This window comes from Castor canadensis, chromosome 15 (assembly GCF_047511655.1).
Source record: "Castor canadensis chromosome 15, mCasCan1.hap1v2, whole genome shotgun sequence".
Taxonomy (NCBI): domain Eukaryota; kingdom Metazoa; phylum Chordata; class Mammalia; order Rodentia; family Castoridae; genus Castor; species Castor canadensis.
Window position 1 is genome coordinate 47,456,371 of NC_133400.1, and position 72,089 is coordinate 47,528,459.

At 36.3% G+C, this 72,089-nt stretch overlaps 1 pseudogene; it reads left to right on the forward strand.

Moving 5' to 3' along the window:
* The first annotated feature begins 31,600 nt into the window (after positions 1 to 31,600).
* On the forward strand, positions 31,601 to 32,170 carry LOC109680925 (protein cornichon homolog 4 pseudogene; annotated as a pseudogene).
* The last annotated feature ends 39,919 nt before the right edge of the window (positions 32,171 to 72,089 follow it).

Consider the following 72,089-nt stretch of genomic DNA (forward strand, 5'->3'; position numbering starts at 1 on the left):
TAGCCTTCAATTGTGGACATACACATTTCTAAATCCATCTGTTCTTTGATGAAATCTTAGGTATCTCTGTATCTTGACTGTTGAGAATAATGTTGTAACGTTCCTGGGTATATAGGCATGTTTTGGCCACACTGACTTCAATTCTTTTGATCATATAGCCAATAGTGAGATTCCTGGATCATATGGTAATTCTGTTTTTAGTTTTTCAAAGATTTTCTGTAATATACTAGTTATCATTCCAACAGTGCAAACAGTGTTCCTTTTCTCCACATTCTTGCAAACATTTGTCTTTCATCTTTTTGATAATGTTAATTTAACAAGAAGACATATTGTGACTTTAATTTACATTCTCCAATAACTATTGACAGGGAGCATTTTTCATGCATAAGTTAACCATTTGTATTTCTTAACTGTTTATTCAAGTCTTTTAGCCATTTTTTAGTAGGGTTATTTGTTTTATGGTTACTAGGCATTTTGAGTATCCTGCATTTTTTAGATATTAGGCATTTATCTGATTTATTACTTTTTACTCTACTATTTCATACCTAGTATAGGAGCTGTTTATTTGGACACAGTTTTGTTTTTGCTTTTGTTGCCTCTGTTGTTCACATTAGACCCAAGAAATCTCTGTCTAGACTAATGTCGTGGGGCTTTCCTCTTCTGATTTCCTCTCATATTTCTATAGTTCCAGGTTGTACATTTCTGTTATTAATGCATTTTGAATTTATTCTTGTGTGAAGGGTCAAATATGGGTCCATTCTTTCCCAGTTTTCCAAGGAACACTTATTGAAGAGCTTGACCTCTCCCCCAATGTTTTCCTTTGGCACCTTTATTAGAAATATTCACACCCAGCTATGAGTTTACTTCTGGGCTGTATTCCTTCTTTTTGTGAGGTGCCTGTGTTTATGTCATTCTTATGCTGTTTGATCACAATGGCTTTCCCACACATTCCAAAATCCATTAGTGTGGTATCTGCAGTTAAGGATGTTTTGGTTTAAATTACCAGGGGTATTTAAGCTCGTGTGGACTTTTATACAAATGTTAAGATTTTTTTCTATTCCTATGTAAAAAAATTGTATTTTGATATGAATTAGATTGATCTGTAGGTTGATTTGGATTATAGGTATTTAATAATATTAGTTCTTAAAATACATAAACATAGAAATATTCCTATTTGTCATCTTTCACAAATGTGTTTGGTTTTTAATACATAGATCATAAATTTCCTTAGCTAAATTTACTCCACATATTTTATTTACAACATGCTATTGCAAATGGTATTGTTTTCTTTATTTGTAAGTTCTATTGTATCATAATAATGATGATAGTACTTCACAGTAGTGATTTTTAATACTTCTATTTATACTATTGGCCAGCACCATTGAGGAGAATATATGTTTTCTATAGTCATGCTCACAATTCTACATAATTATATTTTTCCTGTAAGAGTTATGTAACATGTTCAAGCAACTCACTGATACATAATTCTCATAAATACAAAAACCAAAATTAGAAAGAATTTGGAGGGACAGTATGTAAAAATCTGCTGAAGATTGTAAGAATTAGAAGTTATATTATCATGCAAGTTACTCGAGGTGAATTTCTTAGTTGGTAAAGTTATTTAAGAATAAATGCATGGCTTACCACTTCTGTTCAAATAGTAAATTTTTTTCTACTCTATCATGTTCAATAAAAAAAATCATTGTTTGCCTCCTTGCTTCCAAATAAGTGTCATGGATTATCGCACATTTTAAAAGTAAGTTATTTCTGGTTCTTTAGCTTACATTCAAAATCAAAACTAGTACAAAATGAAGTTGAATTACATTGTAATTGTATTCCTTTGGGATTGGAAATTAAAACTTATTAAATCTGTTCTTTTAGTGTAACTTGTTTAAATATGTTTGTAATGTGGTATCATAAAAGCTGTCACTCTTCATTTTGCATCTTTGGTTTCAATTTCAGTTGAACTTCTTATTTGGGCTTTCATCTAAAACATGGCAGTGAGTTTGCTCATGTGTGGATGAGCCATGACAGTGGAGAATTTCCTTTAGGAAGAAGGAGAGTCAGAATTACTGTTAGATTTTTCTGTGGTCATTTTAACACATTTTCCTTACCTATCAGGTATTATTTTTATATTTAAATACTGGAGGCCTTTTCAGTACATTTACACGCCTTTAACAAAAGATCTAATTGAAAATAAAAAAGTATGATAAAGATATATTTTTGAGCCAGACAGAAATTTAAAATATATTTAATTCTGTCAGTAACTAGTGGATATTTGAGTATAATTAATATGTTTGGTGTTCCACTGGAATCAGCCTAGGTGTCAATGAACCAATGAATGGATAAAGAAAATGTGGTACATATATATTTATATAATGGACTATTCAATCATAAAGAAGAATGAAATTATGTCATTTGTAAGAAAATAGATGGAGTTAGAAATTATCATCTTAAGCCACAGTCCAAAAGACAAATATCATATGCAGAATATGCATATGATAAAGAAAAAGGCATGAAAGTGAAAGGGGAAGTATTTGGTGGATGGTATCAGTGGGAGGAGAGGGATAAATAGAGGGTGATGGAGAAGGTGAATATTATCAAAGCACATGATATTGATGTATGGAAATATGACAATGAAACTCTTCTGCACAAGTAACAAATAAACAAATTAAATAAATAAGGAAATAAGCTGTATGAGCAAAAAGCTAGAGCTAAGGAAAAGGGGCTGTATAACTGTATCTCAGCAAATTTCCTGGTGTGTGATGATTCTGAGTATGCTTAGCACATCAAGGGCTTTCTCCACTAAGTTACTGTAGTGCCACAAGTTTTATTAAAGCCCAAATTTTGGGAAAGGAACATGAGCACCATACATTTAGATATTTTCCTTGACTGAGAGAAAATGTATATAAGAACGCATATCATTACAGGTATGTGCCATCATTCCTGTCTCAGACTATTTTTATTGTTACTTAATTAAAATGCTACATTTTATTATTATGGTCTATTTATTACTTAAATACAAAATTCTATGCATATTAACAAAACAATGGTATCATATTGAAACATTAATTGTTTTATATAATTAAAACCAAACACTTTAGTAAAGTTTTTCCTTTTTAAATTTTTCAAAATCAGTGAAGATTCTCAGGTAGAAACAAAAACTATCTCCATCTTGATACATCATTTTATCTGCTTTGTATCTTTTTTTATTGACTGGGATATTCAAAACAATTTATCCACAATGAATTCAAATGAATATTTGATTTTTTCTGAGTTATACAATTATATGACTTTATATAATTGCATTTACAGTTTTTGAAATAAGCATTATTCTTTGGAATAAAGATGTAAAAATATGTTTTGGAATCCTAAATGTATGTACTATTTTATGTATATTTTATATGTAAATATTTATAGCATAGTTCTTAATTTTATTCAACTTGGTTGAATACAGATAAGTATAACTTCATGATGAATCACTGAATTCTGAACGTCAATATTGTACTTTATTTGTGTATGTTCAACCCACAGTGATTTCATTATTATTTTGCCTGTTTTCCATATTTTTATATCAAAATTGCCTATACTTCGTGGAAAAAAATTTCGATATCTTATCTGTGTTTCACAATGTTTTAATTTTAAGTATTATGTGATACTTGAAATTTTTATCTTAGCTATCAGTAATGTTTTTAATTCCCATATTAATTGGGGAGCAAGTGGTGGACTTTTACTACCATGCCTTTTCAGCATAGATGAAACTGAATTTTTCCTGTGAAAATGACAGGACCCAGTCTAATTCTAATTGGGGAATTTGAAATCAAAAAGGTCATGAAGCATCAAGATTTTGATTTGATCATGTCAGTGCTATCTTCCATTTTACACTTAGGTAAAAATATAAGACACATCAAGAAATGGTGGGTAGGAGCTATTGGCTTTTCTCTCCCCAAAAGGGAAAAAACCCCAACACTGATAACTACTCAGTTACAAGGTACCATTTGGAATATCCCACAACTTGACGTTGAATTAAAGCTGTGACAATTCACACAAACAAAAATAAAGGAAACAAATCTCTTTAACCATGATGTTCTTTTCCAGGGTGTCATGCTGCCCACTCACAGAATGGTCCCATTGACTAAGTTCCTATATTACAAAAAGAATTAAGGTAAATCTCCATTTTCTCCACCATGACTACAACTATTCAATGGAAAAATTTTAAATAGCTATTCATATTCTCAGCCTTGCATGACATGGAAAGGACAAAACATGGAAGATTAGGATATAAGACAATACTATCAGAGATTGGCTAGAAATAAAACTTTCAGCAAATCCAAGAACTCTGGCAAAAATTGTGTCAACTGAGAATTTGTAGTTCAGTGCATGGAAGGCATTGCAAATGATAGCAGGACTAAAACAACTGAAAACAGCTATGGAGAAAGGAGTGGGGACGAGGCTAACATTGGTCACCACACAGAACTCAGTGGTTACTCTCTGTTCCAGCCAAAAGGGAAGCCAAATTAGAGGGTGTTCAGCAATGCTGCACTGCAGAAAGCTTGCTGCTCCAGGGCTCACCAGAACCTGAGCCCAGAGCTGGGTTTCCAGCACACCCTGTGTACCCTAGGAACTGTGCACCTTGTGAACCCTTCAGGTTCATTCAAGGTAGGTGCCACACCAATTGCTTGGCTCTTGAATTTCTTGCAAAACTTGACTTTGTCTGCCATCTAGTGTCCAATAAGGGACTGATTATATTTATTTATTGTTCATAGATGAGGGAACAAAGGACTAAGTTTGCATTGGATCTCTAGACAGACATACTGCTGGAAGATGTACACACAATCCAAGCTAAACCCCAAAGACTGGAATAAATTCCTGTGACTTCAACAAATGGACTCAGTGTGCACCTGCATGAATCAAGCATCAGGGAACAATCAATTCACAGACAAAATATGTAACTAATAACTGACCCTAAAATGAAGGAGATAATAATCTCCAGAAAAATATGAAAATCAAGTCACTATTTTGAGGGAACTCCAAAAATTCCAACAAAGTGCCAACAATTTGAAAATTCATGAGAAAAATTAAACAAAGATATTAAAATAATTTCAAAAAACAGTTATATTGGAAACCAAAAATATAAATTTAAAAATCCAGTGATATTCTCACTAGAAGAATTGATCAAGTGGAAGAATCAGTGAGCTTGAAATTTCCATGACAGGAGATTTCTAAATACACAAAGAAAAACAAAACAAAAAAAGAATGAAGAAAGTTTAGGCAATATATTAGACAGCATCAAAAGAACAAAAATAAGTTTTATTGGCAATTCAAGAGGGATCACAGATATACAAAGGGGAACAATGATAATTCAAAGAAGTAACAGTGGAGAGACTAAGGTGGTAGATAGCCGATAAACCCAGAATTCTGAACTCTCATAGGTCAGAAAGAAAACGTCAGGTTGATGGTAGCAAGAATTGTGGAACCTGGTAAGATATCACCAATATGTACATAAGCAAATAAAATACAAATACTAACCATTAAATTAGCTTTTTATAGCACAAAACTACCCCAGAAACCAGAGCACTGTGGCTACCAGCTGCCAAGTCAAACTGCTGGAGAGTCGTTCCTCCCTTTTTTCTTCTTTTTTCTTTTATCCTCTATCTCTCTGAAGAGCAAAAACTGAACATGGAGAACTGAAGAATTAGTGCTGAAAGTGCCTGGGTTGTTCTGGACCCAACAAGATTTATGGACAGAACCTCAGATTGCTGCTTGCAACCCAGGCCACTGGTCCTGATACCACTGAGAAAAACTACAGACCCACTCAGGTGAGTTTATGGCTTTATCTGCTCTGGAGAAAAGTACATACTCTAGTGCAGCCTGCACCCCTCCTGGACAAAGCTGTTGACCTAATAAATGAAGAAAAACCTCCAGGCTTGCCTGGTGGGGGAAGGGCAGCTCAGCCAGCAACTCAAAGTTCTGGGCTGATCTATCCTGTAGGAGGAAAGGGCAGCTCAGCCTGGGAAAAGTAATAATGCATTCCACCACTTTGGAGAACTGGTAATGAGCTGAACCTAACAGCCTTCTCAGACAAGACCCTTGGAACAAACAACTTAACTCCAGTTCCCAGGCTTACTCAGAAGGTGAGGGGGCTGACCACTGTTACAGATCAGCTTCTTGCTGTACCATTTTGGAGAACCTGCTTATTCAAGCTGACCCTGACTGCCCACACCCCAAGAAGAACCTGGGCTTAAACATCCTGAGTTGAACACTTCCAAACTTGTCCTTTAAATATGAGCACCAACGATTGCCACCCAGCCCAGGATATCAACTTTAAGAAGCGACAACTCTCATATTAGAAATCAGAGGGAAGAGCTTAGTGCACTCACTGTCAGAGGAAAGCCACTCCTCTCCATAACAAGGTAAAAATTTGGACAATAAACATTTTTTCTTTTATTTATTTAGTTATCTCCTTTTTCCATTCTATTGAAACTTTATTCCACTTTATTTTCTCTCCCCCTGCTTTCTTCTTTTTTCTTCTATCCCTCTCCTTATCTTCCTCTCCACCCCTTCTTTTTCCCCCACTCTCCCTATCTTCTAAACACTAACCACTCACCTCACTGAATAGTCTATTATACCAACTTTACACATTACTCCCATCCTTCCCATCCATTTATAATCCCTGACAATAGCACCTTCTTCCACAAAAACTGAACTACACCTTTACACACATTAGGGTCTTATTACCACATAGCCTCCACACCTCATTCCTCTTCCTCTCCTTACCCAGTCCCCTCACCCCCTGTCTACTTCTACCCATATCATTTTTATTACCTAAGTATTAATCTCTATGCAAACAACTGCAATTTCTCCAGTACTGGGTGTTTATAGATAATACAGCCAAATATTTTTAGTTTTTTTTTTCTCAGCACTGGGGTTTGAACTCAGGGCCTCATGCTTGATAGGCAGGTGTTCTACCACTTGAGCCACTCCAATGGCCAGTTTTATATATTATGTAAATAACTGGCTTGACATTGAACCTGTGAATTTGTTATGCTAAGTTGTACTTTTAATTCAGTGAGCAGAAACATTATGACAACCTAGCTAAGAACTAAGCTAGCCAGAGCATAGACATTAGATCAAGGAAAAGACAGCAGGTGATTAAAACCCCCAACCAACTGATCAACAGCGCATAGCAAATTTCAAAATAAAAACATGTGAATGAAGATGGCAGGGGAATATGACTCCTCAAAACATTAACAATCACACAATATAGGATTTGGTAAACAAATCTGCAGTTACTGAGATCAGAAGAATATAACCAGAATGTTTAAGGAACTTAAAAGAGGACCTACAAAAATGATTCAATGAATTCCAAGAGAGTAGGGATAAAAAACTTGAGACGACACAGATACAATTAAAAGAACTGAAAGAGAATTTCAACAAACACTGAAATGAAACCAAGGAAATCATTTTAAAAAAAGAAATAAAGAAGGCAGTACAAGATGTGAAAGAGGAGCTTAAAGATATGGAAAGTCTCAAACAAAAAAAGAATAAAAGTAAACCCCGGAAATAAAAAGTTTCTTAAGTTTTCTTAAGTAAAAAAAAATACAGTTGAAAACCACTCCAGCAGACTGGAACAACTAGAAGACAGAATTTCAGGGCTCAAAGACAAAATAGGTATTAAAGAAAAAATAGAAGAATACTTAGAGAAAAGAGTTGTGAAAGGCATATGCAAGAACTCTGCAACTCCACCAAAAGACCAAACCTGTGAATCTTGGGCATTGAAAAAGAGGTTCAAGACACTTGCACACTGATGTTTATTGCAGCACTGTTCATGACAGCCAAATTTTGAAACAACTAAGATGCCCTACAACTGATGAATGGATTAAGAAGATGAGATATACATAATATATACACATATGTATGTATATATGTGTGTGTATATATATGGAGTTTTACTTTGCTATAAAGAAAAAAGAAACTATCGTTTGAAGGCATATGGATGGAATTGGAGGACATCATGTTAAGTGAAATAAGCCAGTTTCAGAAAGACAAAGGATGCATGTTATCTCTCATATGTGGAACATAGATTCAAAAGCTAAATATGTACACAAAAACAAACATGATTATATATACATTTATATGGAGAACTTGTTTGTAAAAGTGAAACTACTCTATGGTACTTAGGGAGGAGGAAAAGAAAAAGAGACTGAAGGCCAATACTGAAATGGGTTATATCTCTGGAGGTAGAGGACATAAAAACATGTACTGAAAGCTGTTGAATATTGGGAGGTGAGTGGGAAGGGGTTGAACTAACCAAATTAAGTATATTCACAGCTGGAATACATTGAAAAACCCCTTTGAATATTGACTTTGGAATTGAAGATGAAAGGCAGGACTGTAAAATAGGTGCAGTGGGGGGGTTGAGAGTACTTGTGGGAGGGTGGAAGGTGAATGAAGGAGATGAAGGTGAGGGAATATGGTTGATGGGTTTCATGTACATACATGAAATGAGTGAAGAAACCACTTGCAATTGCTTAAGTTGGGTGGGGAGGGTGTTGGGAGAAGATAGTGAGGGCAATCTAATTAATGTACAATGCAAGGCTATTGGGAATTTGCACAATGAATCCTCCCTATAAAATGAATGTATGCTAATAAAATGAAAAAAGAAAATATGAAAGATAGATTAAGGAAAAGGAAAGTCTCCATTTAGCATTATCAGGAAGTACCAATGGAACCATTCTGACTAAAACAGAGAAATTGTGTTGTGGTGCAAGAGGAATTAAGACTGATGTGTTAGGTGTGAATAAACTTTGGCTTGCCTACAATGAAATCTAAGTCTGGATTCAGTAATAAACAATGGGAAACCCCTCACCCCAAAAATGAATAGTATTTTTCTTAGGCTCTATCTATAATAGTGCCTAGATGTGCTTTAAGAGGACATTTTCATTTTATAGAAGACGGTGGGACCTCCTGGCCAAATTCTGGCCAGTATCATGTAAAGTTTAGTGAAGGGGGAGAGTTTCTCCACTTTGGATTAGGGGAACTGCACTGTTAACCAACCCCCCACTCCAGCAAGCTCCACAGTGGTCTACTCTGTTGTGAGGTGAGCATTTGGGTTCTAGACAGAATTTTGAGTGTTTGCCTGGCCTTGGCAACAGCCAAAGCAGCCTTGGAGCCATGGATTCACCCAAGGCTGTTTGTCAGCCTTACTTGGGGGTGGTCCTAAAGGAATTTTGCCAGGTATGACAACAGACCCTGAAGAACTGAGACCAAAGCTCCATAATTTTCCATGGGGACTGCTGGTAAGTGTAGCTATTGCTGGACTGTTTTTTTCTATTATATTGCTTTTGTGGACAAGTTTCCAATCAATTAGAAGCCAACTTTATGTGAGAAGAGAAAATAAAAGCTGGCTCTAAAACTTCCTAGACTAATTGAGGAAAAATGTAAGCTACCTGAAAAATTTAGCCTCAATGTAAAACAGCTTGATGGCTTAGTGTCATCTTTAAAGGATGGAATGAAATCCTACATGAAATTAATGGTACAGGATGATTACAAGTAAGACACGGAGAAGAAACTTTCCAAAGCAGAAGAAAGATCATCCATGCAGCTGAAGAGCTAGAGACCTTTAAAATGTAGTTAGAGCACTCAGAGAAGAATTGGACAGAACAAATCATTATTATCAAAGGCATATTGTTTCCTATGAGAAAAAGCTCATTTTAATTTGTTTGTGGCCCAGGCTGCTGAAAAACAGTACACAGGTATTGTAGGAAATTTAATGCCAGAAAGAGAAAAAAATTAATCAAAATGGAGTTGGAATTTGAACTTTTAGAATAAGGTCCTTACACGTTTGGCATATCAAATGCAGCATATAGCAAAGAGCATTTTCCTGAAAGCAAAGTAGTGGGCCCTGGTTTTGTTTCTAGTGGATCCAAGGAGACAGTTTGCGAGAAGGGGGCCTCCTTTTCCTCAGCCTTGTCCAGGAATCATGTCTGGTGCTTCTCGATATCATTTTCCACCAAGGGACTCCATTGCCATCCACATCCTCCACTTCCAATGAGAAATGTCTATTCACTGAGGGGTTTCCCCAATTATTGTTCCCTAAGAGCTGGATGTCCCCCCACTCTACTCACATCCTCAAAGTGGAAGTGAGTTTTCTTCAGGGTCAATTCTATCTTCTTATGACCACAGGAAGAAACCTGGAGATGTTTTGATCTTTTTTCAAAGTACTTTTGAGTTCTCTTTCATTTTCAGTTTAAATTACTGCTATTACTTAGCCATGATGCTGTAACTTAAATGGAAACTTAATAGGATTATAATCTCAGTATAGTATGTTGTAAGTAGATGATTTAAATGTGAATCTTATTATTTTATTTCAATTCTAGTTTTTAGATAGTACGTTTTGTTTTAATTTTATTCTAGATAGCATAACTATTTTAAACTGATTATTTTATCCAATATTACATAAATAATAATTGGAGTTTTATGTATGTAATCTTGCAGTGGGATTATTTTAAACTCCAAAGGCTATGTCCTTATGCCAAAAAATGTATTTACTATAACTGTAGACAAATGTGAAAGTAAGAATGCTTTTCGAGGTACTTTTTGATTTCTGTCTTGTTTTCAATTTGAATTACTACTGTTATTTAATTGAATTATAATAGAATTGAATTTAATTGAATTTCATAGAATTATAGTTTTCTGGATAGTATTTTATAAATAGATTATTTAAATATGAATTTATTTTAATATTATCTTTTATTTTCATTTTATTTTAAATAGTTTCTTTAAATTTAATCATTTGATCCATTATTACATAAAAATAATTGGAGTTTTATGTTTGTAATCTTGCAGTGGGACTATTTTGAACTCCAAAATCTGTGGCATTATGCCAAGAAATGTATTTACTTAAATTGTAGACCAATGTGGAAGTAACTTTATGCTTAACTGAAGAAAAAAAAAGCAAAGAAATAAGAGCAAACAGCTTTCTTAACATGGTGAAAATTGTAAACATCTAGAAATAGGAAAGTCACATGTCCCCAAATATGCATTACCCAAATAAAGCTATAATGATCAAGCTCTCAAAGGAAAACAATGTTTCTTGAGTAGTCCCATGACAAAAATTAAAATATTGTGTGTTCCATCTGAAATACATCTTGTTTTTGTTTTGATGGTAATTACATGTACATGGCTAATCTGTGTAGTGTGTCATCCAAGCTATTCTGCATGTATTATGTGCATTTTCTCTTGCAATCTTAAGGAACCCTAACAAGAGACAGTAATATTTCAACTTATTTCAGCCATTGTGAAGCTAATATTTAAAGTGGGTAAATACCCTAATTTTATTCAACAACAAATTGGTGGCATATTGATTCAGCGTCCAATAGCCAAACCATTAAATCTGCACTTTATTCTGAGAGAAAGGATTGTGTGGAGTTAAAAATCAGGACACAAATACTGCTGCCAGTTCTCCAATATTTATTGTGCATTTTTAGGTGCTAGCTGTAGGTTTATCATATACAGCTTTTACAATGTTGAGACACATTTCCTCTATTCCTAGTTTACTTAGAGCTTTAATCATGAAGTGGGGTTGGATCTTGTCAAAGGCTTTTCTGCATCTATTGAGCTGATCAAGTGGTTTTTGTCTTTGCTTCTATTCATGTCCTTTTTACATTTATAGATTTGCATATGTTGAACCACTCCTGCATCCCTTGGATGAAGCCGACTTGGTTGTGATGGATGACCTTTCTGATGTGTTGTTGGATTCTGTTTTCCATAATTTTATTGAGGATTTTTGCATCAATGTTCATTAAGGAGATTGGCCTATAGTTCTAATTTTTTGGGGTGTCTTTGTCTTGTTTTGGGATGATTGTATTACTGGCTTCATAGAATGAGTTAAGCAGTGTTCCTTCCCTTTCTATTTCATGGAAAATTTTAAGGAGTGTTGGTATTAGTTCTTCTTTAAAGATCTGGTAGAATATAGCAAAGAATCCATCAGGCTCTGGACTTTTCTTTTTTGGGAGTCTCTTTATTGCTGGTTCATTTTCATTACTTTTTATAGATCTATTTATGTGGTTAACGTCATCTTGGCTCAGTTTTGGATGGTATTAAGTATCTAGAAATTTGTCCATTTCATCAAGATTTTACAGTTTATTGGAATATAGTTTCTCATAATGGTCTCTGATGATTCCTTGAATGTACTTGGTGTTTGTTTTTATCTCCCCTTTTTCGTTTCTGATTTTACTAGTTTGCGTCTTTTCCTTCCTTATTTTAGTCAGATTTGCCACAGGCTTGTTCATCTTCTTTGTGTTTTCAAAGAAGCAGCTTTTTGTTTCGTTGATTATTTGTAAAGTTTTTTTGGTATCTACTTCATTAATTTTGGGCCTTTTAAAAAAATATTTCTCTCCTTTTGCTTGTTGTTTTTTCTATGCATTTGAGATGTAGCATTAGATCATTTATTTGAGATCTTTCTGTGTTTTTAGTATATGCACTCATGGCTATAAAATTTCCTCTTAGGACTGCCTTTGCTGTGTCCCATAGGCTCTGGTAGGTGTTGTTTTCATTTTTACTGACTCCAGGAACCTTTCGATTTCCTCTCTTATTTCATCAGTGACCCATTGATCACTGAGCAATGTGTTGTTCAGCTTCCAATTGTTTGCATGTTTTTTACTGTTGTTTTTGTTGTTATATTCTAGTTTTAGTGCATTGTGATCAGATAGAATGTATGGGATTATTTCTACTTTCTTATATTGGCTGAGGCTTGCTTTGTGCCCTAAGATATGATCAATTTTGGGGAAGGTTCCATGGGCTGCTCAGAAGAATGTATATTTTGCAGAAGCTGGATGAAATATTCTATAAACATCAGCTAGGTCCGTTTGATCTATGGTATGATTTAGTCCTAGAATTTCTTTATTGATTATTTGTTTGGATGACCTATCTATTGGTGATGGGGGGTTTAAAGTCTCCCACTACCACTCCGTTAGACTCTATATATGTTTTTAGGTCCTTCAGAGTATGTTTGATGAAATTGAGTGCATTGACGTTGGGTGCATATAGGTTGATAATTGTTATTTCCTTTTGGTGTATTTCACCTTTTATTAGTGTGGAGTGTCCTTCTTTATCTTGTTTGATCAATGTAAGTTTCAAGTCTACTTTGTCTGAGATAAGTATTGCTACCCCTGCCTATTTTCAGGGGCCATTGGCTCGTTAAATCTTCTTCCAGCCTTTAATCCTAAGCCAGTGCTTGTTTCTGTCAATGAGATGGGTCTCCTGTAAGCAACAGATTGTTGGATCTTCCTTTTTAATCCTGTTTGCCAAATGGTGTCTTTTGATGGGGGAATTAAGTCTGTTAACATTTAGTGTTAGTATTGATAGGCATGTGGTGATTCTTGAAATTTAGTTGTCTTTGTTGCTTAAAGTTTGATTGTGTGCAACTGAATCAATGTTACTCTACTTTCCTGCCTTTTCTTCTCCTGTGGTTTGGTGTTGCCTGTCCTTTCATGGTTTGTTTGTTTTCACTTTCTTTGTGCAGAATTCCTTGGAGAATCTTTTGTAGTGGTGGCTTGGTGGTCATATATTGTTTTAGTTTTTGTTTATCATGGAAGACTTACATTGCTCCATCTATTTTGAATGATAGTTTTTCTTGGTAGAATATACTATGGTTGAAGTTATTTTCATTCAGTGCCCAGAAGACCTCACTCCATCCTCTTCTTTCTTTTAAGGTTTCCACTGAGAAATCTGCTGTGATTTTGATGTTATTTGTTTTTTCTCTCTTAAAGCCTTCAATATTCTTTCTTTATTTTCTGTGCTTGCTGTTTTAATGATAACATGTTGTGGGGTCATTCTATTTTGGTCAAGTCTATTTGCTGTACTGGAAGATTCCTGTACTTGAACGGGCAGTTTTCTCTAGGTTTGGGAAATTTTGTTATTATTTTGTTGAATATGTTATGAATTCCTTTTGCTTGCACCTCTTCTTCTTTTTTAATGCCCGTGATTCTCCAGTTTGGTCTTTTGATGGAGTTGGTGAGTTCTTGCATATTCATTTATCAGGTCTTGCGTTGTCTGACTAATAGTTCTTCAGTTTTTCTTTAATTTCCATTTCATCTTAGAGTTCTGAGATTCTGTCTTCCACTTGTTCTAGTATGATGGAGTGACCTTCCATTGTGTTTTGTATTTTGTTTCATTCTTTTTTCTGAGATTTTCCATATTATGGGTCACTTCCTCTTTAATACTGTCAATTTTCATCCTTAATTCATATATCTCTCTATTTATGGTGTTCTCTGTTTCACATTGTTGCTTATTTAGGTCTCCTATGAGTTCATTTATTTGGTTTTATATTTTCTCATATTCTTTATTTTTGTTGTCTTGGAATTTCTTGAGTGCCTCCTGTATGTTTTGATCATGTCTAGTAACATCTCTATGAAATTCTCATTGATTACTTGCAGGATTTCCTCTTTCAGAATGTTCATGTTGGCTTCATTGGGTTCCTTGGCATAGTTTATATTTGTTTTTCTGGAGTCTGGACCTGGGTAATCATTTTCTTCATTTCCCTCTGAATTCTGTACTAATTTATTTTAGGGGGAGAATTGTTTTCATCTTCCAATCATTCCACTTGGTGCTCTTTCTATCCCTGGTGTATGTGTAATTTAGTATTAGATTACTTACATAGTAAAACTAACAAATCTAAGAAAAAAAGAGAAAAAAGAGAAAGAGAAAAAAAGGAGAACCAAAGGAATCAACAGGGAGAGGTGGTAGACAAGCAAACAGAGAACAAGACAAATGGACACTTAAAAGAAAAAAAATTCCAGGTTCAAGAACAGTAGAATTTCAGTCTTAGTAGTTCTGGTGTTACTCCTTCATCATCCAGTCCTGTTTGTCTGTGTCTCCTAAGCAGTTTTGGAGCTGGCATCTGGTGGTGAGAGGAGTCCTGTTTTCTCAGTGTAATGTGGTGTGGAGAAGCTTTGTACAGGCTGGGGGTTCAGGGTTTTGGAGTTTTATTTCTTCTTTTTGTTTTTTTTTTCTGTGAAGTGTGGCTCCAGCAGGAAAGTATTCTGTTTGGTCTGCTGAAGCTCTCCCAAACATGTTTGGAGCTGGTGGATGGCGGGTTGGTGGGTGGCAGCATGGGGGTGGCGGCCCACTTGTTCTTTCAGTGTATTTTGTTATGGAGAAAACTTCCACCGGCTAAGGGTTCAGGGTGCCAAAGTTTCAGCTCTCTCTTGTGCTTCACGTCTGCCAAGTGTGTCTCCATCATCTCAGTAAGGTCCCTGATTCACAGAACTCACGCTGTCTGTGTCTGTGTCTGTGTTTGTGTCACAGTCGCCATTTCTCTACATATTCTAATATTAATCATTTATCCAATGAAAGATTTTCTACCATTTTTATACTGATAATTTTTTATTCTAATAATTTTTTCTTTTGTTGTGCAGAAGCTTCTTAAGTAGATGCAAACCCATTTCTCAATTGTTGCTCTTATTTTCTGAGCATTTGGAGTCCTATACACACAAAGTATTTCCTATATGTTCAAGTGTTTTTCTTGTTATCCTGTAGTAGTTTCAAAGCTTGAGGTCTTACCTTTAGGTCTTTAATTCATTTAAATTAATTTTTCTATAGTCCCAGAGATAGGGGTATAGTTTCAGTCTTAAAAATTTTTTTAATTATTCATTTATTCACATGTGTGTACATTGTTTGGGTCATTTCTCCCCCCTGCCCCATTCCACCACCCTCTCCCTACCTCCCTACATGTGAATATTCAATTTTTGCAGCACCATTTGTTGAGGGGTCTGTCTTTTTTCCAATGTATGTTTGGGTACATTTGTTGAAAAGCAGACAGCTGTAGCTCTGTGGGCTTATGGTGGGATCTTTAATTCTATTTCATTGGTATACATGTTTGTTTTTGTGCCAGTAACCTGTTGTTTTTGTTAATATGGCTCCATAACATAATTAGAAGTCAGGTTTTGTGATACCACCAACATTTCTGTTTGCTCATGATTTCAATGGCCATTTGGAGTCTTTTGTACTTAGTATGAATTTTAAGAATCATTTTGTTATTTCTGTGAAAAATGATATCAGAATATGGTCAGGTATTGTGACACCACCAACATTTCTGTTTGCTCATGATTTCAATGGCCATTTGGAGTCTTTTGTATGAATTTTAAGAATCATTTTGTTATTTCTGTGAAAAATGATATCAGAATATGGATGAGATTTCATTGAATCTGTAGACTGCTTTTGGTAGTAGCTTTTTTCAGAATATTGATTCTGCCAATCCAGGAACTTAGGAAATCTTTCTATATTCTAGTGTCTTCTTCAAGGAAGAAAGTTGTCCTTGTAGAGACTTTTTAATTCCTCATTTAGGTGTATTCCAGTATATTCAATTTTTGCTGCTATTGTGAATGGGATTTTTTTCCTGATTTCTTTCTTAACCTATTCATTCTTGGCATATTGAAAAGCTACTGAGATTATATATATATAATTTGTATCCTAGTTTGCCAAAAATTTGTCATCACTATAAATTTTCAGGTAGAATCTTTAAGATCTCTTACATAGAGAATCACATCATCTGCAAATAGGAATAATTTGTTTCTCCCTTTCCTAGTTGTATCATGTTTTCTTTTTTCTCTTTCCTTATTACTCTTGCCAAGAATTCAAGTACTATGTAGAATAAGAGTGGAAATCCTAGTCTCATGCTTAACTTTAGAGAAAATGGTTCCTGTTTTTTTCCTTTTTAGCATGAGATTGGCTATATGTATACTATATATAGCTTTTATTATTTAGAGGTACATTTCCTTTATTCCTGGTTTCTGCAGACTTTTATCATGAAGGCATGTTGAATTTTGTCAAAGGCTTTTTCTACTTTTGAAATTATTGTTTGATTTTGTCCTTTATTCTGTTTATTTGCTGTATTACATTTATTGATTTTCATATATTGAACCATCTTCATATCCCTGGAATTCAACCAATTTAATCATGGTGAATGATCTTTTTAATGTGTTAGTTGAATTCAATTTGCAAGTATTTTATTGGGATTTTGTATCTATATTCATCCAAGAAACTGATCTACAATTTTCTTCTTTATACTGTCCTTATCAGGTTTTGATATAAGGGTAATACTTATTTCATCGGTTGAGTTTGGTGACACCTCTTCCTGTTGTTTTAACTTTGGTGGGCCATGTACATCTAGAAATTTGCCAATTTCTTCTAGATATTCCACCTTATTAGAGTATGCTTTTAAAATGTACCATAATGATCCTCTGAATTCCATTGACATTTGTTTTGATATTCCCTTTCTGAGCTCTACTTTTATGTATTTTGGTCTTCTCCTTCTTTCTATTAGTTAATTTGTACAATGGTTTATTAATCTCGTTTGTTTTTTAAAAGTACCAATTCTTTGTTTCATTGATTATGTGTATAATTCTTTTCATTTCAATTCTTAATTTCTGCCCTGATCATTCAATCTATAGTGTCAGGATTTGGACAGTTCATGTTTTTCTGAGAGCTTGAGATGCATGATTAGTTTATTTATTTGAGATCACTGTGATGTTTTAAATGTAGGCACTTATAGCCTTATTCTTTATTCTTAGCATTTCCTTTGCTGTGTCCCAAATGTTCTGGTAAGTTCTGTTTTTACTTAATTCTAGAAATTATTTTATTTCCTCCTTATTCTTTTAATACCACTGATTATTCAAATTGTTTGAATAGTTTCTGTAATTTCCCTTGCTGCTGATTTCTCTTCTATTCCATTGTATTCTCATAAAATAAAGAATGTTATTTCAATTTTCTTCTATATGTTATCACTTGGTTTGTGTCCTCAAGTAACATCTATTTTGGAAAATGGTCTGTGAGCTGATGAATGACTGCGTACCCTGTGGCTGTTGGGTAGAATACCCTGCAGATATTTGTTAAGTTCCCTGGAACTATAGTATAGTTTAGTTCTGAAATTTCTTTGCTGATTTTCTGTCTGGATGACCTATCTATTTATGAGAGTGGAGTATTGAAGTAAACCACTATTATTGTGCTGAGATCTATCCATGCTTTTATTTACAGTATGTTTGTTTTACAAAAGTGGGTGTGTTGACTTTCAGGTATATATGTTTATAATTGTTATACCCTCTTATTAGACTGTTCCTTTATCAGTATGAATTGGCCTTCTTTGTCTCTTAATGACTAATTTTTGTTTGAAGTCTGCTTTGCCAGAACTGAGTGTAGTTATTCCTACTTGCTTTTGGGCTCCATTTACTTGGAATATCTTTTTCCATTCTTTCTCTTTAAGCCTGTATTTGTTTTTGCCAATGAGGTATATTTCTTATAGGCAACAAATAGTTGGGTCTTAGTTTTTAATCCAGTCTACCAATCTGTCTGTGTCTAATGATTGTAGCATTGAGACCATTACATTTAGAGGTATTACTGAAATATATGTAATGATTCCTGCCATTTTGTCATTTATGTAGTGTTTGATTCTTCCCTACTCCTCATTTTCTTATCTAATCATCAAGTAGGATTTACTATTTCCTCTGTTTTCATGATTTCATTTATCTTCCTCTTCTGTGTGTAGGATTACTTTAAGTGTTCTTCTGCAGTACTGATTTAGTAGTCATGAATTGCTTTAGTTTTTATTTATCACTACAGGTGTTTATTTCTCCTTTAATTATGAGGGACAACTTTGGAGGGTAAGCAGTCATTTTCTTTCTGGACTTGTAATACATCATTCCATGCCTTCCTTGATTTCAAACTTTCTGTTTAGAAATCTGTTTTTCTGATGGATTTGTCTTTATATATGATATGCACTTCTGTCTTGCAGATTTCAAGTTTCTTTCCTTGTTCTGTATATCTGATTTTTTTTTACCCCTATAATATGCCATGAAATGATTCTTTTCTGGTTTTGTTTGATCTCCTAAAATCTTCCTCTACCTGGATAACTATCTTTATCTCAAGGTTGAGAATTTTCTGCTGTTGTTTTATTAAATAAATGTTAAATATCTTTAACTTGCACTTGTTACCTTTCTCCTGTTCTCATGATTTGTAGGTTAATGGTGTCCCAGAAGTCTTCCATGTCCTTTTAATATTTTTTAAATTTCATTTTCTTTATTCTAATGTTCTAATACTTTATATTCAAGTCCTAAAATTCTGTCTTCTTCTTCCATTGATCAAGTCCACTAGCAATGCTTTCAACTGTGTTGTTTTTATTTATTTATTATATATTTATATAAATATATATTATGTTTATTTTTTATTTATTATATTATTTATCTATATTTTTATTTATTTATGATTTATTATTATAAATAAAAATACATATAAAAATAAATAAATATATGTATTTATTATATTATATTATATATATAATAAATATATATTATACATTTATCTATCTGTCTATCTAGCTATTTGTTGGGCTGGGGTTTTAACTCAGGGTTTTGCACTTGCAAAGCAGGAACTCCACTGGTTGAGCCACACCTTCATTCTTCACCTGAGTTTTTAATTTGATTTATCGAGCTTTTCATTTCCAGAAATTCAATTTAATGGTTTTGAAGATTTCCATGCTTTTACAGAACTGCTGTTTCTTATCCTACATTATCTTCCTTTTACTGCTCATCTGTTTATTTGTATCCTCTTGGAATTCATTCAGGTATTTATTCACATTCTTCATAATTTTATTAATCATTGGTATAATCATTATTTTTTTTTATTTCTTCCACTTCATTATCATTGGAGTGTGTTACTGTGGATTTGCTGAGTTTTGAAAGATGTTGCCTTGTTTGTTCATGTTTCTTGTGTTTCTTTATTTGGATCTGTGCATCTAAGGCCGAGTTGTTGGTTTGCTATTTTAATCACCTTTAGTCTTCATTCGAAGTATTCTCAATGTTCAGGCAGGAATGTAGCAGCAGGTTTGTGGTGCATTTCTCAACACTGAAATGAGGATATAGTGACAGATTTAGAATCTGTCACTATCACTCATAGGACAGAAGAATGTAACAGTAATGAAAATCATCAGCTCAAAACCAAACCAAATATTTAAATGTGATAAAGACAATTGGGAACATCAACTACATTTTCAATATAGCTATAAAGGAAAGGACATAAGGCTCTCATAGGGTAAACCAGAAGTTTAAAAATTATTCAAGGTTATTGATGTCAAAAATTAAGTTGTAAAAAGTGCTGGGGATGTTTCTCAAGTGTTCTGAGTTAGAAACCCATTACTGTCAAAAAAGAAGCACACAAATAACAAAAATATTGTTACACAAGTAATGAAACTCAAAATGCCAAGTAAGGTTACATCATATTAAAAAGATTTTGCTTAACCCATAGTACTACCAAAAACTAAAAAAAAAAAATCACAACATCCAAGATTTTGTACAACAAAGCAAACAGTCAATATCACAGAGGTAGTGTACTGAACTTTATATAACTTTTACAACCTGTACATCTGACCAGGAGTTGGTCACAAATATACAAGTAACTGTGCAATTCAATAGAAAAAGAAAACAAATAATCCTGTTAACAAATGGGCTAAACACTTGAGTTAACCCATCTCCTATGGGTTTGATGCTGAGAAACTACTTAAATTTGCTAAGATCCATTTCCCTTATCTAGAAATAGTAGACTAGAAAAATACCAGCTTAATAAAAATACTTTCAATAAATTGTGTCACTGAGTAATTCCTCAATAAAAAATTTTGAATGTTTTACATATCATTTTTATTAATACTAATTAACATTAAAATTCAACATTTTACCTAATTTATTAAACATAATTTATTTTAATTATTTATTTTATTTTTGATTGAAAGAAAATATTTGTTCAATTTTATGGATACAATATAACACATGTATATACTATATAATGTTCATTTCAGGATAATTAGCCAATCCACCACCACAACCATTTATCACTTCTTTGGAATTGTTTGTTACGGGTTTCTTAGAAACAGCTTTTGTTGATGCAAGTCACACTACTATGCAATTGTACACCAGGCAGAATTTCTTTATTATTTTTAACCCTTTCTCACTTCACTTTCAATGTCCACATGTACTTATTTATTTGAATAATAAAATTCACAGCACAATGAAATCCCTTCATATTATTAATCCATGATGATTCAAAATCAAAATTTAAAATTAAAAAAATATTCAGAGTCCTTCATATGCTTGTTTGGAGAATAGTAATATAATTACAGAATGTAATTCAACCAGCTTTCTTACTTCCCAAGCAATTCATAGAAAGACCTATATTTCAATCATTTATGACTTGGTTAGGTAGTATTACAAAATAGTCTTCCAGATTTGAGTTCATCTTCTTGCCTGTGTGTATTGCCATGCATCAAACTGGAAAGAGGTAACATAGGGAGCAGTTGTAGAATAAACCTGGTGCTTCTTATAGTAAAGCATACTCTAAAAATAATCAGAGAAATAGGAGAAACATTTCATCCATTTTAATAGTTGACTAACCTGAATCTCATGGAGTATGAATAACTAGGTACCATCATAAAGCTATAAACTTTAAGACTGGAAGGGTTTAACTGAGCAATGCTCATTTGGAAGAATAACTTTTAGGGAAAGATATTTCTCAAACTCTCTATTCTGCATGTAATTACCAGATCTTTCTCAACAATGGTTTATTACTAAAGCACACAGTTGATTGCTTGTGTCAGTCAATTTAGTACCACATTTCCAGGAATGTGATAATTCATTTACATATACTATTACATTTAACAGTATTAAAAAGCTGGCCTCATGGGCTGGTGGAGTGGCTCGAGTGGTAGTGTGCCTGCCTCACATGAATGAGGTCCTGAATTCAAATCCCAGTGCCCCATCTCCCTCCCCCCCAAAAAAAGCTGGCTAGCCTCACTTTCTTATTTGCCATATCCTTGCCTTAGCAATATGCTAGACAAATAGGTGATTTCATTCAGGGATCAAATATACTGAGATTTGGAAATTATCTACATGAAGATAATAAATGGAGAAAATATTTGGCTATCACTATTCTACTAAATGTGTTCTCATTGAGATTTCTGGAGCCAGGAGGTAGGATGTCCTCTGACTTTGGAAAGGTGAACTTCACTTTAACAAGTAGTCAAAGCATTAGTGAGTTCTATACAGTGATTCAGGGACCAGAGCCATGGAGCATTACATGTGACCTGTACCACAAGAGCTACTCCTGAGGCAGGCTAGTGCTGAGACCTACACTGAGTGCTCACAAGGGAGGATGTTGCTTCTTGGAGCATTTGTTGTAGTCTGTTTTCTTTCCATAATTTTAATGGGCTGTAAACATGGCATTGAGAGATCTTCTGCTTTGTCACTTATGACTTTCTGGACCATCCTGTCCTGCTGGCAGTGGGCTTAGAGATTGTTCTGCTTCACTCACAGGGACATGCAGCAATGGTGGAAGGAATGATTACACTCTCCCCAGACCAAAGTGTAAGTTATTGTTAAGAAGCAAGTCACTGTGTCTGGGGCCTTTCCTTCCCTTCCCTGTTAGAGTATATGGGAGATGTGACAATCCCAATTTCCTAAATGACTCCATATGCTGTCTTCTTAAAGTCACAAGACTAAAGGACTTTAACCTTCATGGATTCCAGAACTTCTCCATCATTCACTGATCTTAAACAGATCTTTGGGGGCTTTTATTTATTGAAAAGTGTTCTCCTGGTTTTATTTACCAAGATACAATGACTTTTTTGTGTCCTCAGTCCATAGTTGACTACTAGTATAAACAGATGGCATGCTTGTAAGCATCTATTGAGCTGTGTCTAGAAGTGATGAGCTGTAGTAGTGAATTTCTTCCAATATAATCCTCTAGTTTGTTTTGATCTTGACATCTAAGACAGGCACCCAGAAGTTTTCCTTCAGCAACTCCTGAAGTGTACTTTCTTCCCTAACACACTTCTCAGTTCCTTTAAACTGTATGTTTCCACAGCTCAGCACTGGTAGTCACCAAGGCAAGATTGGGGGCAGCAAGCCAGCACAGAAGGAAAGCAAATGCTTGGACCCAGGCAGAGGCAGAGTAAAATCCCCCTTACTGGCATTTCCTATATTGCTCACCCTGGACCAATTATGAACCTCTGTGAGTCTCAATTCCCTCACCTGGCTCCTGCCTAGATCTGGCCCCTCCACAAGCTCCTGTCCTTAGAAAATACAGCCTCCTGGCTCTTCCTTGAGGACCAAAACAACCACTGCCTCCTGAGGCTTTCTTCAGCTCCATAATTACTGGGTACCCTTCTCAGTGTGAAGATTTATGCACCAGGACAGCAAAGTAACCAAGGTGCTGACCAAGGCTGCCTGTCACAGAGTTCCCTGTGCCTACTCTACTACTGCAGGCTCACTGGATAGTAACAATATCAAACCTGGTAATTAATCCCAAGTGCCTACTTCTTACATTTGGAAAAGAAGGCTCCAAAAGGTCACATGACATGTCCAAGTTCACATACAGTCCTCTTGGCTTTTATTGCATGGCTGTACTGGCAAACCTCCTTCCCCTCTCTCATTGGCACTTGCCTACTGTGCTATCTGCTCCTTTCAGGATGATGGAAGCAGTGGACTCCAAGGGAGAAAGTTACTCTCATCAGAATGGGATGGCAGCAAAACCCCATCACCTGGACCCTGCAGATGGTGCACTTATCCCACTATATATCCCAACTTCGCATGGCCACAGTGTTCCACTTCTTGATGGAGAACTTTTGTCTCCCCTACCTTGGAACCCATGCTCACTGAATGAGAGGACAAAGCACACAACTCCTCACTGTGGGGGACACACCATGGCTGGCAGCCACGGTGGCTCCCAGGGCCCCATTGTGTGCCACAGCGCCACCCTCAGGCCACGCCCAGTGGAGCCCAGACTGGCATGTCCTGGGACTGACTGATGCAGGCCAGTCCTGGCATTACTTCCTGTATGTGACTATAGACTGTTGCTTCTGTTTTTTCATATTGACAAAGAGCATGGTAAAGAGTGAATTAAACAATGTATGCACATGTGAATAAATGAATAAAAAATTTTTTTAAAACAGTAAATTAGATGAATGCTGTGTTTATTACTTGGCACGTGGCAAACAGTATGCAAGTTTTAGATAAGATGGGGATGGTCATTTTAATATATAAAATTATTTGGTGGGAGGCTGCCATGGAATGTTTGGCTACAGAACAGCCATCTCACTTCCATCAAAGTCTTGATTTTGTTTTGTCTCCCAGCTATGCAGAGTTATTCAGGGATTTATCTTGATCAAACTTTTAATAATTGCTTTTATTAGTCTTTCATTAGGAATCTTTTCAGGTTGAGTGTGTGACCCACCTGTATCCATGGCATGTCTGGGAGTGTTCCTACAGAGAACCATGGAAGAGAGGACTGTTAGGTTGCAGGACATTGATGTTTATCGACATGTTTTCTGATTGCATATTTTAGCTTTCATGAGTGATGCCTGAGATTGTTAATGAAGAATTCTGGAGAATCAGTGTGAGTTTTCAAGTGAAGGGCTGCTGAAATCTAATCACAAGCAGCTCTTGTGGCTTTGTGGAAACTATTAGAATTCTTGTGGTACAGAAGATATAGCCAACAATTTACTGGCCCCAAACAGCATCCATACCAGGCATGGTAGCACAGACTGTAACATCATGTGGTAGAGAAAAGACAATTGAAAGTTTAGGCCATCCTGTATATATGACTCAAAAACAAAAAAGTAAAACATACAAACAAAATAACCTGCACATTCATTAACTATCCTACAGTGTCTGTGAGTCAGGAGTAGTCAACCTTCCCACCTCTACTGTTACATGCTAGAGATGGCCCCATTGGCTCTGGTGATTTCCCATGGGCATCTCTAAAATGCAGATCTTGAGATACAAATCTCAAATACAGGATATATAGATGTGGTTTTGCACATTTTATGGAAAAAAGTAACAGAAATTACATTACTGCAAAAAGAAAATAAAACCACTAAAAGCTAGACTATTTTACTCTGAACAGTGATTGTACAGCAAAAATGCTTTAGAGATAACAAAACATGTACTGATAAAAGACTCAGTCTGGTAGAACAATTTTTTCTCAAAGCATTTTTATTAGCATACATTAGTTGTACAGGAGGGATTCATTATGACACTTCTTTTCTTTTGTTTTTGGTGGCACTGGGAATTGAACTCAGGGCCATACACTTGCTAGGCCTGTACTCTACCACCTGTGCCACTCTGCCTGTTATGTTTTGTATTGGGTATTTTTAAGATAAGGGCTTGTGAACTATTTCGTCAGGCTGGCTTTGGACTGGGAGCTTCCTGATTTTGCCACTTGAGTAGCTAAGTTTACAGGTCTGAGCCACCAGCACCGAGCTTCATTGTGACATTTCTGATTATGTTTATGTTGTACATTTGTTAAGTTCAACCCCATCATCTCTCTTCCTCATCTCCTTCCCCATTCATAAAACAATTGCAGAAGGTTTCATTGTTGTTAGAATAATTCTTCACTATGTCTTGCAACTCAGCTGATATTAAGTTAAAATTATGCAACCCTAAAAGAGTACACAAATCTACAATGAAGATGGGGATTTACAGTCATTTCTACTTGTTTGACTTTAGAAAGTGTTGTTTTGATTTGCATCTCTTTTATAACCAGGGAAATTAAACACTTCCTCATGTATTTACTGGCCATTTGTACCTCTTCCTTTGAGAATTCCCTGTTTAATTTATGTGCCCATTTCTTCATTGGGGTGTTGATTCTTTGGTGTTGAGTTTTTTTGAGGTCCCTGTAGATTCTGGATAATAGTCCCTTATCAGATCAGTAGCTGGCAAAGAGTTTCTCCCCTTCTGTGGGCTGCCTCTTGAGTCTAGTGACTGCTTCCTTTGCCATGCAGAAGCTGTTTCGTTTGATGCAGTACCATTTGTTCATTCTTTCTCTTAGACAGTGAGCCTTTTGAGTCTGACTTAGGAAGTAGTTCCTTATATCTATAAGTTCCAGTGTATATCCTATTACTTCCTGCAGTTGTTTCAAAGTTTCAGGCCTTACATTAAAGCCTTTGATCCACTTTGTGTTAATTTTTGGTACAGGATGAAGGACAGGATCTAGTTTCTGTTTTCTGTGTGTGTATATCCAGTTTTCCCAGCAGTATTTGTTGAAGAGGCTATCTTTTCTCCATCATGTATTTTGAGCTCCTTTGACAAAAATTAATTTGCTGTAGATGCATGAGTTTATGTCTGGGTCTTCTATTCTGACACATTGGATTTCATGTATGCTTTTGTGCCGATACCATGCACTTTTTATTGTTATGACTCTGTAGCACAGTTTGAAGTCAGGTGTTGTGCCTCCAGCACTGGATTTTTTTCCCCAGAATTTCTTTGGCTATTTTAAAGTCTGTTTTGTTTCCATATGTATTTCAGGCTTGATTTTTCTATTTATGTGCAGAATGTCATTGTATTGTTGGTGGGAATACAAATTAGTACAATTTATTACAACTACTATGGAAAGCAGTATGGAGATTACTCAAAAAGCTAAAGGTAGAACTGCCATATGATCTAGTGATGCCCCTCCATAAGTCAAGACATAATAGAGACAGCTCTATACTGATCTTCATTATAGCACTATTCACTATTTTGTGAATAGTCAAGTGCAATAGCCAAGTGTTGGAAGAAACCCAGGTGCCCTACAACTGATGAATGAATCAAGAAAATGTGGTATATATGTACAATAGAGTTTTACTTAGCCATAAGGAATAATGGCATGTGATTTGTAGGTAAATGAATGAATGTTCATTCATGTTAAGTGAATTTAGACAATCTCAGAAAGACAAAGGCCACATGTGGAAGATAGATTCAAACGGTTAACATACAAAAATAAATATGATCTTATAAAAAGTCATACTTAGAACATGTCTGCAATAGCAGAACTACTGTACGGAACATGGGGAAAAAGCATCAGTAATATCATAAAGTATAACATCTGTGAAAGTACAGAATATAAGGATGTGTATTGAAAGCTGTTAAAAATGAGGGGTGGGAGGTAAAAGGGTTGAATGGACCAAAGTGAAGTATATCCATAATAGGGATACATTGAGACACCCCTTTGAACATTAACTCAAATATTAATGGAAAAAAGGACAAAGGACAGTAAAACAGGTACAGTTCTGTGTGTGGGTGCTAGTGACAGGGTGAGGGTGAATGAAAGAGATTAAGATGAGGGTATGTGGTTGATGGACTCCATATACCTGTATGAAACAGAACAAAGAAACCTCTAGCAATTGCTTTAAGTGGGGCAGGGAGGGGGTTGGGAGGACAGATGATGGGTGCAATGTAACAAATGTAGAATATAAGCCTAATCAGAATTGTCATTATGAATCCTCTCCTGTATAATGAATATATCATAGTAAAAAAAGAAAGAAAACAAAAACAGAGTAACAAGTGTGTAAGAGATCATCATCAGTTACCAATTTAGTAGCTTCAAAGCTGAATGCTCCAAACACTGTCTTTCTTTATCCAAGCCTGGCAAGGGTGAAGAGTTGGATGTGGAGAAAGGATGGTTCTGAAGTTCAGGAGGAGTGGAGTTGGAGAGGAGAAATTTCGTGGAGATAACTTTAATTGACGGTGATTACAAATACACACACACAGACACTCTCTCTCTCTCTCTCTCTCTCTCTCTCTCTCTCTCTCTCTCTCTCTCTCATGCACATATATTTGCTGAAGGACTGTACTGGTATTTGAACTCAAGACTTTACATTTTCTAGGTAGGTGCTCTACCATTGAGACACACTTCCAGCCCACCAAAATACTTCAAAAAAAAGCTACTGAGTGGACCTCTCATGTTCCCAACACAAGGAAAGAATATTTGAGATCTTGGATATTCCAATTACTCTTACCATTACATGTGTTAAAATAGCACATTGTAACCATAGAATAGGAGGAAATCATTGCACACCATGCATCAGGCAAAGGATTAATATCCAGAATATATAAAGAAATTAAGATATAGATCAAATAATCCATTTTATAAATGAGCAATAATTCAGTAGACAATTCTCCAAAGATGAAGTATAAATGGCAAATAAATACATGAACTATGTTTAACGTCCTTAGCCATGAGCAAAATGCAAATTAAAACAACAAATTCCATCTCAACCCAGTTATAATGGCTGTCATCAAGTAAACAACAAATGCGGGTGAGGTGCAGGGAAAAAAGATCTCTTGAACATTGTTGGTGAGTAAAGCCACTATGGAAATCACTATGGTGATTCCTCAAAATCTAAATGTACTGCTATATACTACATGTGGCATATGTCTGAAGGAATGCAAGTCAGCATACAATGGAGACACCTGCACTCCCATGTTTATCGCAGGAATTAATTTACACCAATAAAATATAAAGTGGACTTCAAAAATGAAAAGCTGTAACCAGGCATGGTGGGGCACCCCTGTAATCCCAGCTACTCAGGAAGTGGAGGCAGGAAGATTTTGAGTTGGACAACTGCATCACAAAGATCCTGGAACTTTATATCTCAAACAAAATAGAAACAGAAGGGTTTGGCCATGGATTAATTGGCAGAACACTTGCCTAGCATGCATGAGGTCTTGAGTTCCATTCTTAGTAATGAAACCAAATAATGGTATATACTAAATTAGAAGACATCTATAAGGCAAATCTTCCTAACATAAATTGTGAGAAATCCAACTATTAGTAGAGGAAATACAAATGCAATCAATGAGTTAAGTCATTTGCACACATCATTACACCATTAAAAGTATAAATAAAGGAAATAATATTGACATGTAAAGGTAATGAATGTGTCCATCAGTGTATGAGTTTTTTTCTAGAGGGTTCTTTGGCAGTGGGTTTTATGTTTTCTTTCTTTTGGGATAGGTTGTCACTATGTAACAAGGCTGGCATTGAACTTGAGATTCTCTTCCCTCAGCCTCCCATGTGCTGGGATTGCACATATGCACACCATGCTCAGCTAGTAATATACTTTAAAAGTCTTTATGCTATAGATAGCCTTGAGCCCAGCCATTTTGCTTCCAAGGGTTCATTTGCTTTAGTCAGATTGAAAGGATTTGTTTGCTGTGTTCTATTTTCTATTTCCTGTCTTCCTATTTATAGTAAAAGGAGCAACTAAAAATTGGGGTGAGAATAAAATTCATTACCAGAGGTAAACCATTGACTCAAACCATTTGTTAGGGTGTTATAGTAACAGGTGATTGTAGGTTTTGGAAGTCCAAGTTTGCTCCCCTTAGTCTGTTGCAAGAGCAAAAGTAGATAAGAAGGGAGGTCTTAAAGCATGCTCTACAGCATTATCATTTGCCACATCAATAAAAGGTACCCCATCTCTACCTGACACACTAACAGTACTGAGCTCTTCAACACTTAATAACTACTTATTCAGGGGTAACTTTAGGTCAACTGCCTGATGAACCCCATTCTCTCACAGGTTCAATCTTCCAAGCCCAATTTCTTGTCTATGGAATATCTCTACTGCATTTCACTTACAACTTTAAGTACAGATTCTTTTCACATTATTATTTTTTATGGCTATATTCCTTATATGAGTGATATATTTGATATTTGTTTTTTAGGTTGGCTTACCTTGCTCAAAATGATCTCCAGTTCCATCCATTTTCCTGCAAATGGCATAATTTCATTCTTCTTCATAGCTAAATAATACTCCATTGTGTACATACAAAGCATATTAAATAAATATTTATTTATTTAAACACTGTAGTTAGTACATATAGGATGTACATAGGGTTTCACTGCGACATCTCTATATATACTTACAATGTGCCATGGTTAGGGTTCAAACCCATTTTGCTCTATTAAAATGATTTCAACAGGTTTCATTGTTTGATTTTTATACAAGTATACATTGGCCATATCCACTATGCTTTGTCCTCTCCATTCACCACTGCAACTAGTGCCTACCTCCTAAAAGGAACTGTTTTATATTCCTCTCATTCATTTTTATGTGTATAGTCATTGTTCAAAGGTATTTTGCCCTAGTATTTCCCCTGTGAATATATTGTACATTACTAAGATTAACTCCTTTTACTTTCCCTTACCCTTTCCCTCTTGCCCCCTACTATTCAGCAGCTGTCAGGTGTTTCATCATGCCATCTTCCCACAAAGATGAAATGTATTTCAATATTAGTCACTCTCTATCATTCTCTTTTCTTCTCTCTTCTGTCTCCAGTCCCCTCAAACAGTCCCACTTTTGCAAACAAGTTCTCTTTCTATATACACATATGATCATGTTTGTATTTCTGTATGTGTTTATCTTTTGGAATTATATTCCATATATCAGAGCAAACATTTTACCTTTGTTTCTCTGAACCTGAATACGCTTAACATGATGATCTCTAGTCCCATTCATTTACCTACAAATGCCATAATTTCATGGCTGAATAATATTCCATAGTAGACATATTATATTAAAAAAATATTAGTGTATATTCATGGTACAGGGGATATTCATTGTGACAATTCCAAAAAGGCTTATATTGTACGTTGGTTATATGACCCTCACCATCTCTCCCCCTTGATCCCCACCCTGCCCCACTTAAAGCAATTGCGAGCGGTCTCTTTGTTCAATTTCATATAAGTATATGAAGTCCATCAACCATTTTCCCTCACCTTTATCTCCTTCATTCACCCTCCCCCTCTCATAAATACCCTCCCAGACTATACCTATTTTACAACTCTGTCTTTTGTGATTTATATTTAAGTTGATGTTCAAAGGGTTTCTCAATGTATACTCTCTGTAAGTAAACTTTACTCACGTGTATGCTTTACTCAAAGGGTCCATTCATCCCTTTCTATTAATCTCCCTTACTGCTTTACCTCCCAACTCCCATTTTTAAAAAAGCTTTCAGTACATATCCTTATATCCTGAACCTTCACAGATACTATGTTTTATAACATTTTTGATGCTCTATCATTCTTTTTTCCTTTCCCTCATTCCCCAAGCTCCATAGAGTAGCTCAACTATTACAAATATGGTCTACATATGAGTTTGTACATGATCATTTTGTTTTTGTATATAAGTTTATCTTTTAGATATATCTTCAACATATGAGAGAAAACATGCATCCTGTGTCTTTCTGAGCCTGTCTTAATTCACTTAACATTATGTCCTTCAATTGCATTCATTTACCTTCAAACAATATGTTGTCATTATTCCTGATGCCTGTTGTGTATATATACCACATTTTCTTGATCCATTCATCAGTAGTAGGGTATCTGAGTTGTTTCCACAGTTTGGCAATTGTGAATAATGTTGAGATGAACATTGGTGCACAGGTGTCTCTATTGTATTTTGGCTTACCCTCTTATCCCATCACCTCCTCCCTCCCAATGGTAACAACCCTTCCCCCTGGGCAGGACTTGTTATGTCCTCCTGTTCTCTGTTTTTGTAGAAGAAAAAAAGAGAAAAGAAAATGAAAAACATGACATTTTAGCTTGTTTGAGATAAAGGTAGCTACACAGGGAGTTTCTTTGTGATATTTCCATGTATATGCATATTATAACCCCAATTAGTTTACCTCCTCTAATTTTCTTCATTCAACCTTAGTCCTTTTCTTATGGTAGTTTCAGTCAGTTTAAGACTTCTGGCCCCGCAGGCCAGGACAAGGGCCTATCGGGCGGAGCAGCCAGGCGCCTGTTTAACGGGAGGAACGGCGGAGGATGGAGGTGGTGGTGTTCATCTTCTCTCTCCTCGATCGTTGCGTGCTCATCTTCCTCTCGGTCTACTTCATAATTACATTGTCTGATTTAGAATGTGATTACATTAATGCTAGATCATGTTGCTCAAAATTAAACAAGTGGGTAATTCCAGAATTAATTGGTCATACCATTGTCACTGTGTTAATGCTCATTTCATTGCACTGGTTCATCTTCCATCTCAATTTACCTGTCGCCACTTGGAATATATATCGGTTCATTATGGTTCCAAGTGGTAACATGGGAGTGTTTGATCCAACAGAAATACATAATCAGGGGCAGCTGAAGTCACACATGAAAGAAGCCATGATCAAGCTTGGTTTCCACTTGCTCTGTTTCTTCATGTATCTTTATAGTATGATTTTAGCTTTGATAAATGACTGAAGTTGGAGGAGCCATGGTTGAAGTCAACAATGCACAGTTGAGGAGCCAGACTACTTAAATCATCCTTAGAACCATGACCATAGCAGTATATATATATTTTTTCATCTTTGAACAACAACAACAAAAAACTATTTTTGCTGTATTTTTACCATATAAAGTATTTGAAAAACTTTAAAAAAAAAGACTTCTACATTCATTCTTGAATAGAGAATTCAAGTTGGGATTTTTATAGAGATTGCATTGAATATGTAGATTGCTTTTGGTAGTATGGCCATTTTCACAATGTTGATTCTACCAATCTATGAGCTTGATAGATCTTTACATTTTCTGATGTCTTCTGCAATTTCTGTCTTCTGAGGTTTATAGTGTTCATTGAAAATGTCTTTGGCTTCCTTTACTAAATTTATTCCACTATACTTTATTCTTTTTGAGGCTATTGTAAATGGGATTGTTTCCCTGATTTCTTTCTCAGTCTGTTCATTGTTGATATACAGGAAGGTTACTGATTCTGTATATTAATTTTATATCCTGCTACTTTGCCAAAAGAGTTTAGGATTTCTAATAGTTTTTTGGTAGGGTCTTTTAGGTATAGGATTATGTCATGTGCAAATAGGGATAGTTTTACTTCTTTCTTCTCTACTTGAATCCCTTTTTTTCTTGCTCTTGTCTTACTGCTCTGGTGAGGAATTCCAAAAGTATATTGAATAGGAGTGGGAAAAGAGGGCATCCCTGTCTCATACCTGACTTTAGTGGGAATGGTTTCAGCTGTTCTCCATTAAGTATAATGTTGACTATATGTTTGTCATATATAACCTTTATTATATTGAGGAACATTAATCTATTCCTAATTTCTATAGAACTTTTATCATGAAAGGGTGTTGCCTTTATCAAAAGCTTTTTCTGCATTTATTGAGAGGATCATGTGGTTTTTGTCTTTGCTTCTGTTTATGAACTGTATTACATTTATAGATTTTCCTAGGTTGAGACATACTTTCAGTCCTGAAATGAACTGAACTTGATTACAGCATATGATCTTTTTCATGTGTTGTTGAACTCTGTTGGCCAGTATTTTGTTGAGAATGTTTGCATTTATATTAATTAAAGATATCAATGCCAGATGCTGGCTCCAAACATGCTTGGGAGACACCATCAACAGGTAAGCAAATAAGTGGCATGTGGTAGTCTCGTGGCTACCCCTGGGATAAACCAGCATAGTCCCCTGGACAGACTGACCCTTTCCCCACACAAAAAAAAAACTGAGTAATAAACAATGAACTGGATATTGTTCATGAACTAATAAACAATGAAAAGGATACACAATAGAGAGGGCGTTGCTTTAAGTGCACTGGAAAGTGGGAGGAGCAAGGAGCTGATCTTCACAGGAACATTCAGTAAACAAAGCCTGCAAAGTAGACAGCAGACAAGCCTCTGCACCAGAGAAGGGGGAAGGGGCAAATAGCTGGACTCTGTGCACGAACTGTTAGTAAACAAAGCCTGAATGGAAGATGGCTGACAGTAGGTGGGTGATGAGCAGCTGCCTGACATAGGGCAGATAGTGGTCCACAAAGCTAGTCTCCAGACTCAACCACCTGGTGAGACTACGATAGAGCTACTGCTTAACTACCAACACCAGGACTGATTGCTGAAGGAGTAACACCAGGACTACTAAGACTGAAATTCTATTGTTCCTGAACCTGGAATTTTTTTTCTTTCTCTCTAAGTGTTTGTCTTGTTCACTGTTTGTTAGTCCCCCATCTCTCCCTGTTGATTTCTTTGGCTCTCTATTTTGTTTTCTTTTCTTTCTTTTTCTTTTTTTCTCTTTCTTTTTTGGTTTCATTAGTTTTACTACTGTAAGTTAGCTAATACTAAATTACACACAGAACAGGGACAGAAACAGAACCAAGTGGAACAATGGGAAGACAAAAAGAATGTGAACCATTCACTTTCAAAAATAAATTGTTACAGGATTCAGAGGGAAATGAAGAAAATGGATACTCAGTTCAGGACTCCAACAAAACAAAGATAAACTATCCTAAGGAACCCAATGAAGCCTACAAAAACACCCTGAAAGAAGAAATCCTGCAAGAACTTACTGAGAATTTCATGGAGATGTGACTAGACAAGGTCAACCAAAATGTACAGGAGGCACTCAAGAAATTCCAAGAAAACAAAAATAAAGAATATGAGAAAACAGACAAACAAATAAGTGAACTCATACAATCCCTAAATAAATATCAAATTGAAACAGAGAACAGCATAAATAGAGAGATAAATGAATTAAGGACAAAAATTGGCAATATTAAAGAGGAAGTGACACATGTTATGGAAAACCTCAGAAAAAAGAATGAAACAGAAATACAAAATACAATGGAAGTTCTCTCCAGCACATTAGAACAAGCAGAAGACAGAATCTCAGAAATTGAAGATGAAATGGAAATTAAAGGAAAAACTGAAGAATTGTTAGACAGACAACTCAAGACCTGGGAAAGGAATATGCAAGAACTCACCAACTCCATCAGAAGACCAAACCTGAGAATCATGGGCATTGAAGAAAGAGATAGGTGCAAGAAAAAGGGATTCATAATATATTCAACAAAATAATAACAGAAGTTTTCCCATATCTAGAAAAACTATGCCCAACAGGTACAGGAAGCATCCAGGACACCAAACAGACTTGACCAAAATAGAAGGACCCCATGACGTATTACCATTAAAACAATAAGCACAGAGAATAGAGAAAGAATATTGAAGGGTATAAGAGAGAAAAACCAAATAACATACAAAGGTAAACCCACCAAAAGCACAGCAGATTTCTCAATGGAAACCTTAAAAGAAAGAAGAGTGTGGAGTGAGGTCTTCTGGGCACTGAATGAAAATAACCTCAACCATAGGATATTCTACCCAGCAAAGCTATCATTCAAGATACATGGAGCAATAAAAGTCTTCCATGCTAAGCAGAAACTATAACAATATATGACCACCAAACCACCACTACAAAAGATTCTCCAAGGAATTCTGCACACAGAAAATGAAAGCATACAAAACCATGAAAGGACAGGCAGTACCAAACCACAAGAGAAGAAAAAGCAAGAAAGTAGAGAGTAACATTGATTCATCTGCACACAGTCAAACCCTTAAGCAACAAAGACAACTAAATGACAGGAATCACCACATACCTATCAATACTAACACTGAATGATAATGGACTTACTCACCCATCAAAATACACCATTTGCCACACAGGATTAAAAAGGAAGATCCAACAATCTGTTGCTTACAGGAGACCCATCTCATTGACAGAAACAAGCACTGGCCTAAGATGAAAGCCTGGAAGAAGATTTACCAAGCCAATGCCTCCCAAAACAAGCAGGAGTAGCAATACTTGTCTCAGACAAGGTAGACTTCAAACCTACATTGACCAAATGTGATGAAGAAGGACACTCCATACTAATAAAAGGGGAAATGCACCAAAAGGAAGTAATAACTATCAACACATATGCACCCAACATCAATGCACCCAATTTCATCAAACATACTCTGAAGGACCTAAAAACATATAAACTCCAACATAGTCATAGTAGGAGGCTTTAATACCCCCTATCACCAATAGATAAGTCATCCAAACAATCAATAAAGAAATCCTATATGTAAAGCACACCATAGATTAAATGGACCTAGCTGCTGTCTACAGAATGTTTCATCCAACTTCTGCACAATATTCATACTTCTCAGCAGCCCATGGAAGCTTCTCCAAAATTGATCATATCTTAGGGCACAAAGCAATCCTCAGCAAATATAAGAAAATAGAAATAATCCCATGCATTGTATCTGATCACAATGTGTTGAAACTAGAACTCAACAGCAAAAACAACAGTAAAAAACATGCAAACAGTTGGAAGTTGAACAAACATTGCTAAGTGATCCATTGGTCATTGATAAAATAAAAGGAAATTAAAAGGTTCCTGTAAGTTAATGAAAATAAACACGACCTATTGGAACTGGAAGACATCATTCTGAGCGAGGTTAACCAGACTCTGAAGACCAAAAATCATATGTTCTCCCTCATATGAGGACTTTAGATCTAGAGCAAATACAGAAATGTGGTTGGACTTGGGTCACATGATAAAGGGAGAGCACACATGGGAGGTATGGGGATAGGCAAGAAACCCAAAACATGGAAGTGCTTGATGTCCCCACTGCAGAGGAACTAATATAGAAAACTTAAAGTGACAGAGGTCAATATGAGAAGGGGATAAGAAACTAGTGAAGAGGTCAGTTAGAGATGAATCAACTTGGAATGTAATACATTTGTACATGGAAGCAATGCTAGGAATCTCTCTGTATAGTTATAGTTATCTCAACTAGTAAAAACGCTTAGTCTTTTTTTTTAATTTTTATTTTATTCATATGCGCATACAATGTTTGGGTCATTTCTACCCCCTTCCCCCCGCCCCTTCCCTTATTCCCCCTTTCCCCCACCCTTATCTCTAATTTTGTTGGAGAGAGAATATAAGCAATAATAGGAAGGACCAAGGGTTTTTGCTAGTTGAGATAAGGATAGCTATACAGGGAGTTGACTCGCATTGCTTTCCTGTGTATGTGTGTTACCTTCTAAGTTAATTCTTCTTGAACTAACCTTTTCTCTAGTTCCTGGTCCCCTTCTCCTATTGGCCTCAGTTGCTTTAAAGTATCTGCTTTAGTTTCTCTGCATTGGGGGCAACAAATGCTAGTTAATTTCTTACATGTCTTACCTATCCTCATATCTCTCTTGTGTGTGCTCACTTTATTATATGATCAAAGTCCAACCCCCTTGTTGTGTTTGCCCTTGATCTAATGTCCACATATGAGGGAGAACATATGATTTTTGGTCTTTTGGGCCAGGCTAACCTCACTCAGAATGATATTCTCCAATTCCATCTGTTTACCTGCGAATGATAACATTTTGTTCTTCTTCATGGCTGCATAGAATTCCATAGTCTTTCTTATTGCTTACGTTTTCTCTTCAACAAAATTAGAGATAGGGGCAGAAACAGAAAGAGTCTGCCTGGAAGCAAGGGGGTGTGGGGGGAGAGGGAGGGAGTTAAGTAAGGGGGAGAAATGGCCCAAATAATGTATGCACATGTGAATAAATGAATAAAAAATAGCAAAAACAAAAAAAAGATATCAGTATGCAATTCTCTTTTTTTGTTGCATCTTTATTGGGTTTTGGAATGACTGTAAAACTGGCTTCATAGAATGAGGTTTATAGTGTTCATGTCTTTCTTTCTTCTGGAAAAGTTTAGGATAATTAATGTTAGTTCTTTAAAGATTTGGTCGAATTCAGGAATGAATCCCTCAGATCCTTGGCTCATCTTTGTGGGGAGGCTCTTTTTTATTGCTTCAATGTCATTGGTTATTATGGGTCTATTTACGTGGTAATGTCTTCTTGGTTCAATTTTGGTTGTTTGTATGCATCTAGAAATTTCTTCTAGATTTTCTAGCTTGTTTTCATTAATTTGTGTCTTTTCCTTCCTCCATTTTGTCATGTTGGCTAAGGGTTAGTTGATCTTGTTAAAATTTTCAAAGAACCAATTTTATGTTTTATTGATTGATTGAATAGCTTTTTTGGTCTTGATCTCATTAATTCCATCCCTGATCTTTATTATTTCTTTGTTTTTGCTAGTTTGGATTTGGTTTGTTCTTGTCTTTAAGGTACCTCATTAGGTTGTTTATTTGAGAAGTCTCTGTGTTTTTAATGTAGGTACTTACAGCTCTAAACTTTCCCCTTAGCACAGCATCTGCTATGTCCTACAGATTCTGACATGTAATATTTTCAAATTCATTAGACTCTAGGAACTTTTTGATTTCTTCTCTTATTTTTCAGTTACCCACTGGTCATTCAGCAGTGTGTTGAGTCTATTTTCTGTGGTTTCTTTTGTTGTTGTGTTCTACTTTTATTGAGTTGTGATCTTATATGATAAGGAGGTTATTTCAATTTTCTTAAGTTTGTTGAGGCTTCCTTGTGTCTTAAAATATCTATTTTTGAGAAAGTTTCATGAACTGTTCCATTAATGTGTATTGCACAGTTTTGGGGTAAAATATTCTGAATATATCTACTATGTCCATTTTGTCTAATGTATGTATTAGTTCTGAAGTTTCTTTGTTGATCTTCTGCCTGGATGACCTATCTATTGGTGACATTCGGGTATTCAGGTCTCCCATTATCACTGCGTCTTTTTGCCATCGTATTTTTTTAGCGCCTGTCCTAGAATTATGATTCTCATGATCTCAGTCTCCCACATAACTTGGGATGTCAGGCATGTTTTACCATGTTTAGCTATTGGTTAACATTGGGCTTCATATGCTTTTTTGCCCAGGCTGGCCTTGAATCATGACCTTCCCCTTCTCAGTCTCCCATGTGGGTAGGATTTCATGCATGGACCAATTGGTACTTAGCAAGAAGCTTTTGTTATTGTCATTCCATTCATAAATTGTTGCTTTTAACTCCTGGGCAATTTCAGTTCTATTCAAAAAGTCTTTGCCAATGTCTTTATCTTCACACGTTTTCTCCATTTTGTCCTGCAGTAATTTCAAAGTTTTAGGTCTTACATTAATATATTTGAGCCATTTCAAATAAGAGACAGGGATCCAGATTCAGTCTTTTACATGTGGATATACAGTTTTCCCAGAACCATTTCTTTAATGTTATGTTTTTGGTTCCTTTAAAAAAAATCAGATGATTTTAGCTGTACGTTTTTATTTCCCGGTTTCTATTCCATCCATCTACTTGTCTGTTTTTGTGCCAATGCTATGCTGTATTTTGTTACTGTGGCTCTGTAGTATAACTCTAGCATTACTCTTTTTGTTCAGGATTACTTTTGCTATCTGGGATTTTTTATGTTTTCATGTGAGTTTTAAGATTGATTTTTCTGTTTCTGTGAATCTATAGAGTATCAGGAAGAGAAGACAAAGTAAAGGAATTAGATCAAACAGTAAAAGAACATGAAAAAGGACTCAGAAAATATGAATGAAACATCCAAGATATCTGGAACATCATGAAAAGACCAAACCACAATGCTGGAGGTATCACAATATCTGACTTCAAACTATATTACAAAGCAATAGCAATAAAAGCAACCTGGTACTGGCACAAAAACAGACATGACGACCAGTGGAACAGAAGAGAGGACCCGGATATGAAGCCACACAGAATACTTGGAGTGGTGGCATGTTACTGTCAACTCAGCTATGATAAGATGTATAAAATAGAAGTATTGTTCAGGTCAGCCTGGGCAAAAAGCAAGATCCTATTTCCAAAATAATCTCCTGGGAAAATTGGCTAGCAGTCTGCAAAAAATTAAAACTAGATCCATGTTTGTCACCATATAAAAATGTTAACTCAAAATGGATCAAGGATCTTAATATCAGACCCCAAACTTTAAAGTTGGTACAGGAAAGAGTAGGAAATACTCTGGAACTAATTGGTATAGGCAAGGACTTTCTCAATGGAACCCCAGCAGCTCAGCAACTAAGAGATAGCTTTCAGTAGTATAGCCATTTACACATGACAATCTGTGAACATTGGGAGGTCTTTCCATCTTCTTGTGTCTTCTTCAATTTCTGTCTTTAAGGATTTATAGTTTTCATTGTGTAGTCTTTCACATCCTTTGTTAAGTTTATTCCAAGGTATTTAATTTTTATGAGGCTATTGTGAATGAGATGACTCTCCTGATTTCTTTCTCAGCCTGATTTTTGTATGTTGACTTTTTGTTCTGCTACTTTGCTGAAAGTGTTTATCAGATTTGGTATTGCTCAGTGGAAGTCTTTAGCATCTTTTAAATATAAGATCATATTATATGCAAATAAAGATAATATGTTTTATTTTCTTAATGGTATTCCTTTTATTTCTTTCTCTTGACTTTATGCAAGGTCTATCTTGAAAGGGAATGTAGAGAGTGAAAACTGTTGCCTCATTCCAGACTTTGGAGGAAATGATTTTAGTTTTCCCCAGTTAGTATTACGGTGTCTATAAGTATGTCATATATAGCCTTTATTATACTAAGCTTGTTACTTTTATTCCTAGCTTCTGTAGGACTATTATCATGAAAGAATTGTAAATTTTTCACTTTTTTGGTTTTGTTTTGGTGTTTGTCTCTTTTAAGATAAGGTCATCCTATAGAGGTTAGTTAGACTCAAACTTATGGTACTCATATTTCAACCTCCCAAAAGCACAGATACCAATATAGGACTACATTATGCCAGTCTCAGTGTTTCTATTTTAACATAGGACTAAAGATTTAATCAGACAAATTAGGAAAGAAATAGGAAAAATTACAATTGGAAAGAAAGAAGTAGATGTGTCACTGGTTTCATATGACATGACCTTACATATACAAAACACAAAAGAGTCAATAAAAAACTCTAAACAGATTTATTCAGAATATCCATTCAACATGTAATTGCCAGTTTTTCTTTCATACAAACTCACTGAAAAAACAAAACAGTCCCATTTATAGTGGCTTTAAAATAATACAATTCTTAGGAATGAATTTAACCAAGGGAGTAAATGATCCCTTGGGAATCATTTGGGACACTATATTATATTGCATTAAGAAATGACAATTGTTACTGGAACCAGCAATATTCAGTATATCCACATTGGGTAGACAAAGAGACAAGCATCCTCATTTCCATTTCTGGATAAACTGATGTATGTTCCAAAATTATATAGGTGACAAGGGAAAAAAGCAGAGGGCAAGAATTATGGATAGTTAAGGAGTCTCAAATTGTAGTATGGTTGATCATTATCTTAGGAAGGGCATGAAGAGTCCAGTAAGTTATAAGAAAGTTGTTGCCTAAAGAGGTGTGGTAGGAGTGGGAGAGTTACTTTAACTCTTGTGACAGGATGTTCATAATAAGATGAAAGTTGTTCCTGGAATCCAGGGTGACTGCATTAGACAATGATTCACAGGACAAAACAATTCATAAAGGCAGAAGACAGTTTGTCCTTTCAAGTTTAGGGCAATGACTAGAGACTTTTAGGTGTTGATCTGTTTTTTTTTTGAGCAACATATTATCAAAGTAAGTGCCTAACAATCTGTTGATTAAGGTATCCCTTCAAACACTGAAAATGTCTTAGGTAACTTTATCTTAATATATTCACCATTAAAGCCAAGGATTACAAGTATTTAGACAAGCACTCTTTAATTAAAATGATTAACATTGTATATGCAGGACTAGTAGGGATTTGACTCAAAGTTTAAGGTAGCAAAGGAGACAGATGCCAAAATGAAGGCATAGATGTCCAAGCTTTTATTCTGGTTTAATTATCTATCAGACATCTTCAGGCCCAAGTGAAGAGGGAGTGTTTTAGCAAAAGCAGATTCTAAGTTACAATATGAAAATTTAAAACAATTGGAAGAAAGCATATGGTTATGACCATGGCACCCAAAACCAAACAATGAAAGCAATATCAATGATGTGAACTGTAACTCTATCAAACTAAAACATTTCTGCACAGAAAAGAAAACAATACACAAAGTTTAAAAACTCACAGGGTGGGAGAAAATATCTGCAGGCTACATGTATAAAAAATGATTAATATCCAAAATATATAAGGAACACTTAAATTCAAATGCAAAAACAGGTATTATGACCGAAGATTTACAAATGGTCAACAGATACATGAACAAGTGCTCATCACCAAGCAAATGCAAGTCAAAACACAGAGAAGTAGTTAAAGAGAACGCTTATCAAACAAATCTAGAACTGAATTTCTCCTTTCCCAAACAATTGCACTTAGGTGGACATGCCCCCAATGAAAATATTCTTGAAAAAGGAAAAATGGTTATATGGGCATATTTATTTGTCAAAACTGTATTATTGAGATGTGTGCCTTTCAATGTATTTACACCTGGCCACATGGAAAAGGAAAAGAACTAAAAACGTTAAGTCGGGGCAAGGAGTGAGTGAGTGCTAAAGAGACATGATTAGTGTTTGCTGAATCTGAGGGACAGGCCTATTGTGCCATTTATCCCCCTACTTGGGCCTAGGAGAAATATTTGTAGGGAAATTGTTATGGTTTGGATATGAACTATCACCCCAAAATGCTCATGTGTTGAAGGCTTGGTTCCCTCATGTTCAAATATGAGGTTTTTAGGAAGTGATTGAATCTTGAGTGTCTAACCTAATCAATGGATTCTTCCACTAATGGATTCATAATTTGATGGCATTATTGGAAGTTATTGGAAACTAGGAAGTCAGGCCTAATTAGAGGAAGTGGGTCATTGGAAGAGTCTATCTTGTCCCTGGTCCCTTGTCCTTCCTCTTTCTACTTCCCAGTTGCCATGAGGTGAACTACATGCTCCCACTGCCATGATATTCTGCCTCACCTCAGAAAAAAGCAATGGATCTAAGCAACCATGGACTGAAACCTCTGAAAATGAGGAATGGGAAGCAGCAGCCAGGAATTCACAGATCAGCATTGTACTAACAAATGGTTTGATTAAAAGCACACAGATACTGCTTTCTTTGCTTTGAACTTCACAAGGTGCAACATTTAGTAAAAAGAAAAGGGTAAAAAAAGGAAACAAAGAGCAGTTGTCTCCCTCTGATGTTAGCCACTTGCCCAAATAACTAGTGTGCTCTGGGAACTGAGAAGACACCTATCCTGGAAAAACACCAGGTAAAATGACTCCTCTGGACACAAAAAGTGTTTACAGGGGAAAATACTTGTTGCAAAGATGGACACTTGTCTTAAAGGAAGAATCTGGCAGAACCTATCCTTTGTTTAAAGGATCTATGTCATAAGGACCCAAATTTCATAAGTGGGCCCTCTAGAAATCTCTGGCCAGATTGTAACAGCAAAGATTAAATATACCAAGTGTGCAGAACAAAAGCGAGCAATCATCTCAGCAATCCCCACCCTCCCTTTTCACCGTAAGAACTGCTGATGTTAGAGCACTCATTGCACCTGTTGTAAGATGTGCCTCCACCCATGTCTGGGCTGTGTATTTATCTTTCCTTTGTTTTGCTTTATTAATAAATTTTGGTGTCTACATAGATGTGCCATAAAGTGTCTTTGTTGTTGCTGTTGTTACATTACAAACTAGATACACAAGGGCCAGACAGAGTTCTTCTCCCTTTCAGAGATGTCCTCACTGCCTCATGGCTGGTTCCAGTAATAAAACCATGAGCCCAAATCAAACTTTTCTCCTTTTAAGTTGTTTTCTGTAGGTATTTTGACACAGTGAGATAAAGCTGACTAATACAAAAGGGCTTTACCTCCTCTATGGCATATAAAGAATGGGCTCAGGACCTTCAACTTCTTGAGGTCAGGGAAGTCATAGTTCTCAAAGCTGGAATGTGGCTGCTCTGAGCTGATGTGCTTGAGGCTTAAAATAGAGAGTAAATTTATAAGATATGGTCTAGTATATGTTTATTTTTCATTAATAATTTTATTTCAGTCACACATTTTAATGATAATATTTTGGATATATCAGGTATACAAGTTTCACACATTCCTTTTAATGTTTTAAATGTGACTACTAGAAAACTTAAAATTAGGCCTTGTGCCTCCTGTTTTATTTGTACTGGGCATTGCTGTTTCCTAGGGGATTGCTACCCAGTTCAAAGCTCAAACTGCCTACTCACAAGACCAGAGATTAGAAAAGTTCAGTGAAATGTTAAAATGCTTGCTAGTATCTTCTTTCCATTTGTGAATAATGTATACTTATATACATATAATACATTGATATACCCTGATATACAAGGTTAAATGCAAGTGAAAAGTGGGGAAAGTAGGAGGTTGGGCCTAATTGGAGGAAGTGGGTCACTGGCATGGGCTAAGGCCACCCCCAGAGAGGAAAACCTGCCTTAAAACAGCTGGGTGGAGAATTAGATATTCTGGCATTCAGCAATGGGTAGTCCTATTCACTGTCATTCAAGGATGCAGGGGCAGGGCCTGAGATCTTGTCTAACTGGAAGCAAAGGGGCAAGAACTGTGCAACCAGGCACTCAGAAAGAGAGGAGTGGTCTTTCTTTGTGCATCCTGCCATGTTAGGATCCTAATGAGGAAGATCAAAGTTTGTTGCCTCATACTCTGTCACTGTTTGACCTGCCTGGGCTGGGACATCCCCAGCGAGGATTCTGCATACCCTGAAGCCAGAAATGTGTGTGTGACTGCAACCTGGGACCCAGGCAGGCTCTTGGGAACAAGGACCAGACCTCCCCTCATTCTGCTTCAGTCTTCAGGCCAAGTCCTTGCTGGGGGATCTGGGACCTGGGTCCTGGGCTCCCATCCGCAGTGTGGTAGGGGGCAGCAGAGGCTCCCTGGACATCCTGTGCCATCCCTGGTGTGTCCTCTCAGGTCCCTACATAGTGACTTTAGTCCTGCTGAAGCTTTTGCTGGGCAGTGAAGCTCCCCTTCTGCTGCCCCGAGTCTGCGCAGGTGGTGTGGTGACCACCAAAAGGGTCATCAGTGGAGAAACTTTACTAGGTTTGAGGGGTTCCTGCATCATACCATAGAGTCCCTGACCCTCACTCCTCCTGCCTGGGTCATTGGGTTTCCCCTGAATTTTCTGCATCTCAAGCTCTGTCTCACCAGTCTGGCTTCTCCTAGGTGTGACAATGTTCTTTTTTGTGGTACTGGGGTTTGAACTCAGGGCCTCATGCTTGCTAGGCTGGCACTCTACCACTTCTGCCACTCCACCAGCCCCTGGCAATAATCCCCTTCACTTCCACCTCCCTGCCTGCCTTTCTGAACACCAACTTCTCTCCTTGGCACTATCAACTGTCTCCCATACTACATTTCAAAAGGACTAAGTATTTTGTGTTTCCCTAAGTACTGGATGGCATACTTCATATGAAAGGAAAGCAGGGAGAGACACTTGACTTCTTGTAATAAAAGCCTTCACACCTGTCCTTTTGTCTTCTCTAGGCACAGAATCTTTATCAGAATGTCTTTGGGTTGAGTTTCTCACTTGGAGACTTTACCCTGCCCACCCTGCAGTCTTTTCCTGGTTGTGGGTTTGAGAAATGCCTATCATCAGGTATCCACAGCTCCCATGTCTCTGGTCTCTTGAAGTGTACAGGAATATTAGTTCCTGGTTCTTGTTCTAGACAGCAGCCTCAGGTATGGAGTTGGAGCTTCTCAGGGCAGCAGCTGGATGCCCTGGGGCTGGATGGAATCTCCTGGCTTCTTTTCAACTGAAAGGAACTTCAGTTTTCATATCTTGGCTACTGGGAACAAAGTTACCATGAGCATTAGAATGTAGCCATCTCTTCAACATTGTGATTTAATTCCATTGGATACAAACCTGGAGTTGCTAGATTCTATGGAAACTCTAGTTTTAATTTTTAAGACCCTTCATTCAGTTTTCTTAAAGAAATGACTGTACTAGCAGGGCATGGTGGTGCATACTTATAATCCCAGCACTCAGGAGGGTGAGGCAGAAGGATTGTGAGTTTAAAAGCAGCCTTGGCTACAAAGAAAACCCTGTCTCAAAAAAAAAGTCTTCCAGAGTTGCCTTTTTGCCATATCTATGTCTCTTGGAGCACTGGCTATCTTTCAACTTTTTGGTAGTAGCCATTTTAACAGCTGTAGTCAGGCTGTGGTAAGTCTGTTGTTTGTCTCCTGCATTAGATCTCTGATGCAAGTTTCTTTCAAGCCAGGTTAATCAAGTAGCCAGTTGAAGAGTGTGCTGGAAACTTCACCCAGGAGTAAAGAGGAACCTATACTTTTTAAAAATCTCTTCCCATTGTAAGAATGATCTTTTCTATCAAAGTATTTGTTACTCTCTTAGATTACTTAAAAATTCATCAGGTCACCATCTTATGTGACTTGAAGGTTTAAAGGGCCATTGCTTCTTCTTCCAGATTCCTGTACAAATCCAATGCCCACCGAATTGTATGCCATTGCCCATCCCCTAATCTTTTTAGCCAATTCAGGGAGAGTGTAACCTTTGACCTGGACAAATCCTGGGTTAGAGGCAGGTGCAACTGCATCAGGGATATAAGGAGGAGCCAGAGTTGGCCATTTTATATTCACATGTCTGCTCAGCTGCAGTAAGTACATGCTTGCACCCTTTTGATCAAAAGAAATTGACTTGTCAAGAATTTCTGTCTCTAGTGTATCTGTTTTCAGCACCATAGGGTCTTTAATTCCAACACCATGGAAGTGCCTGCATGCCAATTTAAAACTATTTGTTTGTGATCTAAGAAGATTTGCACATGCACAGTCCCTTTACTCTCAGGGCTTGAAGGTTTAGCATGTTGTCCATGGAATGGAGGATGTTGAAATTGTGACACTCAGTTCCTTGGTAGACCACTTGCAGGCCGAGCTGGTAGCTCTGGTGTTAGCAGTGTGGTGAACTTGGGGAGGTTTGGAAAGTGCTAAGCTCCCACTCAGGCTGAAAGAGATATATTGTTGTTTTTCCCCTCTTAAGTCCAATGCAGTCTAGATTGAAGTTCAACTGTCAGCAGCAGCAGTTGGCACAGTATGGTGTTAAATCCCTTCTAGAAAAAAAATGGTACCTTTGAATTTAATGCCTTCTCTGTCCTGATTCCAGGAAATGAATACTTCCACGGGAAGTATTTGTATGACCCTTTAAAACCACCATTTTGTCTTGAGGTCTTGAGACTTGTGTATGTATAGTCTTGTCTTCCCAGCAGTAAGGGAATTAAGGTTCAACCCAGGGAGATTTAGAACTAGGGTGCTTTAGGTATGGTCTCAATCTTCCTATTTGTTGCCGTTTATCAGCTGGACCTGGGTGACCAGAGCCAGAAAAGATGGGGGACTATCGAGTTGTGTTCAATAGCCATTTTATTGAAGATCACTTCTGCTTTTTATAAGCTGTTTTTTCACAGAGAGCATTTGGTCAGAAAAAGCATGCCAAGTATTATGTGTCAAGGTTACGTTAGTACAAGGAAGCACAATTAAAATTAACTCTCTGTTATGTCTCTTTTAAAATGGGAACCGAGAAGCAGCAGAAGCACACAGTCAGCATAACCTTCTTATTTACATCTGAAGGACACGAAGCCATCTGGGGAACCTTGAGCACTGTTGTTTTTCTGGACATCTAGTCCTGAGACCTTTGTCTCAGTTCCTTGGAGTTTTCTCACAAGGCCAAATGCCAAATCACACAGGTACGGTCCCATTGCTGGCTCCGACACCTATTATCAGGGTAATGCTGGGTGTTGGGAACTTTTTTCTCAATCAAATGTAATTTTGCCCAAGGCAGAATTTATGCTTCAACTTTTCCCACTCATTTGATGTAGATGTTTTCTGTTTACCAGTGCATAAGAAGTCTCTCAGCTCACTTAATGGCTTTCTCTCAGAGGACCATAACTCATAAGCAGATGTTTATTCTGTGTGTCGATGGATGGAGGGAGAGTCAGGAGCTTTCTATTTTGCTGTATTTTCAACATTAACCCCTTTAACATCTACCTTTATTTTTGGTGTTCAGGACTAGAATCAGGGCCTTGTACATACTGGGCATGAACTCTATCAGCTGAGCTGTGCCCCTAGTCCCAATGTCTGCCTTTTGATTAGGTTGTTTAATCCCTTTACATTTAATGCCATTATTGACATGGTTTGATTTATATAGGACTTTCTTTTTCCTTCATTTTTTTGAGACAGGATCTCCCTAGGCTGACCTGGAAATTGAGATCTTCCTGGCTCTGTCACTTGTGTGCTGGGATTACAGGCATGTACCACCATGCCCACTGTTGGTCTTAACAATACCCTTGTTACATCATATGGATTTTGTTCATATTGTAATTAGTTGATCTTTATTATCTTTATTACTGTGGCATTTTAGTGCAGATATTGATAACTATTAATGCTCTTATAATTCAGAAGTTTCTTGGCTAATTTCATGTATACATACTTAACTTTTGAAATGAATTTTAGAATTTATTGTTTTGGTCTCTTTCATTAAAAATTAAATAGTTGAAATGAGGCACAGATAAATAAATATATTTATATGTTACAATTAAATAATTAATAGGTAACTTCTTGCTAACAAATTTACCAGCACTCTTTCAATTTCATTAGTCTTAAAAGAACCACCATTTGGCATTGTTGGTACTATCTGTGGTATGTTCATTTTTCAAGAGTTTAAAAATTTGCTTTTGCTTAGGATTTTCTTCTCTCTACTTTCCTTGTATAAAATTTGCCTTTTCTAAACTATTGAGACTGATCATTAGCTATACAACCTGAGCCACACTTCCAGCTCTTTAGAGTTTTGTTTGTTTTTGCATTGGAGAGGTAAGAGGAAAAAAAGCAATACATCTCTGGCAGCCTGAGTGGAATCTTAACACTTCCCAAACCTCCCCAAGTTTACCCCTCTAATAGTGCCAGATCTATCAATTTCTTCTGCAAGGAGTCTGCCCAGGAATTGAATGCCACAGTTTCAATATGCAGCCCAGGGACAACATGCTAAACTCAGCTATTTAAGTTCTTTTCAATGAAAGCTTTTGATGCATTGTATGTTTTTACAACTTTATTGAGGTATAACTGCTACACAATCTGCATATCTTTAAGGTATATACTTTTTTCTTTTTTTTTTTTTTGCAATACTGGGGATCGAACCCAGGGCCTTGCACATGCTAGAATTCTAGGCAAGGTCTCCACCTCTGTGCTAGTACCCAGCCCTACTTTTTGTCTTTTGAAATATGTACACTTTGTGAAAACAGCACCACAATCACATAATTAACATATCAGTTACCTCAAAGTGTTTTCTTGTGCTCTTTAATCCTTCCTTTCTGTCTTTACATTGCCTTTTATTTGATAGATTTGTTTTTTTGGGGAGTGTGGGACTGGATGAGAGCTCAGGGCTTAGTCCTTGCAAAGCTGGTGCTCTACTGCTTGAGCCACACCTCCAGTCCATTTTGCTCTATTTATTTGGAGATAGGATCTCTACTTGCAGGGGCTTGTCTGGAACCGTGATCCTCCTGATCTCAGACTCCTTCCAAGTAGCTAGGATTACAGGCATGAGCCACCAGTACCTGGCGAAATTTGATTTTTTTCAAACAGGAAAAAAATCAAAATTATACAGGTAAATAAATTATCATAAGGAGAACACATTATATACCCAGCTAAGTTTTTGATTTTTTTTGGACAGGACAAACATAAAAATTATATAGGTCAGTAAATTATCTTAAAGAGAACATATTGTATACCTAATAACCTAGGTCAAGAATTGGAACATTTGTGAGGCCCCAGAAACCCCTTCTTGCTCTCTTCCTATTAATATCTCCATCTTCCCTTAGTGGTAACTATTATTTTATGTTCCAATCTGTACTGATAGAGCATTCTTGTGGAAACTTTTGGTGAATTTCTGTTGTTCCTAGGAGTAGAATTAATACTTCATAGGGTATGCATTAAAATTGACAACCAAAGCATTTTTCAAAGTGGTTATACCAGTTCATACTGCTACCAACAGTGTTTGACAATTCCAGTTACTTAACATGATTTGATTATTAGTCTGTTTATTTAGTTATTTTGCATTGATGCCACTGTGTTTTACCTTTCTGATGAGCATGCAATGGTATCTACTGCCTTTAATGCCAACTTCTTTAACCAGTACTGATTTGTATTCAGATATATTTATGTGTTTTGTGATTCTGGGGTTCAAACCCAGTCCTCCTGCATGCTACAGGTGCTCTACCACTGTGCTACTCCTCACCCCATTCACATACTTATTATTTAAATGTCTCCTCTTTTGTGATGGGTTTGTTGAATTCTCTTGGCTCTTCTTTTTCTATTAGGATATCTGGTTTCCCCCAGGAGACATAATGCCTCATATATTCTGTACTCTATGTTCTTTATTGGAAATGTACACTGAATCATGGTTTTCCCATATATCTTCCTTTTGTGTACTTTTATTACTATCTTTTGTGTGGTATTGGGGTTTGAATTTAGTGCTTCACTCTTGCTAGGTAGGTGTTCTACCACTTGAGGCACTCTGCCAGCACTTTTTGGCATTGGGTATTTTCAAGATAGGGTTTCATGACTATTTGTGTGCTGCTTTAAAATGCCATCCTCCTGATCTTTGCCTCCCGAGTAGCTAGGAATTCCTAATGCTATTGAAGCTTCATATAGGTTTCATTACACTTTTTCTTAGGACTTATCTTTTTACAAAATCCAATGCAGGAACACTTTCTTAATAATGAAATCATAAATGTTTTATCCAAAGTTAATTTCTGCTTATAAACTTATGGATATTTTCTACATTATGATATCGTGACCAAGTATTATTTTTTTCTTTATAGCTATCCATTTGTTCCAGCAACATTGGTTGAAAATTATGATGTGATAAAACAAAAAATACATATATGTACATTAACTACCACATCAGAGGACATGTATGTATACATCTTAATCTATCTTTGCAACTTTGTGAAGTGTTTAAAAGTTTAGGAATAAGGAATATGATATTGCAAGAACTAAGCTCATGGTCAGTATTAACCTTACTAACCAAAAGAGCCTCAGACCCCATGGCAGACAAATACTGAGGTCAATTTATTCTTCTGGGGATTTCACCTCAGTTGTGAAATCTTCAGCAAGGAAGGAAACAGAAATTTCTTCTTATATACAAGAAGTAAAATAAAAACATCCAATAAATGCTGAGGAGAAATAACCTCAGCACCAGGTATTAATGTTCTGCTAATAGAGAAAAAATGAGATGTAATAGAGAGCTATCTCCCAGGACAATAGCAGTAAGATTGACTCAAGCATGGCATTCTCAAATGGATCAAACTTTTATTTGTTGCAAAGTGAAAGAGTCACTCCCAGGGCATCAAGATTAAACCTTGGCAGGGAATTCAAGAGATTTGTTTGGAAAACAAAGTAAGCAAGAGATACTCAAGTGAAAAAGTGTATCAGAGAAAAATGTTACATTGTCCATCCTAATACATTGAGAGAATATAGGCTGACTTAGTGAATTCACCATCAAATGCTATGGCAGGTGAAGATGGTAGAGGCAGTGTATGAACATTAAATATACTATTCTTCTAACTCGGTATTTTTTAAATTGCAGGCAGAGTTGATTCTGAGGCGCTTGCTGTACTTATAATTGAAATGTATAATGTACTTACAATTGAAAAGAACATGATATGAACTAATATATCAGAGAGTATCACACTTTTTGTTTAAATCTCTTATATGTTTAAGAGTCATTAATTTTATTTTATATTTTTTTATGTGGCAATACTGGGGTTTGAACTCAGGGCCTCATGCTTGCTAGGCAGGTGATCACTTGAGCCACATCTTCAGCCCAGTATTACACATTTAAAAGGTAGTTTTGCTTAAGTTTTCCAAATGTATGTGAGTATGAATTGGCATGTAATGTAAATTGTATTTCTTACCAGGGGCTGAATTCCAAAATACCTGTAAACCTCAAGTTTACTCTTTTAGGTTATGAAATGTTTTACTCAATCTAATGAAAAAATGTCACCAAAATGCTTAATTTATAATTGCCTACTTGAAGGGAATCTGTTGGTCTTAATGAATCTCGTGTATTTCTGTGCATGTTTGTGTGTGTGTGTGTGTGTGTGTGTGTGTGTGTGTGTGTGCGTGTGTGCATGTGTGTGTGTTTGGTATTCTTCATGTATGCTGTGCTTCAATTTTCCATGTCCCAAGACCCTAGGAGGCCTGGAGTAAAGATCTCAGTGCAAATACACCAGCACACATAATTCAAGTAGAATTGGTATGGATAGTGTTTCCACAAATAAAATCGACAAGGAGATGTATGACACAGGAGATCCGGTACCTGAGTATGCAGTGGCAATGAGTGTCCATTCAGATATCCCAATAAAAAGTTCTGGATCCACTGGTATCTACATCACAATGCTCTTTCTTCCATCGCATTCACTCTAAATCTCAATGTGTCTTCTCTCCTGCTGCCTTGACCACTCATTTATGCTTTGTGCATTGCACAGGGGCTCTAGGAATTGAAGTCTGTGATCAGAAACCCTCATTCTACTCATTGGTTGTTACTGACTCTTCTTCAATTTTAGTTTCTTGTACTCTCTTCTATCTGCTTCATCTTCACACTCAGTTTATCCTGTTACTCATGTGGTCTTCAGGCTGGTGACTGGGGAAAGGGCTGACTTTTCTCTTACACTCTCTTTAAAATAATCACTCATTTTAGTGTTTGTTTTATGAAATTATGTGCCCTGATATTCAGTGCTCTTATTATCTACTGTCCCTCAACCTGCACTTCTCTCAAGTGACAGACAGTGTCAGTGGTAGGAGAGCTACAGTTAAACTACATTCGTTCTAATTTTTTATTAACAGTTAATGTAGTCAAGTGATTTAGGAATACAAATAATAATGCGAGCCTTGTTTATCCAGTTCTCACATATGTAGGAAATGTCTTCTCTGGAGCTGTGGATAAAATGAGGCAAGAAGAGCTCAAAGGAGCAGATAAATTTGCATGGATATAATAATATTTTAGTAAACATTAACAACCTATTACATAGTATAATATTAATGAGTGTTTGAAATATTTGTGTCTGTGCATATACAGGAATTTGAGCATTCCAACAGTTATCTCTCTCTCTTTCTCTCTCTCTCTCTTCCTCTCTCTCTCTCTCCTTCTCTCCATCTCACTTTCAGGGTCATGTCTAAATGCATAATGTTTGAAGTTTGGAGAGAAATTTCCACCAAGGTTGGCTTTAGGTTTTGCTCATACATTGTCCAAAGTACATAGCCATCGTTGGGTCCTAGTGATCTCTGTAAATAAAGAAATAATAAAGCACCATTCATAAAGAATAAACCTGCAGAGGAAAAATATGTAGGAAAACACATAAAAGCAACTTGGTGTATAAACCTAGGACTCAAGTGTTTTACATTTTACATTAAATGCATTCATTCAAAACAAGAAATATTCCATGTGTGTTAGTAGAGTTATTTTTAAGTTAGTCAAAAAAGAGCTCCAAATAAAATAAATACATTAAGGAGAGAGGAAATAACACCAGTGAAGGGACCTGGGAGAGGAGACAATCAACAGTAGAAATAAAATCAGCAGATTCATGCAAACTATGGAAAATTAGGAAGGCTTTTGGTAAAAACAAAACAACTCTATTCTTTAGAACACAATCAACTGAATTAAAGTTGAAATATCTATATGGATAGCACTGCTTCAATACATAGAAGAGTAAATAATGCATAAGACTGCTTCTCACATGGAGGTATTCAAGATTTAAGAAGAAGAAAAATTTGGCAGGTGTCTCCTGTCCCTTCTCCTCCCCCTACCCAGGCTCCTCTCTCTGATAAAGAACTTTCTCATTTAAAGCATTATTATACAAATCTAGAAATGTGACTCAACCAGTTGACTCGGGGACCAATGCTGCAAATTAATTCATCAAAATACTCACACTATTCATGGAGGTGGAATCACTTAAATAAACTGCTTCATAGATTGCTTTTTCCATTGATAGAAGTATACCCCTGTGGACAAAGTGGATGTTTCAATTTGATCTGCTATTTCTGTTTCTTCACTTAGCTGTGTGTGACCACTGCATCTGAATATGCTTCAAAGAAGAGAAATACCCAATGAGACTAGAGTGACTTAATTAATCCTCGGGGCCTCAAAATTGAGGCATCTGCCTCAGAATTGAGATTTGTCATCATCTTGTTTTACTTGTTTGTTTATACATGGGAACATCTCCATTATTACAGCTATGATTAGAGAAAGCTGGCTCCACAACTCCATGTACTTCTTCCTGAAGAATTTATCTTTGTAGATACGTGCTACACCTCAGTCACCATCCCCAAAAGCATTGATAACCTCCTTCAAGGGATCTGATGTCATCTCCTATCTTGAGTGTACAGCTCAGTTATACATATTTATTGCACTTTCTTCCACTGAGTGCTTTCTGCTCACAGCCATAGCTTATTGACTAGTGCTTGGCCATACTCAAGCCCCTACTCTGGGACCATGATGGGCCAGAAACTCTGTTCTGAACTAGTCTTCGTGGTCTGGATAAGCGGGGCCATCTACTCAACCTTCCACAACCTCAACACCTTCTCTCTTCCTTTCTGTGGACCCAATATTATTGGGCATTTCTTCTGTGACATCCCTCCTAGGACTTTCTTGCACTGATTACCATTGCAATGAGGAGACTGGCTTTTTGGTCAACAGCTGCATTGACATGAACTTCCTTGTCCTCACAGTCCTCTCCTATGTCTGCATCATTTCTAAGATTTTCAGATCACCTCTGTGAATGGTAGGTGGAAAACCTTTTCTACCTGCTCCTGTCATCTGACCACAGTTGTTTTGTTTTATGAAATTGGAAGCTTCATGTACTTGAGGGCTGCCTCTTGATACTCCCTATCTCAATGTTATCTGGCATATATTTTCCACTTCATTTTCACACCTGCTTTGAATCCTGTAATATACTGTTTGAGGAACAATGATATGAAGATTGCACTGTAGAAACTTTGTTATCAACTAAAGCTCTAAATCCAAGAAAACCATAATTTGTGGGTTCTTTTGAAGTTCAGTGACTTTTGCTGGAGCCAAAATCACTTTGTTCCTTTTCTTCCTTTTCCTTCCTCTAACACTTTAAACTATTGTCCTTACAGTGCTACTTCTCTTCTCATTAATCTTTCATATCAGCCATTTGCTACACTCCTAACAGAAGCATATAAATTTTTCTACTTCTTCAGAAATATCAAAAATATCTCATTTTTAAAAAATGTTTTTCACCCAGTATGTCTTTTAGAATTCATGTTTTTTTCTGAGCTTTAGTGATTACAGTACTCTTGAAACTTTATCATGATCCTCATAAAAAAGGCCACTGATTCAAATTTCCAACTTTTTCTTGACCTCACCTTCCTAAATATACCATAAGCACTGCTCTATATCTAAAATCTAATTGTTACTTCTTCTCATTGTCAAACTGCTTTACCATTCTTGTTTTGGTTATTTTGATCATCTTCTGCCTAGTTCCATAGTTTTTTTAAAAAAAAATAAGTCTCATTTCATCTTTGATTTTTATCTAAGTAACACAACTCTGCAGTTTTCCTATTTTTCCTAAATATTTACTAATGCTTTACTTGCCCTCTCCTCTTAGGATTTCAGTGATCAATAGTTATTAATAATTATTCACTACTATTTTTCCAAGTTTATTTCTCCTTTTCCAATCATTGCTAAGAAATTAGCAAATTCTATCTTTCTAATGAATGGATCATCATATGCTTTTCAAATAAAAAAAAATCCCTCTGTGACTTCTGTCACATCTGTAATAAGAATCAAAGTTTCTGAATTATTTTCATTACTGTTAATCAGATGGAACACACATTTATCCTCACCTGCAGTTATTCTCAGATTCTCCGAACCCATTCTACACTAAATACCCAGGACTGTTTGTTCATTTTTAAGTTCTATAACAAGTACAACTGGGAACATTCATAACTACTGCCTACAAAGTTCAAATGTCACTTTTGTGACCAACAAATGCTAATGTACGACTACCAGCAGATCCCTTCTCTGATTTACTTACATCATTTTATCTCCATGTCCAGAAAGTCTCTTATATTTCATGTTGAACACACATCTGTGTTACAAAAGATTGCAAAATGTTGGAAGATCAGAATCCTCATTCATAATTTCAGATATTTAAGTATTTCATCTATTTTGAGTTGATTTTTATCCATGATGAAGAATAGGGGTCTAGTTTAATTCTTTTACATGAGAGTATCTAGTTTTTCAATCACTGTTTGTTGAAATGACGGTCCTAGCCACAATGTATGCTTATGGTACCTATGCCAAAAGTCAGTTGGCTGTAAATACCTGCTAGACCACTGCTAATATTTAAGTGGTTCTGTATTTTCTGTTGTCTAAATACTTCATACCTTCGCCTATATTTCAAGGTTCCTCACAGCTTGGTTAAACTAGGAAGCCATATTATTTTCTTTTGCTTTCAGAAACCATTTTTATTTCTAATTATGTTGACAATCAAGCTATCTCACTAGCATGTCTTCATTTTTGTGCTTTCCATCTCAAATATCTTCCTTTTCTCTGCATTTATTTGATATCCATCAAAGTCTGACAAAAATGGTTTTCTAGCCAATCATAAAATACAATTTTATAAGGCTAGCAGAGTGGCTCTGGTAGAGTGCCTGCCTGGTAAGCATGAAGGCCTGAGCTCAAACCTCAGTAGCACAAGTAAATATATAAATAAATAAAATACAACTTCACTTATTGCCAATATCTATTATCTTCCCATATGTAAGTAGACTGAGGATCAAATTCCACAGAGATTCAAGGTTTTTAAATACAGATACCCATAGCTGTAATCAGTGCAGTTCTATAATATAATTTACCTCAGTCCGTATTTAATATGATGTCCCTGATAAGATAGACACAAGTGTTGTAGTTTTATTTTGTGATTCTTTTCTCCCATCAATTGGCTTGAGAATAAAAGGTGACAACAAAGGTCTCTTTCATAAGTGAGTTTTCTAAAATGACAGTTAACTTGTCTCAGAAAGCTTGTAAAGTGAATCTATTACAGTGGCTTTGTATTATGTTACACACACATCCTGAAAAATAGCTCAACAGTTATTTTTCACTCATGAAACTACTTAGAATGACCCCTACTCTCTCCAGTAAGATACACTTTTCTTAAATCACATTAACTTCCTGACTATTGCTTCCAAGACTTCCTGGAGGTCCCTCTGCACTCGGGTATACAGCACATGACAATGCAGAAAGAACTTAGTGTAAGATTTTGTGTGTGTGTGTGTGTACCAGTCTTGAAGTAATCATAGACCTATGTACCAACATCCCACTACAAACCTCAGTGACAAGGTCTCACACACACTAAGAGAATGCAAAAATACAGACTTTGAGTGCCAGAGAAAAGAAAGTAGATTCTGGCAAGCACATAGGCACTCTGTTTACAGAATTTTTTGCCATTGTGAAATCATTTTCGCCTGCTGATGTATGCCTTCTCACAGAATGTTTTTTCATATTCATTACCATGTTAGGGTGTCTTTCCTGTGTGAACTCCCTGAGGCCTGTTGAGGTCCAACTTGTGGTAGAAGGCTTTTCCACATACATTACACCTATATGGCTTCTCACCTGTGAGAGTTCTCTGAGTGTGCGGTGGCTTGATTTCTGGTTAAAGGTTTTTCCACATAAATTACACTGATATGGTTTCTTATCTGTGTGAGTTCTTTGATGTGAGTGGAGGTTTGAAATATGGTAAAAGGTTTTCCCACATACATTTATAGGATTTCTCACATGTGTGTTCTTTGATTACAATGAGGGATGACTTATGTTTGAGCAATTTAATACATCCCTTACATTCCTAGTATTTCTCACTTCTGTGACTTATTAGTTCATGGAGGTTTGTCTTCTAGTAAGATATGGAGGTTTTTCCACATATATTACATTCGGAGGGTATCTCACCGTGTGAGTTTTATGACGTACAGTAAAGGATGACTTGTGGATGGAAGTTTTTGTACATTCATAGCATTTCTCATCTGTATGAATTTCCTGATGCCTGTTGAGATCTGACTTCTGACAGGTTTTCCACATGCATTGTGTTCACACTGTTTCTCGCCTGTGTGAGTTCTCTGATGTATAGTGAGGTGTGACCTATATTTGAAAGTTTTCCTACTTTCTTTACATTCACAAGGTTTCTCATCTGAGCAAGCTCTCTGATGTGTTTAGAGATTGAACTTTGGGTTAAAGGTTTTAATAGCTTCATTACATTCATAGGGTTTCTGACCTGGGTGAACTCTCTGATACATATGAAATTTGATTTCTGGTAAAACCTTTTACCACCTACATTATACTAACACAGATTTTCCCTTCTGTGGACTCTCAGATGACAAAATGATTTCTCTCCTTCATTACTTCCATAGGACTTTTCACCTGCATGTGTTTCTGATGGTTTATAATATATAACTTCTTAATGAAGGTTGTATATTTTCATATGTTTAGTAAGCATAAACTTTGTATGGAACATTTTGCCACACATATTACACTCAAAATTTTTCTTCCTTACCATGGCCAACTTTGAGCAATCAGAGCTACCATATCAAACAACTTCCCATATCCATAGAGCTTACTGGATGTATCTTCTGTATGAAACCTCTTATAAGTCCACAGTGCCTTTATGCTGAAGGCTTTTTCTTGTCTGCAATATTAAAAATGCTGTTGCCCACTTTGAATCTTGTTATGCTCAGGATGTCTGAGGGCTTCCCCAGTTACATTAAGGCCATCAGGATTCTCTCCAGCTTGCATCTCATCAGGCTCGATAGGGAGAAGCACATTCTGCCAAACATAGTGTCTCTGGCCTCATTCCTGAAAAGTTGCCATTCATTACAGTCAGACTTGAAACATGATTTGAGCACATATTAAATATTTTCCTTAATGCAAACCCTCTCTTCAGTTGATGTGTTCCTCTTGGTAATTATAAGATACCATGAAAGTCTCTATTGACTTTCCTTGCTGGTCTCGCTTGGACCATTCTTTTTCTGGACATCAAAATTAAAATAAAAGTAACCATACTCATTAACATCACAAATATTTCTTATGGAATTCTAACATGAACATGAAGAAGTGTCTTCTGAATGACATGAAATTCCAAAATAATATTAACATGATAAGTATATAAATTTTGTTCCTAATGAATGAAACAAATCATATTATTATACTTTATAATGTCACATCATCTTTGTTGATTTAAGTTGTTCTTTTGACATGTGCAGTACTGTTAATTAAAATATTGATCTAGTGTCTAGCTGTAAGTTCCATCAGTAGTTATTTTCATTAGATGCTGCTTTTTCCTATTTTTTTCTCTGGTTGTCTCTTGTAACAATAGTCAGATGACCTCTTTCTTTACTGGGAATATACATGTCTACCTCTAGAGGTAGACATGTATGAGGGTTTTTAAATACAAATTACCTTCCTCCATATACTAAAACATAGCTCCTTAAATTCTTAATTTAACTTGAATTAGTCAAAACATGTACAGAAATCTCCACTCTATGCCTTGTCTTTGAACAAAAGAATTTTGTTCTGCAATCCAAGCTGTACCTCCTTTCTTTGAAATGTGTTTTTGGGGATCCTTCTGAGATCAATAGCAGTGGCACTTCCCTACTAGTTCTGAGCACAGTCACTGTTGCCTATTAATGCATTGCTTCTCTAGGCTTTTATTTTGTGCTATGAAGGTTCAGCTGTCTTCAACTTTCATAGAAAATGGAGTGTTCTCCATAAATCTATTGTGTCCATTCTCTTAGAGTGATCTCCACAAAGTGAAAGGTAAAAATGTCATGCCTATAATCATAATTGCTTGGGAAGCTGAGAACAGGAATATCACAGTACAAGGTCATGCCAGACAAATAGTTTGGGAAATGCCATCTCCAAAATAACCAAGGGAAAATGGAAAGGAGGTATGCTCAAGCTTCAGAGCACCTCCTTTTCAGGCATGGAGCCCTGAATTCAAGTCCTGATACTACCAACAAAAAAAGAAAAGAAGGGAAAAGGGTAACAAAAAATTATACACTCTCACAAAGTCTAACTCATTCAACAAGAAACTCTTGGTTCACTTGACCTTCATGCCCAAGATCTATTTGATGCTCTACCATGTTTTGGTACATGATGCTTGATTCTGGATGTCTTTTCCTATTTTGTTATAAATTCCCTGGGTGATGACCTGAAGAATTGTGTTTTAAATACTAGGATTAAGCTAGTGATATCAAAATTTGGTTCTCTAATATAATAATGACTACTCTCAAGTCTGGATTTTTATATCTCCTATATATTATGTAATAAATTTGGAAAATAGTTATTTCAAAATTAAACTGAAAAAAAAATCTTCAAACTTCCTGAGAAGGCAGTTTAACTAAAATAACATGTTGGGAGACAGTAATCTCAAGTTGAACAAATAATTACCCCCTTAAAACTGTCTTTTCTAAAATAACATCTTGAAAAATACTTATTTCATCTTTAAACTAAAGTAAATAAATAATAATCTCTTTATATACTTTCAGGCCTTTAATATTTTTTTCTTTCTCTCATCCAGGTAAAATATGTTATGTTTTTCTTTTCTCAACATCAAATAATATGGATCTGTTTAATATCTTTGTTTAAATATTTGTAAAACTTTTGCCAAACTGCTAAATCAGGTCCACTGAAGCATAACAACAAAATGTGAGCTCTTTTGGAGAAGATGCATTTGTTTGATTACTATTGCTTCTACAGTAACAGAGCATTGTCTATGAAGGATCAAATAACAGGTGTTAAAAAACAATTAACACATGAATAAATGCCCCAAAAAGCTTAGAAAAATGCAGGAAAGGACAAATGAGAATTTAGAGACAGTACCTAACAAACAAAACTTTAAAAGCCATAGAAGGACTTGAATTTTGTTAGGTCAAAAAAAAAAAACATACAACAACCTGAAAGTAGAGAAGGATATACATGTGAAAGCCTCCTTCGAGACTGTTTAAATGAAGTGTCTAATGCATGAAATCAGTTTTCCTTAGGACTAGGACTTAGCAAAAGTTGGAGAAAAACTCAACATGGGCAACATCTAATGAGCTCTCCTCATCATGGTTTCCCAGTATATTCATAGACATTTTGGTACTTCCAACATCCATGTCCCAACCCACTGCACCAACTTGAAGGTAGTGCAGTAGCCTGTTAATGGGGAATATTGTAAGACTTCTGCCAAACTGCCAGGTCAAGTCCACTGAGGAATGACAACAACATTGGTTTCAAGAACTGCACAATGATGGAAGCAATCTGAACATTTTTTGACAAGTTTTACAATCACATTCTCCAGATACTGGAATTACATAATTAAGTAGCATTAATCTTTTTGATAAAAAATTCAAAGGAAGGTTGTTAAAGAAAACCTAAGAAAGTAAAAGAGAATAAAGACAAGATAATATAATGAAATTTGGAATTCATGATATATAGAATGAATAGGTCAAAGAGACAGGTATCCTAAGAACCAATCAGAAATTATGGAAATAAAAAGCTCATATAATAAAATAAAAAATATAGTTGAATTGATCAGCTTGAAGAAAAAATTTCTGAGGTTTAAGACAGATATTTTGAAATAACCCAGTCACCTAAAACAAAAGGAAAACAAATTTTAGAGAATGAGGAAATGTGTCAGGACTTAGGGGCCATCATTAAGCCAGTAAAAATTTCATTATGGATGTTCTAAAGAAGAGAAAGGAAAAGGCATTTAATAAACAGTATCAATGAAATGAAACCAAAAGTGATCCTCTCTGAAGCATTATAGTCAAACTGCTAAAATTACAATGTAAAGAAAGAATTGTAAAAACAGCAAGACAAAAGCATCAGATCATTTACAAAACAATACCCAGTACAGTAAAAGTGGACTTCTCAGCAGCAGAAACCTTATAGGCCAAGAGCTAATGGGATGACATGTTCAAAGTCAAGTAAAAAGATTCCAATCAAGAGTACTATATGCAGAAAAACATTCAGAAATGTTTTTCTTGTTATAGAACTTAAAAATGAACAAACAGTCCTGGGTATTTAGTGTAGAATGGGTTCGGAGAATCTGAGAATAACTGCAGGTGAGGATAAATGTGTTCCATGCTACAAGTGAAAAGATGACAACTATGATCAGGAAAACACATGAAAGGACAAAACTGAGGTACAGAACAGATACGCAAAATAAAAGAGGATGAACCCCTGTTGATACAGGAAATACTTAATAATAAAGATTAACAGGAAGCAACAGAAAGGAACAAAGGATATTAAAAACAAAAGATAGCAAATTAAACCCTAACAGAATGAAAAGTTTATGTCCTTACTCATAAATATAAATCTTTAATGTAATGAATTAAATGCTCCAATTAAAAACAATAGTCTGGCTCAATGGCTAACAAAAACTAGATCTAAGGATGTTCTGCCTAAAAAAAATAATTGCACTAGTAAACACACATAGATTCAAAGTTCTATACTATGTGTATACAGCCCAAAACCAAGCAGAAGTAACTATAGTTACATCAGATAAATTAAACTTTAAATCAAAATCTGTAAAAAGAGACAAAGGTCTCTATACAATGATAAAAAAACCAAATAAAGTAAATAACATGAATAACTCTATCAATCTCCAAAATGCTGGGGGGTCCAAGCAAACATCATGAGATATTAAAAAAAAATAGTTGGGGGTTTCAACAAGCCAGTTTGATCAATGGACAGATCATCCAGGCAAAATATGAATGAGGATACACTGGATTTAATCCAAAAAGACCAAACAGACACAGAACATTTTATGTAGTACCGAAGGAATAAATATTCTTGTCATTGGAATAGAGCAAATGTTAAGGAATAAAATAAATCCAACAACTTAAAAATAAATTGAAATAATGACATTGTCTTCTCTGATCACAATGAAACAAAACAAGGAAGCAAAAATAAGGGTTGGCTCAATGTGGTGGGGCATGCCTGTAGTCCCAGTACTCAGGAGGATGAAGTTGAAGGGCACCTGGTTGCACAGCTAGAGTCTCTTTCAGAAAAATAGAAGGGACAACAGTAAAAACTGTACAAGTAAATGGAAAACAAGCAACATTCTCCTGAACAAATGATGGGCCAAGAAATCACTCAAAGGGAAAATTTATGAAAAATTGAATTGAATGAAATGAATGAATATTGAAAATATTACACGCTAAAACCTGTGGGTTATGAAAAAAGCAGTATAAGAGAACTTTTTAGGAGGAAAGGGAAGATATAAAGATTTTACACAAACAAACTAATGATGCAACTCAAGGAACTAGAAAAGAAGAAACCAAATACAAAATCAGTACAAAGGAAGAAGAAACAGCAGAGATATCAAAGGGCCAATAGCATGAAGACTTGGATGTTTTTAAAGATAAAAGTCAATAAAACTTTAGGTAAATGAACCAAGTGTAAGAGAAGACAAAAATAAACTCAAAGATGACAAATGGGAAATGATAAATGACTCCACAGAAATACGAAGGACCATTAGAGACTATTATGAACAACTACATATTCATAAATTAGAAGAGCTAGAAGAAATGGATACATTTTAAGATGCACATGACCTACCAAACTTGAACTATAAGGACATATAAAACTAGACACAGTAATAATAAATGATGGGATTGAAGCAGTAATGGAAATACTCACAACAATCTAAAGCCCAGAACCTAATGATTTCACTGATGAATTTTACAAATTTTAAAAAGTCTAATGCCATTCTTCTCAAATAACTTCAAAATACCAAAAATATTCCAAGCTACTTCTGAACTCATTCTGTGAGACCAGCATTACCCTGCTATCAAAGCCAGATAAGGACATAGCAACAAACTTGCACTCAATATCCCTAATAGTGATACAAAATTCTCAATAAAATGCTAACAAAACAAATCCAACAGTATGTTGCAAAAATTATATACCATGATCATATATGATATAACTCAGGTATGCAAGGATGGTTCCATATATTGAAATTGACAATACAATTCATCTCAGAGAAAGAACAAAGGATTAAAAATACTCTAAATATTTCAATGTGGGTTGACAGAGTCACTCAAGTGGTATAGTGCCTGCCTAGCAAGCATGATACTCTGAGTTCAAACCCCAGTACCACCAAAAAACCCATGTATACATTTAACAACACACCCAAAAAGGCATTTGATAATTTGTAATATCCCTTCATTATGAAAATCCTCAAAAAATAAGATATAGAATTAATATGCGTAAACATCACAACCTATATCACACTCAAGAGGGAAAATGAAAATTGTTTCCTATAGGATCTGCCACAAGATAAGGATGTCTAGTTTCACTACTTTTATTTAGTACTATTGGAAGTATTAACAATTACAAAAGAAAAGAAAATGAAATAAAGGGCATCCAAGTAAGAAAGAAGGATATTAAATTATTCTTATTGGCAAACAATATTTTATATATAATACATGCATACACAAACATATATATAACAAAGGTAAATATATAATATGTGTAAATATATTCCTAGAGAATCTGCCAAAAATTGTTAGAAATTATAAACTAATTCAGTAAGATTAGAGGACACAAAAATCAACATACAAAAAACACTAGCCTTTTTATTCATGGAAAAAGAAATTGCTGACAAAGAAAAAATGAACAAAATCCTGCTTACCATAGCTACAAAAAATTTAAGCAAGGAAGTGAATGGTCTCCATAACAAAAACTATGAAACAATCATGAAAAAAACAATAAAACACAAAAAAATTTTCAGACACCCATTTACATATAAGGAAAAATTATTACTGTGAAATTGAAAGCAATTCCCATATTCAATGTAGTCCTTAGCCATTATATAAATACTAATCACACTCTAGAAAAAAATTCCTAAACATTGTGTGGAAGCACAAAAGACCCTCAATATTCAAAACAGTTTTGAGGTGATTCCAAGACGGCGGCTAGAAGGAGGAAGCAGAAAGCGAGCCTCCTAGAGTGAAATCTTGGAGAGATGCCAGAGACACACTTTGCAGGCATAATCACTGAGAAAAGGCATAACTTTGACCCCTCTACACCTCCAGCTGGTGCAGAGAATCTCCACTTCATGTTAAACAGAGAAACCAGGAGGGCCCCCGGGCCGCCAGTCACCAGCTCCCAGATGGCTTGGGAAGACGCAGACCAGGTGAGCTTTGTGGTACCGCAGTACTCCCACAGACAAGCCTGGGTAAGAGCAGCATAACCCCTGGACAGACTGACCTCCACCCGGGGAAAAAAGAGAAACTGAGTAATAAGCAATAAGAGCAATAAAGACACACTGGAAAGAGGGTGGGGCGCCCTGAGCGCTGAAGATTGGGGGAAGGGAACCCTTCCCGGGACTGTAAATAAACTGTAAATAAACAAGCTGGGCAGGCCAGAGAGACTCTGGCAGGAGCGGGGGTGCGTGCCCAGCAACCAGGAGCGGGGAAGCTTGTGAGAGTGGCAGAGGGAGGAAAACTCCAAAGGAGAGGAGGGAACCCACTTCCCACGTGAACTGTAAACAAACATGGCGGCAGGCAGGAGCAGCAGCACCACCCAGTAATCAGGAGCAGGAAAGCTTGTGAAAGTGGCAGTGGGAGGAAAACTTCACTGGAGAGGGGGGAAGACCCACCTCCCACATGAACTGTAAATAAACACGCAGGCCTGACAACGCGGGTGAAGTGTGACCTTTCCCAGTGCTTGGAAAGGGGAAAGCCTGTAGCAGAGGCTCATGCACAGGAGAAATCTGAGCAAACAAAGCCTGCAGGGCCACTTGAGTGCTAAGCTCACCCCAGAGATCTGCATAAACAATGCCTCCAGCAATAGCAGGCTGACAGCAGCAGGCAGGCAAGCCACAGCTGCAGATACCATTCTCAGAACTGTCTCCAGACTCTATTTTTTCTTTTTCTCCCTACCTTTGATGAAAGAACAACCGAATTATACCTGCAAGTGGAAAAACTTACTGAAACTGTATTGCATTTGAACTTGGGACACTAGGTGGGGTTTGTGTGTGTGTGTGTATAGTTTTGTTCTACTTTATGCATCCCCTTTGATGAGACAACTACAGAACAACATCTGAGACAACATCTCCAGGATTAGAGACTGAGACTTCACTGCATTTGAACTTGGAGGTTCTTTGGTTTGTTTTTTTTTTTATAATTTTCTATTTTCTAATTTATTTTAATTCATTTTTAATATATAGATATTTCTTTCATTTACTTATTTTTTATTTTTATTCCTATCTTAATTTTTTTTTATTTTTGATTTTCAATCCTATCTCTGTCTCTCTAATGTCTGTTCAGCTTACTGTCAATTAGTACACTAATGCTCCCTGTTTATACATTTGAAACTTTCTTGTCTGAAACCTTGTTCTGCTTTCTCCCTCTTGTCTGTGTATTTGTTTTCCCCTTTTCTTTAACTTCTTGCTTTCCATCTCAGCTCACCCTTCCATTCTAAATATTACCATTGTTATTATTACAAGTTAGAAAATACTTAATTGCACACAGTACAGGGACAGTAACAACACCAAAGACAATGATGAGAAGACAGAAAAAACAGGGAAACCAGTTCCCCCACAGCAAAAAATTAGTACAGGAACCAGAGGGGAATGAAGAAAACAGGTACTCAGATCCAGACTCCAACAAAATGAAGATAAACTATGCCAAAGGACACAATGAAGCCCACAAGAATAAGTTAAAAGAAGACATACTACAAGTACTCAATGAGAATTTTATAGAGATGATACTGGATAGGGTCAACCAAAATGCACAGGAGACACTCAAGAAATTCCAAGACAACAAAAATAGAGAATTTGAAAAAGCAAAAGAAGAAATAAAGGAAACCATAGAAGCACTGTATAAACACCAAAGTGAAAGAGAGAACACAATGAATAAACGGATAAATGAACTCAGGACAAAAATAGACAACATTAAAGAGGAAAACAGCCAGGATATGGACAACCTCAGCAAAAAGAATGAAACAGAAGTGCAAAACAAAATGGAAGGCCAATCCACCAGAATAGAACAAACAGAAGACAGAATCTCAGAACTTGAAGATGAAATGGTAATTAAAGGAAAAACCAGAAGACTTTAGCTTGGGAGGATTCCAAGATGGCGGCTAGAGGTACGAAGCAGAAAGCAACCCTCCTATAGTGAAATCTTGGAGAGACGCTGGAGACACACTTTGCAGGCATAATCACTGAGAAAAGGCATAACTTTGACCCCTCCACATCTCCAGCCGGTGCAGAGAATCTCCACTTCACGTTAAACGGAGAACCAAGGAGGGCCCCCGGGGCCGCCAGTGGCCAGCGCCCATACGGCGTGGGAAGACGCGGACCAGGTGAGCTTCGTGGTACCGCGGTAGCCCCACAGACAAGCCTGGGCCAGAGCAGCATAGCCCCCTGGACAGACTGACCTCCACCCGGGAAAAAAAGAGAAACTGAGTAATAAGCAATAAGAACAGTTAAGACACGCTGGAAAGGGGCACCCTGAGCACTGAAGATTGGGGGAAGGGAATCCTTCCCGGGACTGTAAATAAACAAGCCAGGCGGGCCGGAGAGCCTCTGGCGGGAGCGGGGGCGCGCCCAGCAACCAGGAGCGGGGAAGCTTGTGAGAGGAGGGATGACCCACTTCCCACGCGAACTGTAAACAAACATGGTGGCCAGCAGGAGCAGCAGCACCGCCCAGTAAGCAGGAGCAGGAAAGCTGCTGAAAGTGGCAGTGGGAGGAAAACTTCAGAGGAGAGGGGGGAAGACCCACCTCCCACATGAACTGTAAATAAACACGCAGCCCTGACAACGCGGGGCACTGTCACCTTTCCCAGTGCTTGGAAAGGGGAAAGCCTGTAGCAGAGGCTCCCGCACAGCAGAACTCTGAGCAAACAAAGCCTGTGGGACCAGGTGAGTGCTAGCTCACCCCAGAGATCTGCATAAATAACGCTGCCAGCTACAGGCTGAGAGCAGCAGGCAGGCAAGCCACAGTTGCAGATACCACTCTCAGAACTGCCTCCAGACGCTTTTTTTTCTTTTTCTCCCTACCTTTGATGAGAGAACAACCGAATTACACCTGCAAGCCAAAAAACTTACTGAAACTGTATTGCATTTGAACTGGGGACACTTGGTGGGGCTTTTTTTTTTTTCTGTGTGTGTGTGTGTGTGTGTGTGTGTGAGTGTGTAGTTTTGTTCTACCTTATGCATACCCTTTGATGAAACAACTACAAAACAACATCTGAGGCACCAACTCCAGGACTGGAGATTGAGACGGACACCCAAATTATTAAGACTGAAACTGCATTGCATATAAACTTGGAAGTTTTTTGGTTTTTTTTTTTTTAATTTTCTATTTTCCATTTTATTTTAATTCATTTTTATATATAGATATTACTTTCATTTACTTATTTTTTATTTTTTTATCTTTGATTTTCAATACTCTCTCTGTCTCTCTAATGTCTGTTCAGCTTACTGTCGATTAGTACACTAACACTCCCTGTTTATACCTTTGAAACTCTCTTGTCTGATACCTTGTTCTGCTTTCTCCCTCTTGTCTGTATATTTGTTTTCCCCTTTTCTTTAACTTCTTGATTTCCAACTCAGCTCACTCTTCCATTCTAAATATTACCATTGTTATTATTACAAGCTAGAAAATACTTAATTACACACAGTACAGGGACAGTAACAACAGCAAGGACAATGACGGGAAGACAGAAAAAACAGGGAAACCAGTTTCCCCACAGCAAAAAATTAGTACAGGAACCAGAGGGGAATGAAGAAAACAGGTACTCAGATCCAGACTCCAACAAAATGAAGATAAACTATGCCAAAGGACACAATGAAGCCCACAAGAATAAGTTAAAAGAAGACATACTACAAGTACTCAATGAGAATTTTATAGAGATGATACTGGATAGGGTCAACCAAAATGTACAGGAGACACTCAAGAAATTCCAAGACAACAAAAATAGAGAATATGAAAAAGCAAAAGAAGAAATAAAGGAAACCGTAGAAGCACTGTATAAACACCAAAGTGAAAGAGAGAACACAATGAATAAATGGATAAATGAACTCAGGACAAAAATAGACAACAATAAAGAAGAAAACTGCCAGGATATGGAAAACCTCAGAAAAAAGAACAAAACAGAACTGCAAAACAAAATGGAAGGCCAATCCACCAGAATAGAACAAACAGAAGACAGAATCTCAGAACTTGAAGATGAAATGGTAATTAAAGGAAAAACCGAAGCACTATTAATTAAACACCTCAAGACCTGTGAAAAGAAAATGCAAGAACTCACTGACTCCATCAAAAGACCAAACTTGAGAATCATGGGCATCGAAGAAGGAGAAGAGGTGCAAGCGAAGGGAATGCATAATATATTCAACAAAATAATAACGGAAAATTTCCCAAATCTAGAGAAAGATATTCCCATACAAATGCAAGAGGCCTCCAGGACACCAAACAGACCAGATCAAAATAGAACTACTCCACGACATATCATCATTAAACAACAAGTTCAGAAACTAGGGAAAGAATATTGAAGGCTGTAAGAGAGAAAAAACAAGTAACATACAAAGGTAAACCCATCAAAATCACAGCAGACTTCTCAACAGAAACATTAAAAGCAAGAAGAGCGTGGGGTGAGATCTTCCGGGCACTGAATGAAAATAACTTCAACCCCAGGATACTCTACCCAGCAAAGCTATCATTCAAAATAGATGAAGCAATAAAAGTCTTCAATGATAAGCAGAAACTAAAACAATATGTGACCACAAAGCCACCATTACAAAAGATTCTGCAAGGGATCCTGCACACAGAAAGTGAAACCCAACTTAACCAATGAAAAGACAGGCAGCACCAAACCACAGGATAAGAAAAAGCAAGACAGTAGAGAGTAACATCAAGTTAGGTACACACAATCAAACCTTCAAATAACTAAGACAACTAAATGGCAGGAATCACCACATACCTATCAGTATTAACACTTAATGTTAATGGACTTAATTCCCCCATCAAAAGACACCATTTGACAAAATGGATTAAAAAAGAAGATCCAACAATTTGTTGCTTACAGGAGACCCATCTCACCGAAAGAAATAAGCATATGCTTAGGATGAAAGGCTGGAAGAAAATTTACCAAGCCAATGGCCCCCGAAAACAAGCAGGAGTAGCAATACTTATCTCTGACAAAGTAGACTTCAAACCTACATTGATCAAACGAGATAAAGAAGGACAAGGGGAAATAGACCAAAAGGAAATAATAATCATCAATCTGTACGCACCCAATGTCAACGCACCCAATTTCATCAAACATACCCTGAAAGACCTAAAAGCATATATCAACGCCAACACAGTGGTTGTGGGAGACTTTAACACTCCATTATCATCAATAGATAGGTCATCCAAACAAAAACTCAATAAAGAAATCCAAGATCTAAAATATGCAATAGATCAAGTGGACCTAGTAGATGTCTACAGAACATTTCATCCAACCGCTACACAATATACATTCTTCTCAGCAGCCCATGGAACCTTCTCCAAAATAGATCATATCCTAGGGCACAAAGCAAGACTCAGCAAATATAAGAAAATAGAAATTATACCGTGCATACTATCTGACCACAATGCAGTAAAAGTAGAATTCAACAACAAAAGTAAAGACAAAAAACATGCAAACAGCTGGAAACTAAATAACTCATTACTTAATGAAGAGTGGATCATCGATGCAATAAAAGAGGAAATTAAAAAGTTCCTGGAAGTCAATGAAAATGAAAACACAACCTACCGGAACCTATGGGACACAGCTAAGGCAGTCTTGAGAGGAAAGTTTATAGCCATGAGTGCATATATTAAAAAGATTGAAAGATCCCAAATCAATGACCTAATGATACATCTCAAACTCCTAGAAAAACAAGAACAAGCAAATCCCAAAACAAATAGAAGGAGAGAAATAATAAAAATAAGAGCTGAAATCAATGAAATAGAAACCAAAAAAACCATACAAAGAATTAATGAAACAAAAAGTTGGTTCTTTGAAAAAATAAACAAGATCGATAGACCCCTGGCAAACCTGACTAAAATGAGGAGAGAAAAAACCCAAATTAGTAGAATTAGTAATGCAAAAGGGGAGATAACAACAAACACCATGGAAGTCCAGGAAATCATCAGAGACTACTTTGAGAACCTATATTCAAATAAATTTGAAAATCTTAAAGAAATGGACAGATTTCTAGATACATATGACCATCCAAAACTGAACCAAGAGGAAATTAATCACCTGAATAGACCTATAACACAAAATGAAATTGAAGCAGCAATCAAGAGTCTCCCCAAAAACAAAAGTCCAGGACCTGATGGATTCTCTGCTGAATTCTATCAGACCTTTAAAGAAGAACTGATACCAACCCTCCTTAAACAGTTCCATGAGATAGAAAGGGAAGGAAAACTGCCAAACACATTTTATGAAGCCAGTATTACACTTATCCCAAAACCAGGCAAAGACACCTCCAAAAAGGAGAACTATAGGCCAATCTCCTTAATGAACATTGATGCAAAAATCCTCAACAAAATAATGGCAAACCGAATTCAGCAACACATCAAAAAGATTATTCACCACGACCAAGTAGGCTTCATCCCAGGGATGCAGGGGTGGTTCAACATACGAAAATCAATAAATGTAATAAACCACATTAACAGAAGCAAAGACAAAAACCACTTGATCATCTCAATAGATGCAGGAAAAGCCTTTGATAAGATCCAACATCATTTCATGATAAAAACTCTAAGAAAACTAGGAATAGAAGGAAAGTTCCTCAACATTATAAAAGCTATATATGACAAACCTACAGCCAGCATTATACTTAACGGAGAAAAATTAAAACCATTCCCTCTAAAATCAGGAACCGGACAAGGATGCCCACTATCTCCGGTCCTATTCAACATAGTACTGGAATTCCTAGCCAGAGCAATTAGGCAAGAAGAAGGAATAAAAGGAATACAAATAGGTAAAGAAACTGTCAAAATATCCCTATTTGCAGATGACATGATCCTATACCTTAAAGACCCAAAAAACTCTACTCAGAAGCTTCTAGACATCATCAATAGCTATAGCAAGGTAGCAGGATATAAAATCAACATAGAAAAATCATTAGCATTTCTATACACTAATAATGAACAAACTGAAAAAGAATATATGAAAACAATTCCATTTACAATAAACCCCAAAAAAAATCAAATACCTAGGTGTAAACCTAACAAAAGATGTGAAAGACCTCTACAAGGAAAACTATATACTTCTGAAGAAAGAGATTGAGGAAGAGTATAGAAAGTGGAGAGATCTCCCATGCTCATGGATTGGAAGAATCAACAGAGTAAAAATGTCGATACTCCCAAAAGTAATCTACATGTTTAATGCAATTCCCATCAAAATTCCAATGACATTCATTAAAGAGATTGAAAAATCTACTGTTAAATTTATATGGAAACACAAGAGGCCACGAATAGCCAAGGCAATACTCAGTCAAAAGAACAATGCAGGAGGTATCACAATACCGGACTTCAAACTATATTACAAAGCAATAACAAT